This window comes from Fundulus heteroclitus, unplaced genomic scaffold (genome assembly GCF_011125445.2).
Source record: "Fundulus heteroclitus isolate FHET01 unplaced genomic scaffold, MU-UCD_Fhet_4.1 scaffold_63, whole genome shotgun sequence".
Taxonomy (NCBI): domain Eukaryota; kingdom Metazoa; phylum Chordata; class Actinopteri; order Cyprinodontiformes; family Fundulidae; genus Fundulus; species Fundulus heteroclitus.
In genome coordinates, this window is record NW_023397066.1 from 342401 (window position 1) to 413527 (window position 71127).

Here is a 71127-nt window from a genome sequence, read left to right on the forward strand (position 1 = left end):
GTACCAACACTGTTTACAGTGGGGGTGGAAAATGTAATATATTTATCCTGCCACACCAGGATTTGATCCTGTGACCTGAGTGCCAGTCCCACAACTTAACCAGTGGACCAAACCCCAGCCACATATAGGTTTGCATTTGGCGGAGGATAACTGTATACATGGCCATTGAAGAGCATTGGGTGAGAGATCGTGGTGAGAAGCACTTCGTTTCTCCGGAACCATAAATGCTAGAGACGTACTTTTTTCTGTGTTTATTTTGTAACAGATAGGGGAACAGGACAAGCTATGGGTTTTTGCTGGAAATATTGTATGGGAGTTTTTGGCATGGTTTTTCGCTATTTATGTCGCCATGGTAACTCGAAATGCCGTGAAGTACAAATAGCACACTTCACGGCATTGAGACGCACGTAGGGTCTACCCCAACAAAGTGGGGGTAGACCCTACGGTTCAGGCTGTACTAACGGTGAAAACCCTTATTAGGTGCATAGTAATAGCCGCTGCCCATGCATTTGCATGGCAGTCGTCTAATAATAATAATAAAGTTAACAAATGTTTAGGCTACCATCATAATGTTAACTTAAGTGAATACCAATGTGTATCAGTGGTATTTCAATGCAGGTTGATGGGAAAAAAAAACACTCAGGTAAGGCAACATAAGCAGTGACAAAACTAACTAATTTCTGATCGGTTTCACTAAGGACTGAAAAGAGAACAGAGAAGGAACCATGATTAACTAAACCTGTTAGCCTGGTCTGGAGCAGGATAAATCACCATGGTAACTGGTGTGAGTTCAGGCTTAATTCAGACAGAATATCTGGAAAATCCTGGTTTAATTCTATATCTTGGTTTTGTGAAATGGACCTAAGGACTTCACCTACAGAGTCACTTAGACTGGAGGTTCTTCACCCAAAGGTTGTTTATGGAGATTCATCTGATTCTGGTTCTGATTCAGTCTGATGGAGTCAGGCAATGATACTGTTGGTAGTGTCAATAATTTTATTAATTCTATTTCTGATTCTTGTTCTGATTCTGGTTCTGATTCTGATTCTGATTCTGGTTCTGCTTCTGATTCATCAGAGTTAAAATCATCCTGATTAACAGGACAGATGATCAGAGGAGCAGAGTTTTTACCTCCATCATTTAGACCAGGACTGAAGTATGGATAGAGCTTCTCAGTGAAGCAGCAGCCGGTAAAGGAGTAGATCAGAGCTGCAGCATCTACATCATAAAAGGAGACCAGACCCTCCTCATAATCCACAAACACCCCCACCTTCTCAGGACCAGGCTGGAGATGGAGACGGACTGAAGGTCCAGCAAGAGCTTTGTACTCATTTCTATTTCTCAACCAAACAGTCCAGAAACCTTCCTCAGGACTTGCTGTGATTTTTCCCTTCCTGTTGATGGACTCTCTGGCCACTCCTAAAGTCCAGTCAGTTTTTCCTTTAACCTGAACCTCAAAGTAAAATCTGCCTGAAGAGAAACTCTGATGTCCTAAAACATTAACACAGTGAGAAAATCTCTCTGGGTTGTCTGGAAGCTTCTTCCTCACATCTCCAAGTTTCACCTGTTTTCCATCATCAGACAGGATGAGGCTAGGATGAGCTGTATCAGGATCCAGAGTCACATCCACTGCATACTGCTGGACCCTCTTCAGCTCCAACATCTTCCTCATCTCCTCCAGCAGCTGAGCAGCAGCTCTCACCACAGTCCCCTCATATGATGGAGGATGAACTCTGACCTCTGTCCAGTTCTTGGTGGGTGGAGCAGCTTTCAGGGAGGAGAAGCTTTGGAGGAGGTGGAGGTGGTCTTCAGACTGTGAGAGCTGCTTCACCTCAGAGCTCCTCTTCATCAGCTCAGAGATTTCCTGCTCCAGATCTTTGATGAAGTCTTCAGCCTGTTTCTCTGCAGTTTTCTGTTTGTCTTGGATCTCCTTGATGAGCTCCTCCAGGCCTCTCTCAGCAGCCTCCTTCAGAGCAGTGAAGACCTGAACACCTTCTGCTTTCTCTCTGTCTGCAGCATCTTTACTGATCTTCACCGACTCTTTGATCTCCTGGATCTTCACTCGTCTGCTCTGGATCTTCTTCTGAACTTCAGCCTCGGTCTTCTTCAGCTCTGCCTTCTTTCCTTCAGATTCTTCTCTCAGAGGAACAAACTCATGGTTCTTGTGGTCTAGAACAGGACAGAGAGAGCAGACACATGTCTGGTCGGTCCTACAGAACAGCTCCAGAGGTTTATCGTGCTGCAGACACATCCTGTCCTCCAGGTTCTCCACAGGCTCCATCAGCTGATGTTTCTTCAGACCTGGAGTGGTCAGATGAGGCTCCAGGTGAGTCTGACAGTAGGAGAGCAGACACACCAGGCAGGACTTCAGGGCCTTCAGCTTGGTTCCAGTGCAGACGTCACAGGGAACTTCTCCTGGTTTAGCAGCTGAGCTGCTGCTGCTGGCTTCCTGCTGAGCTTCATGTCTGAACTGAGCAACCATCTCTCTGATGAAGGTGTTGATTTCCATCTCAGGTCTCATCTTGAACACCTTCTTACATACAGGACACTGACATCTTTCATTTTCCTCCCAGTAGTGAGTGATGCAGGCTTTGCAGAAGTTGTGTCCACATGGTGTGCTGACTGGATCAGTGAACACATCCAGACAGATGGAGCACAGAAACTGATCCTCAGACCTCAGGTTGCTGCCAGAAGACATTTCTGAACTCTGAGGACAGATCAGGGAGAACAAGTTAAAACAGTTTGTTCAGGACCTCCAGTGACGTCACGCTAAGAGAAACAGCAGAAACATGGAGCTCCTGTCTGGCATTATTAATTCAGCCTGATCGTCTATTTCCACCTGGTTTATGAAGCTCAGCAGTATCAGAGGATGAGATCAAACAGGCAGATTAAAACCAGCAACAAGCAACACGTCAGAAAAGTGGACGGAGATCTCTGAGCCCAGCTAACCAGGCTAAAGCTAACTGCAGATGTATGGAGGGAGATGGACGTCGCTGAGATTCACCATGAGGTAAAGAAAGTAAGAAGAGAAAAACAGGACAGACACAGAGAGACTAAAGCGTCTCTGCAGAGAGGAGAACGTTCTGTTGAGGACCTAAAAGCTCAAATAGTCCAACGTGAGCAGAGACTGAGTGAGGAGGAAGAGAGGAGCGGCTCAGTGGAAGAGAAATCCAGCATTCATGAAGGGACCCTTCTGTACCTGCTGTGATGAGACAAAGATCTCAGTGAGCGATGTGAGAACCTGCAGAACAGATTCAGACGTAACTCTCTGAATATACCAAGACCCAGAAGGTATGAAGGGTCAGGATATCACAGCTGAAGATAAATTTAGCAGCACAGATGTTTTATAAGACGGGAATCCTGATGAAAATAGATGAAAGGAATCAGCTGCAGGAGGAACAGAAAGATGGCCGATGGATTCAGAACAGATCAGAAAGTAGTGATGCTCCCTTTCCCTCTCTGACAACAACACGCTGTTTAACGTTCTTCAGCTCATTAGGAGTATGAGATTTAGTCCAGAAGAAATTAGGGGGTCCTCTTACTATCTCAAGAACCCTGCCAGATGTTGGTAATGTAGACTTTGTTCCCTCAATGTGAGACAGTGGATTTAAAAGATGGCAATCTGAAGGATTACGCATAATGAACCAGTCATTGCACAACCAGGAGAATAACTGGTTAATTATTAAGAAAAAAATCCTTTGCTCAATTTCAGACTTAGGAGACCACTCCAATGTTTTCTGGGACTGTCCAGCTCTGTCTGAGTATTGGAAAGACATAAAAAGACAGAGAACATGATTGGTATAATGACTCCATGGTGTTTATACTGCCAGCTCTGCCCCAACATGTTTCAAACAGCAATCAGAGGAATATACCACGTTTACTCCTACTGACTGGAAAGGAAAGTCTAACATTGAACTGCTGAACTCACCAGAGTTAGAGTCTGTTGCTGAGAAGAAACAGATGAACTTAGTTGGTCTTCAGGAGGAAACAGGTTTCTCTCGACGGCAGCTCAGGCTTCACTCTGACAAACCCTTACTTTCATTTCTGGAAAGTGACGTTTAAAGTCATGACTGATTCACTGAATCATAAGGAAGTGAGTCTTTGTGCAGTTTGGATCCTTCCCTGAGAGCTGTTCATATGCTGCCCTCTGCTGGACAAAAGCAGAACACCAGGTTGTAAATCACATCATGACTGATAAACAATCCTAAATTTCACATCAATTTACATTTCCAGTTGTAGGAAAATGTGTATTCTTACCCAACGTTGAATTATTGACCTGAAATGTTTAGTTTGTTTGAAAAAAAAAACAAAAAAACACCAACAGAGCAATCTATCTTAGTATATTTGGAGAAACTTTGATGTTAATCATCCCGGTCACCAAGTAACACACCATCACAGTGTTAAATGACTACAGACCTGTATCCCTGACAGCTGTGGTCATGAATTCCTTTGAGCAACTGGTGTTGATGCATTTAAGAACATCAAAATCTCCCTGCTGGATCCCTTGCAGTCTGCCCCAGACAGAAGAGGTGGTTGACTTCTGGAGAACTCCTCCTACACTGCCTCTCCTCACCATCCAACACTGTCTGCTGTGGCTTACTTCCTGTTCCTAGGAACCACCCTTTCTCTGGGCCTGAGATGGTCCCCACAAATCATTTTCCATTAGCACCAACTTTGGAGACTTCAGTATGTGTTGCTTTTTAGGCTTTTCTCCCCCTAACGGTTACATTGACCCATTCCTGTTTTTAGTAACCTGCTTATGTGGTTCCAAGCACACCAGATGTGCTTGAAGACTTCAAGAAGCCTGTCTGTCCCTGGCTGGCGGGGGTAGGGGTCACTATTGCCACTTTTCCAGCAGTACCTACTTAGGGCGGTACGCTATGGATCAGGACTATTCAGTTCGCTTTGGGTAGTTTTCTTTTACAATTGAATGTGAGCAGTCTGTTGGGAATAATGTTTATACTTCATTAACCGATTTATCTTGTTATGATGTAGTAATGTAAGCTTCTGATATAATCATATTACTCACATGATAGCTTAATAATGTCTGTGCAAAGAAACAGAAGACACTCTGTTTCTTCGCTTCCTTAAACAAGAAGACTCAGCTACAAGATTATGTGCTGACTGGATGTGATTGCTCGGCTCTGTATCTTTGTTGACAACTGAGGCTGTAACTGTTTCCCCATCCTTCAGGACAGCCTCAGTCATGTAACTAGGGAAACACCCCAAACTTAATAAAATCGAGGAGAACGCTGTGACTGGCAGAGTGGGTTGGAGATTGTAACTGTACGGTCTTTTCCTACTCTCCTCGAGAATGAAACCAAACTAATTGTCTTCTTTCCCTGTGTAGTATGATGTTCTAGGTGCTTAGACCTGACACAGTCTCACGGCTGTAAGGCACAGAACAGCTACGTAACGGAACGTTGACAACATAACTGTCATGATATTTTTTGAGGACGAACCCGGACATAGCGTGCACACACAGGGTTGGATGTTAAGAGAGTTTATTTTACACTTGGGTGTGGAAAGACATGAAAAAAAAAAGTATTTTTCCAGGCAGAGTTGTTGGGTGCAGAAGCTGGCTGACAGGAGAAGAGCGGAGAGAAACTGACCAGGACCTGATGACTTCACAGAAGACCAAGACGAGACGCAGAAAACGAGAAGCATAACGTCGGAGCGGGAGGCTGGAGATCTGGGCGGAGTGCCAGAGCCGAAGACTGGAAGCCGAGGCAGCGCCGATGACTCTCCACTAGGAGTTGAACACTACGGACCGGCAACAAGAAACAAACTGAGGTGAGTACATATAGTGGTGACAACAGGTGGAAACAAATCAGAGATAATTGCAGCCTGACAGGTGGAACCAATCAGGCTGTGCAGGGAAGGGAGAGAGGCAGGGAGGCTCAGCATGCAGCCTACAAGCTGCATCCTGACAATAACAAACCATAGCATGGCGTAGCTAGTAAGCTAGCTGCTCAGTGTATATTTTTTATCAGACAGAGAAGGTCGACAAGCGGGAATAAAGAGTTGACAGAGGGGAGAAACATTGGAGAGAATTGAGAGTGTTGGAGCAGAAAAAGAAAACCAAGATAAGGCTGCTTGAAGCCAGTGATTAATGACGAAAGTATTAGCTCCCTCCGACGTGTACCAGATAAGTTAATGCTAGTCCTAGCTTGCTATGTTGTCCTAAATATACATGATAAGCCATGCATGCAAAGCGTTAAAGCGCTGGGATATCATATAATATACAGTATATGTATATACAATATATGTATATGTTAGGGTGACCATATTTTCATTTGGGAAAACCAGGACACCTTGGAGTGGGGGGGGGGGTAATCTCTGTTCCCATGCATAGTGATGTCTGTGGCATGCACTCACTTAACATAGGCCTACGTAATCCTACAATAACATGATATTTACAGTTGTTTTATTAAAAATGCTTTTGAGTAAAAGTCAACAGCAATAACTCCAATAACAAATGATAATTTAATTCAAAATGTATTTATTAAAAAATGCTTAACATTTCCTGTAATGAATGAATAGCACAATAAAGGCCTCCCATTTGTCTCGACCCGGTCTGAAAGCGGGGAAACTCTTTTATAAATCGTCGGTAAACATACATTTGCGCTTCGGCATGTTGTTGGCGTAGTGACAGCCACGCTATCTATCTTCTGATTAAGAACAGGGCTGCCCGCACTGACGCGGCTCAGGGATTACGTCACACGCAGCGCCGTGCGCAGTGCCCTAGTGCCTGTCAATTTAATGGTCCAATGAAGGTAATTTAAAAAAACAGGACATTTCCTCACTTTCTAAAAAAAACCCGGGACGCCCGGGACAGGACGTGAAATACGGACATGTCCCGGGAAATATAGGCCGTGGGCCAGAATCTGTAGGACGCTTCCTTAAGAAGTTTCGTATGAACTGTCAGGGGGCAACTTTCTTCCACCAGGATAAGTTGCTACACATAGCAGTGATCTCAAAACACCAATGTTCCCACGTTTTCGCTTGCACATTAATAAGTTATAGCCGATAAAAAATCTAAACTGTGGCGCTCCGGTCCAAGAGGTCACGTGATTCGATTTTTGCTGCTCAGCCAATCAGATCGCTGTATTGTCAGCTGTGCGCGTTCATCAGTTCATCATGGCTGCGCTCGTAAGATGTTTGTATGCATTTGTTTCCAGATGAAGAAAGCCCAATAATAGCATTTTCTGGCGCCAGCTGGCAGAGATCTTGATGGCAAGAAAAAAATAAATAGCCCAGACCATCTGTCCATCCATCCATCCATCCATCCATTTTCTAACAGGCTTATCCCCGCTGGGTTTGCGAGGTGCTGGTGCCGAGCTCCAGCTGTCAATGGGTGAGACGCGTTGTATAAACTCGTTGTGCCAAACGAGTTATCCCCTTCGGAATTTGTAGAATTTTGTATTGTATTTTTGAAATCAATAAAAGTTTTAACCTCCAGCTTTGTGAAGTCTAAATATTTTAAACATCACATTCTAGTAAAATGAAATTTATTTTTTTTAAACTCCTAATACGTTGTTCTATTTTTAAAAGAGACATATCTCGTTTTCTTAATACGGTTAATATCTCGATAAGGTTCTTGGTTGAATTAAAATCTTATTAAATCTGATAATTTTGGCTGTGCCTTTATTCAGTGTTCATTTGATCACACGTGAAATCCGCTTTATATAATCTATTCATGCGGGTTTAGCTACCAAAAAAGAAAAAAAGAGAACCAGCAGACAGCTGTGATGGACTTAGGAAGGTGGATTTTGGTTTCAGCAGACAGACATTCGACAATCTAATAACATAAAGCTAATATTTTCGTGACACATCTGGAAATGACCGTTTTCTTTCTCATAACGTATTATACTGGATGGATGGATGAACGATAATGTAACGACACCATTGCTATATTTCGTTAAGAAAAGTAAAACATCCTCATTTCCACGCCTAATAGGTTGGAAATGAGGCGGAGTTGACTAGATTCATTCTTCCAGCTGAATGCGCTCTTGGCGCAGGGAATACAAATTCTGGCGGGGATAAGTCGTTTGGCACAACGACACCTGTGCTATCCTAGCGCAGCAGGTCTTGGTGATATCACAGTAAATTGGGCAAAAGTCTGGACTATTTCTGCCCTGCGATGGACTGGTGACCTGTCCAGTTTATACAACGCCTCTCGCCCATTGACAGCTGGAGATAGGGACCGGCACCTCGCGAACGCAGGGATAAGCGTGTTAGAAAATGAATGGATGGATGGATGGATGAATGGATGGATGGATGGATGAATGGATGGATGGTCTGGGCTATTTATTTTTTTCTTGCCATCAAGATCTCTGCCAGGTGGCGCCACAAAATGCTATTATTGGGCTTTCTTCGTCTGGAAACAGACACAACAGAAACAACCATCTTACGGGCGCAGCCATGATGACGTGGTAAACTCGCTCAGCTGACAATACAGCGATCGGATTGGCTGAGCAGCAAAAATCGAATCACGTGACTTATTGGACTGGAGCGCCACAGTTTAGATTTTTTATCGGCTATAACTTCTTAATGTGCAAGTGAAAACGTGGGAACATTGGTGTTTTGAGATCACTGCTATGTGTAGCAACTTTTCCCGGTGCAAGAAAGTTGCCCCCTGACAGTTCATACGAAAAGTCACCGTACAGATTCTGGCCCACGGCCTAATACGGACGTTTGGTCACCCTAGTATATGTTGTCTGCCCTCAGGCTGCTGAGGAACAGGACAGAGACATGCTGGATGCTCTGAGGCTGAATGATATGAAGAGATTCAGCTCTAACTGCCACATTAGTTGTGCCGTTACTCGTTTTGAAATTATTTAATGTTTATTAAATTGCCCTCGGTCTGTTAGGTATCTCAACCCATCTGCTCGTAGTAGGACAATAGTTTAATGGGCGTTAATGGGCGTGTTTTTGGACTTATAACCACTTCTACGCTCGATTGTTTACGCGGTTTCGGAGTACTGCGGGTACCAGTCCCGGGGGCCTGTGAGGCGGCGGAGGAGCATCTCACGCCGGTGGAGAGCAAAGCGGAAGCGGTGTAGCCGGCCGAAGAAGCGTGGCTGCTGCGGAGGCTTAGCAGCTAAGCTAAAGGCTAACCCATTCAGATCGCTGCTCCCATCCATCTTGCTTTCCAACGTCCGCTCACTGGATAACAAAATAGACCATTTATAACTCGAGCTCTCTGCAAAGAGGGAGTTTAGGGACCGCTGCGCTCTCATCCTGACGGAGACATGGCTCACATCATCAATCCCAGACAACGCCGTTAGCCTGGAGGGGCTAGCTACTTTCCGCGCCGACAGAAACAAAGAACTCAGCGGTAAGACCCGAGGAGGCGGACTCTGCGTTTACATCAATAACAACTGAGGCGGGGCGCCCCGGGGCCTCTGGCCCTCAGGGCCCATGGCCGGGACCAATTCAGCGTAGCTGGCTGCCGGCGGAGCCCACGGGCTCGTCCCCGCGGCTGTTGGGGGCTTCGGCATTGCGGTGGCTGGGGGATTTCCTCGGGGTTGTCTCTCCTCTTTCCCTGGGGGGGGGGGTTGCAGATTTCCTGTGTCGGCCCCTCTTGGGCGCCCTGCTTTGGGAGTCCGGGGTTATGAGTCCCCTGGGGCCTGCCTCTGTGCTCGGGGAAGGCAGGCCTTTGGTTCTTCACAATCACTATTGAGCTATTTCCTTCTGGATAAATTTCACATACACTAGTGCACTCTCACAAACTCCCACAGGTGCTGGGTGTATATAAGTGTTCACTTATATACAGATAGCCCGTAATTCATTTATATAATTTTTTTTCACTTTCTTTTCTCTGGTATCACTTTACACATGTCAGCTTAAATAATAGTACATATGATTTAGCAATGACATCTAGGTGTTACTCGATTGTATCTGTTGCTTTATGTCTGTTGGTTGTGCTGTTCTTTTTGCATCTCTCTTTCCAGGGGTCCGTTCTTCGTACGTCACTAACTCAGTTAGCAGGATTTCATTGTTGACGATTTGGCATGATCTTGGATCGTTTGGTTCTTCGAAAGACTTCCTGCACTTGTTGTCATAGCAACATGTGCGCCAGTTTAAACCTGCTCGAGAACAGGCTTATTTCATGTAAACAATATTAGATCACGGCTTTAGAAGCGGAGGAGATAGGGAAGTCTGCCGTAGCCATGTCAATTTTTACGACAGCAACCTGTTGCAGAAGGTGCAAGAATAATTTTAGAACTTTTCGAATTAATCGTGTATTGCGCAATAGACAGAATCCTTTAGCGCAGCGCGACAATGTAACTGTAGAGAGATTTTTCTTGGTGGCTGTTATAAACAGACATACACATCATTTAACAGTGGCTTTTAAAGAGGAAAAAGTGGTGTTGGAGCCATAAATCTAAAATATTTAAGTTATTTGTATGATAGTTTGCTTTTTATTTTTATCATATTCGGTAAGATTTGTTCAGGCCATTTTATTGTGAAGTTTAGTTTTACTTTGAAAGGCTTGCTTCCTGTCGAGCCGTATATTGTATAAGAATAAAACTATGGATGGATTATCTAGAGACGGAGCGATACAGTTTTTCCGTGTAAACTGTGGATGACTTGGAAAAGGATGAACTTCAATGTTTTATAGATAAATAATATTTATCAGTGTGCACGCGTCCTTTACTTCCAGTGTTTAAGGAATGACACCGAAATTTGAATCTCTTGACATAACAAGTGGCTTTTTAAAATAAAGTATAATAATTAAAGGCTACCATTTTGTAGAATATTCTTGTATTTCACTTTTACTTGTCCCCATGTTCTAGTGGGTCCCGTGGAGGCTCTGATATAAAAGAACAAAGTAAATATGAGATTATTAAAATGCAAAAATACATACTGTAGAAAGTGATAGAAACATCTACCATGGACAGTATTTACGCATTAATTTGTCTGCTGCTTTTTCCCAGCCCTCTCTCCTGGCTTAAGCAGACATTGAGGTGTTCACTGTCGTTTTAATTAATGACTCAAATTCATCATAACCTTCCATTAAAAGCTCGTGTTCTGCTGGGAGAAAAACTGTGGGCGTTCTTTGGCCATGCTGAACAGCCAATAGCAGCGCTGCTGATCATTGTTTCTACTATCGATACATTTCCCCTTTTAAACAAACGCATGAACGCACAGTTGTCTCAGATAACTCAATCCAGCAATACTAATCATAAACAACAGGTGTGTTCGAAGAACCCAATTAGCCGGATCATGATTAGCCGGATGAAATCATCTTGGATGTGTCATTTGATCTCGGATGTTTTAAGCAACGTATGAAGAACGGACCCCAGGTGATGAAGCAGACAGAAGACGTTTTATCATTCTTTCCCTTTTATCTCTTCTTTCACCTCTTGTCTTTCTTTTTTTCTCTTCTTGTTCTTCCTTTACTCTCCTACTTTCCCATTGTAGTGTCCACATAATTTGAAATTATCTCCGCAGGAATCACAAAAAAACTATTTACATGCACAAATCAAGTGGAGCACTATGGCGAATGCTGATTGCTCCACTTGTGAAAGCAAAATCTGTCGAGCTCTATTTGGCATTAAGACATCAATTCTTATTGCCACATCGCTAGACAGGGACAAAATAATAATGAAAAAAATAAATAAAAAATAACAACTGTTTCATGGCTAAATTGGACCAGCCTGGTGGCCAATCTATATTAATTGCACATTGAACCAATAAGAGCAGAGTGTGAAGGTCCAATTAGCAGGGTAAGAGCACAGTTTTGCTCAAAATATTGCAATGCACACAACATTATGGGTGACATACCAGAGTTCAAAAGAGGACAAATTGTTGGTGCACGTCTTGCTGGCGCATCTGTGACCAAGACAGCAAGTCTCTGTGATGTATCAAGAGCCACGGTATCCAGGGTAATGTCAGCATACTACCAAGAAGGATGAACCACATCCAACAGGATTAACTGTGGATGCAAGAGGAAGCTGTCTGAAAGGGATGTTCGGGTGCTAACCCGGATTGTATCCAAAAAACATAAAACCACGGCTCCCCAAATCACAGCAGAATTAAATGTGCACCTCAACTCTCCTGTTTCCACCAAAACTGTCCGTCGGGAGCTCCACAGGGTCAATATCCACGGCCGGGCTGCTACAGCCAAACCTTTGGTCACTCATGCCAATGCCAAACGTCGGTTTCAATGGTGCAAGGAGCGCAAATCTTGGGCTGTGGACAATTTGAAACATGTATTGTTCTCTGATGAGTCCACCTTTACTGTTTTCCCCACATCCGAGAGAGTTACGGTGTGGAGAAGCCCCAAAGAAGCGTAGCACCCAGACTGTTGCATGCCCAGAGTGAAGCATGGGGGTGGATCAGTGATGGTTTGGGCTGCCATATCATGGCATTCCCTTGGCCCCATACTTGTGCTAGATGGGCGCGTCACTGCCAAGGACTACCGAACCATTCTGGAGGACCATGTGCATCCAATGGTTCAAACATTGTATCCTGAAGGAGATGCCGTGTATCAGGATGACAATGCACCAATACACACAGCAAGACTGGTGAAAGATTGGTTTGATGAACATGAAAGTGAAGTTGAACATCTCCCATGGCCTGCACAGTCACCAGATCTAAATATTATTGAGCCACTTTGGGGTGTTTTGGAGGAGCGAGTCAGGAAACATTTTCCTCCACCAGCATCACGTCGTGACCTGGTCACTATCCTGCAAGAAGAATGGCTTAAAATCCCTCTGACCACTGCGCAGGACTTGTAGATTCCCAAGACGAATTGATGCTGTATTGGCCGCAAAAGGAGGCCCTACACCATACTAATAAATGATTGTTGTCTAAAACCAGGTGTTTCAGTTTCATTGTCCAACCCCTGTATATCGCACTATCTCTGAGTTGTAATCTGCACACAGAGGGGGCTTTCATCATTGCTGGGGACTTTAACCAGGAAAATATGAAAACTGTTCTCCCTCATTTCTACCAACATGTGGATTTTGCAACTCGGGGAGAGAACACTCTAGACCTGGTTTAGACAAACATAAAAGGTGCATTCAGAGCAGCACCCCGCCCCCACCTGGGCTCTTCAGACCACCTTTCTGTGATGCTATTTCCTGGCATCACATAGTTTAATGACCAGGATTAATTGGACTAAATGTCTTACAAGCTGAACTGAAAAGAGGAAACCAGCTGCAACTCTGACTTCAACCACCAGATGGCAGCACCACACTGAGGAGAAATGGAGCTCAGAGCCATGAGGAGGACGCTTGTCTGCAGAAAGTTGCGGAAGTTGAGGCTGGATCTGCTGCAGGTCTGATGTTCTGGTGGAGAACAGACTCTGTTCTCACTGAAGGACAGAAATGCTGAAGAAAACTGTTTCATTGCAGCAGTTTTTCATGGTGTGGGTCCAGGCAGCCCAGGCTGCTCCAGAGACACAGAGGACAGGAGATAACTGCAGAGGGATCATTATCTGACCTTCTGCTCAGAATACCTAAAAATGTTCTGATCTGCAGGATTTCTTTCTGCCCAGAAGCTAATTGTTGGTCCAGTTATTGGTTCTGGAAGCGGTCCAGCTGCAGCAATAGTTGCAGTGTTTCTCTCTCTAGGTGAATAGATAATTACACTAACTGTTGCATCGGTTATTAAAAACTTGCTCTACCTGTTCATCTTGTTCAGGTGTGCAGGAGCACAGACCGCCCCTTTAGGACAGCTGCAGTACTGCACCTTGTGTCTGATCCAAATGTACCTGTAGTTGGTTCTGATCCGGGTCTGCAGAGTCTTCCTCTGTTTGCTTTTACTCAGTTTCAGTGCAACCAGAACATTTTCAGAGAATGCATGAATCCTCCAGGCAGGAAAAGGTTCCTGAACTCAGCACAGGACAGAGAAGTCAGTGAAAGCCACTTTTAAATGTGGACCTGCTGCTCTGTGATTGGCTGGCTGCTGCAGCGAGCAGAAACAGTCGCTGTTGGGTTTAAGTTCATGACTCCTGGTTGGTGTGTTCCTGTCCAGGAGAGCCAATCAGCAGGCAGCTGAGGTGTGCTCTACCTGTCTACCTGCAGAAGGACCGCCTTGATGTTTTCAGCCTGCAGCTGTGAGATTGTATCAAGTCAGAACTCATCAGAGTTTGTGTTCAGTCAGAAAACCAGAACTTCAGCTGAAAGAAACCTGAGAGACGAAAGGCAGGAGGGACTCTGCTGGGGAGGAAAATACAGCAGGAGCTGCAATTATGACCAGAGAAAAGAAAAATAAAAATAAACAGAGGGCTAATTATGGGATGTACAGAAACAGAGCAAATCTATTCAATTTCATCTTTTTTATAGAGCTCCATTTCCCGATACACATCATCTCAAGTCTCTTTCCAGAGTCAGACTCCATCAGATCCTCCAGGTTGGTGAGAAAGTTTCCTCTCTAAGGAAACCCAGCAGGTTGCATCAAGTCTCTCCAAGCAGCATTCACTCCTCCTGAAAGAGCGTAGAGCCACAGTGGACAGTCGTCTGCATTGTTGATGGCTTTGCAGCAATCCCTCATACTGAGCATGCATGAAGCGACAGTGGAGAGGAAAACTCCCCTTTAACAGGGAGGAGAACCTCCAGCAGAACCAGAACCAGGCTCAGTGTGAACGCTCATCTGCCTCCACCCACTGGGGCTTAGAGAAGACAGAGCAGAGACACAGAAAGCTCAGAAGCTCACATTGACCCAGGAGTACTTTCTATGGTAGATGGTAATAGTGGATGATCTGCCTCCCCTGATGATGTCACAGCTAACAGAACACCAGACCAGGTGTACCTTCTATGAAGAAGAATCCATTGTTTAGTATTTGCTTTTACCACAGCGCAAATATTTATGTTTTATCCTTGACTTATTTACATTCTAATATATTAGTTTTGGGTTTAATTTACTAGAAAAGTGATGCTTTTTTCATTGTGGAAGGTTTAATCTGCCGTTAGTGTCTCCTAGTGTGACTATGAATTGATAACTTTATGGTTTATCCATAAAGCACAAGCTGCACGTAGGAGGCCTTCAGGTGGGCAGTGAGAGAAGGTGAATCTGACCTTAATTACTATGCAGGCTTTGTCAGGGATTGTGGATTTGAACCTGAATTCAGCCACACACAGAGTCATGTTTAACTGAGTTTATGGAATAAGATAAGTTGTGGAGGGAGGACCGGAGACTGTACCAGACTGGAGCAGGGTGGAGATGATGGCAGGAGCTGGAGCTGATGGAGGTAAGGAGCGAAGGCTGGCAGGAGGACGCAGGTTAAGGCGGGAAGGACCCAGGTACGCATGAAGGAGTGTGTGAAGACGTTCCAGCGAGGATGACCAGTCTGAGGAGGGTTTAAGGAGGGAGGACAGCAGGTGGAAAGAGTCTGGCTTGATTAGTGGTGGCAGGTGGCAGAGATCAGGTGTAGAGTGGAAACTGGGTGTATGGGAGGAGGAAGGTGCCAGCAGGAAAAACTGCACCCTGACAGGCTTAGATTACCTAGTCTAATGTACATTAAAATAATGTGGGCATAGCAATCTAAAACAGCCTTTATTTAATTAGTTGAACCCAAAATTGTGGATAAATGCTGAGACTGTGATGTTGTGTGACGAGTCTGATTTATGAAGCTTTTGTGATTTTAATTTCATGTTGCTATGTTACTATTTGGTTTAGACATTTTCATTATTCTTTAATCAAAGGACGGACTGTGATGGGAAATGATCTACTCTACTTCTAAATTTAAACATTATGAAAAACATGTTGTCATTTAACAGAATGGCACGTATAGTCTACAGCCTGTGTTAGCAGAGATGTAATGTTAACCAGAGTTCAGTTTTCAGTGTGTGCTTACATGATCATAAGGCATTATTGGAAATGACCCCACTATTACCTCTGTATGTGTGTCAGAGTGGGGGGGGGGGGAGGGTAATGTAGAGTAGGAGAGGAGAGCTGGGTCCTCCCCAGGTTAGAGGAGAGGTTAAAGGTCATGAGCCAAAATGGAGCCGTTATCCATCACATGAGGTTCTTTGTTCATCACAGAGTCTCTTCCTGTTTGTGTTCCCTATAAAGACACAGTGTTGTCTTATTAAGTGTGCTAACCCTAACCCTTGAATAAAGACCAGTCTCTGTATCAAAAGACTATCTTACTTCTTGAAAATCATTTTTCCATGACAGGAAGAAATGTTATTTAAGTGACTTAGAATGTGGCATGGTTGTTGGTGCCAGTCAGGCTGGTCTGAGTATTTCAGAAACTGCTGATCTACTGGGATTTTCATGCACAGCCATTACTAGGGTTTACAGATAATGGTCCGCAAAAGAGAGAATATCCAGTGAGCAGCAGTTCTGTGGGTGCAAATGCCTTGTTGATTCCAGAGGTCAGAGGGAATGGCCAGACTGGTTCTACCTGATAGAAAGGCAACATTAACTCAAATAACCACACATTACAGCCAAGGTGTGCAGAAGAGCATCTCTGAAGGGACAACACGTCAAACATTGAGGCTGATGGTCTACAGCTGCAGACAACATGTTACTCCTGTTAGCTGAGAACAGGAAACTGAGGCAACAATTTCCACAGGCTCAACAAAATGGAAGATTGGAAAAACGTCGCCTGGTCTGATGAGTCATTATTTCTGTTGATTGTTTTTTTTTTTTTTGGTTCAAGTTGAGTTGTATTGATTTTCATGAGATTTTAATGATTTGCTCCTTTTAGATCAGTTTTTAATTGAGACACCGTCTCAATAGGGTAATGGGTGGGTAACAGTACAGAAACTGCAGAGAGGTGTGTTAAACTACGGCTCTGCTTCCTGGTCTGGACCCTGGGTTGTCAGCATTTAGGAGAACTAATGAATCCGGCCAGATTCCTAGAAAGAAGAGCTGCACCATCCAAAGTAGGATGGATGCCGTCTCTCCGGATCAGACCAGGTTTTCCCCAGAAAGTTCTCCAGTGTTGTGCAACTTGCCATGTGGGATAAATGAGACTGAGTTGAAAGCCACATGAAACATGAGATTTTACAGGCACCCAGGAACTGCCTCTAAAAGCAGAGGCCACTATATAAACCACCTTGCCACGCTACAATCACCCTCCTTCACACGCTGTTCCTCAACGGCAGCCTTGTAGAGACGGCCACCTGGGTCTGCATGGGGTTCGTAGACTCACCGCATATGCAGGTGGAGTCCAGGCTAAGTACATCCCTGCCTTGTTCTAACATCAGAGCTTGAAAAGCCAACTGTCATGAAACACACTCTTTATGATCTTTCTAAGCTGTGCAGGAGAAAAGCTGACCCTGAATCATTCTGATGATGGTTTTCAACTATCCTGTTATGTCCACCAGGCTCGTTTGGTGAGGGAACATTAAAGGAAAGAGTGGTTTGCTCAGGCATCACTGCTGTTTCCCTCTTCCAGGCCTTTCTAGGTCGGTCGAATCACAAAACGGGTGAAGATAAATCAAGCGGAGAGAAACAGAGTCAGGGGGGAGAAAACGAGGAGAGCTGATGGAACTTTAGTTTTCCCTAAAACTGTTTTCCTGTAGAGCTGAGAGAACTCCACCTGACTAAGGGTTTTACTGCAGATCTTTATGACATGTTTAGCCCTGAAAAGGGACTCAAACCAACGGATAAAGGAAGGAGGACTGCACAGAGAGCACATGCATTAGTCTTAAAGGTTATTTATTGTGTTGGACAACTTCAACAGTCTGTTAAGCTCTGGAGGGAATGATGGAGGCTTCCTTCTAGAATCAGTTAACATTTATTTGATTTTAGAGACACTGATCTGCAGAAATGAGCGCTCATACCATCCAATAAAATCATTCACCACAAAGCCATGATCATGGTCATCAACCTCAGACACAATCACAGTCATCAGCAGACTTTATGAAATGTCTGCCCTCACATTGACTCTGGCAGTCATCAGTAAATAAAACAGGTAAAAAATATGAATCAGATAAAACACAGTTAACCCTCCACACTCCTACCTGGTCTGAAGCAGTGTCCCTCAGAGCGGGGTACCCGGACCCCCGGGGGTCTGCAAACCACGGGTTGGGGGTCCGTTAAAGACATTTTGTCTTGGCTTTGATTAGTGAACCTTTCATTATCCTGGACCCTAAAGTTATACAGACATTGTGAAAATACAGGAAAATATACCAGCCAGATGTTCAGCAGAGTTCTCTAGGAGTCTCTCCCATTAACTCAGAACTGATTCATTGAATCACAGGAAGGGAGTCTTTATGCAGTTTTGGTCTTTTGCTGTGAATTGCTGATATTCTGCCCCCTGCTGGAAGAAACAGAACCATAGATGGAGGTTGTAAATCTTTCACATCATGACTTTGATCAAAAGGCTTGAATTGCACATCAGTTTATAGATCCAGAAAAGTTAAAGTTAAGTAAATTTATCCTAGATTTAAATATTGTTCTTAAATATTTAGCTTGTTTAAAAAAATCAGGAACAAAGAAACTAATCTGAGTATAATTGGAGAAATTCTGATGATTTAACTATTAATTAGATTTTGAAGGACATGATAGTTCAGATTTGGAGCTGGAAGTTAGAAACACACATTATTGATTAATTATTTTCCTTACAAAACCCTAAAATGTCATAATTTGTGTTTTATGTTCTCGTTGAAGAATGACCTGATGTGAGGGATGTGCTATATGTACTAATACAGCTTCTACTGCCAGTTTCTTTCCTTTTTTAAAGATTTAGGTGGCACTACTGATCTTTATTAAATAGTAACGATGGAGCTTCAGGTTGTTACAGCGGCGTCAGACAGCAGCTGATGTAGAGATGCTGCATCAGGGCCCCATGATGGAGGACCCTCATCTGTGTGGTACTGATCCAGTTTGTCAGCAGGACAATGACTGCATGACAAAGGAGAACAATCTCCCTCCTTCAGACCATCCTGTGTGTTCCTCTGATTTAGATCCTGCTGAGAAGATCTGGGGATGGATGACAGGAGAAGTCCACCAAGATTAACGTCAGTTCCAGACAGTGGAAGTCCTTCATGAAGCCGTCTTCAGCACCTGGAGCACTAGCCTCCTGCTAGCCTCCTGTTAGCCTCCTGCTAGCCTCCTGTTAGCCTCTTGTTAGCCTCCTGCTAGCCTCTTGTTAGCCTCTGATTAGCCTCCTGTTAGCCTCCTGCTAGCCTCCTGCTAGCCTCCTGTTAGCCTCCTGCTAGCCTACTGCTAGCCTCCTGTTAGCCTCCTGCTAGCCTCCTGCTAACCTCCTGTTAGCCTCCTGTTAGCCTCCTGCTAGCCTCCTGTTAGCCTCTTGTTAGCCTCCTGCTAGCCTCCTGCTAGCCTCCTGCTAGCCTCCTGCTAGCCTGGTGCTAGCCTCCTGTTAGCCTCCTGCTAGCCTCCTGCTAGCCTCCTGTTGGCCTCCTATTAGCCTCCTGTTAGCCTCCTGTTAGCCTCCTATTAGCCTCCTGTTAGCCTCCTGCTAGCCTCCTGGAAACACTGGCATCGAGCCTCAAAGCCTGTAGAGATCAGCAGGAATGGTGGAGCTGCTCATCACTGAGTCCTTTTAGGACTCTTTGCTTTCTGCTTTCAGGGTTTTTGGATAGTTTTGATCAGATGAACTACTTATTTTTTAATAAACTGCTCTAAAGCTTTTGTTTCTTGGTCCCATTTCTTCTTCTAGCACCATAAAGCTCTACTTAGAACCTTCTGGACATCCAGTAGACCAAAATGTTAATTCTTACCAGTCTTCAGGTTTTATTGGTGTTTCTTCAGCTTCTCGTCTTCCTCCTTCTAGACGTTGTTCTTAGGGATTATTATCTCCATCCCTCCTTTCTTCTCTGTCCACCACCATGTCCTCCTTATTAGCCATCCCCTGTTTGTCAGTCTGGACCTGGACGTCCCACTGGACCACAGCCTGGGTCAGGGTTGGTGTCTCCCAGTCTGACTGAGGGACCTTCAGCCCAGACTCAGCTCTTATGGTCCTGAACACGGTTCTGGCTGCTTGCTCAGGGTCTTCCCTGCTTTCTCAGGCTGACATGGCTTCAGGGACATCAGAGAGCATCTTGGGTTCTGTCTGCAGGTAGACGCTGGCCTCTGGTGACCCTAAACTGAGCTGCTGTTCTGGTGCTGAACATGTCTGACTTTAGGAGAACCAGGTCTCTGTAGTTGTGTTCATGGTCTAAATGTAGCCAGCTTGTAATCTCAGCCTTTCAGTCAGAGTCAGCTGTCCTCCCTTGGAGCTTCTGACTGTTTTATCTTTATGAGGCTGTAAAAAGCTGCAGCACTGTTCATGGTCCAGATTTCTCTGTGTTTAGATGTTCTGATGATCCTGGTTAACAGACAGAAGATCTGGAAGTTACATGAATAAAGGAAAGTCTCTGTGTCCCATCACTGAGTCCTAGTCCTGACTTCCTCTGAATCCTGTTTTATTTTTAAACATGGTGAGAATATCAGCTCTTCTCAGCAGTTTGAGTTGTTTGTTGAGGAGGAAAAGATTCATCTGGGATCATTTTCACTCAAACTTCACTTTGATCTTGATGTGAATCTAAACTCATGATTCTGTGGTTTTTCTGCTCTTACTGCAGACATTTCCTAATATTTCCTAATCACTGTTAGTACATCTGACACACAGCAGCTTTCATAGGTTACAGGTTATTTTACTGGTTTATTCCTGGGCTGCATAGTGGTGCTAATAGCAGCACTGCTGCCTTGCAGCAAGCAGGTCCATGGTTAGAACCCTTAGGATGGGGGGTTCCTGCATAGTGGTCTAGTTGGTAGCGTTGCTGCCTAACAGTCAGACGGGTTCTTCCTGCATGTGTGGGTTTTCTCCAGGTCCGCTGGCTTCCTCCCACAGCCTGAAACATGAGTGTTGGTCTCTCTAAATGTCCTTTGGTGTGTCTGTGTTGCCCTGTGATGGACTGCTGATCTGTCCAGAGTAAACCCACCTCCTGCCCAATGACCACTGAAGAACGGTACTAGTCCTTGTGACTCTACAGGGCAGGCAGTAGATGATTGATTCTTTCTCTGTCACCAAGGAGCTTAAAACCTGAAATTCTCCAGTTTACTACAATATGAACATCAGTTAATCTCAGGCTGTTGAATCACATTCAGCTCTCAGTTTCATTCATTCTGTCTTTATCTAAACTCCAGATTTTCTAAAAGTCATTTTTTAGAAGAAGAATGCTGAGATGGTCAGAAATATCCAGACTTGGTGTAGTAAGTCAAGCCAGGTGTGGTAATCCAGATAAATGTGCGTCCTCTGCTGTCTACAAAGACCATGAGGTCGATCACAGATTCACTGATGCTACAATGGATCAGCTCCAATCTATAAACCAGACAGGCAACATCTATTGATGGAGGCTGATGAGGAACTGAAGCACATCAGACTCAATAAATGAAACACTGCTGCTGTTATGAAGGAAACACCTTTGTTTGGAGCTACTTTTATATTGCATAAATAACTTTAAACCATTGTATTGCTGATTTATTTCCATAACTCTGAAGCAGTGGAGCAGTAGAGAGGGATGAAACCTTTTCAGAAGACAGTATTTCCATAATACTGTTCACCCCATATAATATTTTAATTTGGAATTAATTATTAATATAAATACGCTTTGGATTTAAAACACTAAGCATAAACTCATAGTTTGTTTTCTTTATTTTTCTTTTAAGGCTGTGAAATGCATATTTTGTGCACTTGAGGAGAAACGTCTTTTTTGGGAGGAGGCAGTAGAACAGCGCCCCCTAGAGTTGCAGGATTTCGTTGAAAATGGTTTAACACCAGATTTTATTGACAACACCTTTGATTCTTCACCAGCTATTCTAATTCCCTAAACAGCAGCAACAGTCTATTAAACCTTTCTGTCAAAGTCAGAACAACAACAGTCTCAAAAACACAGTTAAACAGTAACAACGCCCACATGGATAATTATAAAGTTAACAAATCTTTAGGCTACCATCATTATTTAAAATAATTGTAGTACTTGACTGAATACCAAGTGTATCAGTGGGATTTTAAAGCAGAATGATAAAAAAAACACTCAGATCAGGAAACAGAATCAGTGACTGACAAACTCACCGATTTCTGATCAGTTTGACCAATGACTGAACAGAGAAGGTACCAGGGTTAACTAAACCTGTTAGCCTGGTCTGGAGCAGGATAAATCACCATGGTAACTGATGTGAGTTCAGGCTTAATTCAGACAGAATATCTGGAAAATCCTGGTTTAATCCTATATCTTGGTTTTGTGAAATAGACCTAAAGACTTCTCCTACAGAGTTACTCAGACTGGAGGTTCTTCACCCTGAGGTTCTTTGTTCATGGAGCTGTATCTGGTTCTGGTTCTGATTCTGGTTCCTGTTAAGATTCTGGTTCTGATTCAGGTTCTGATTCTGATTCATCAGAGTTAAAATCATCCTGATTAACAGGACAGATGATCAGAGGAGCAGAGTTTTTACCTCCATAATTTAAACTGGGACTGAAGTATGGGTAGAGCTTCTCAGTGAAGCAGCAGCCGGTAAAGGAGTAGATCAGAGCTGCAGCATCTACATCATAAAAGGAGACCAGACCCTCCTCATAATCCACAAACACCCCCACCTTCTCAGGACCAGGCTGGAGATGGAGACGGACTGGAGGTCCAGCATGAGCTTTGTACTCATTTCTATTTCTCAACCAAACAGTCCAGAAACCATCCTGAGGACTCAGAGTGATTTGTCCCTTCCTGTTGATGGACTCTCTGGCCACTCCTAAAGTCCACTCAGTTTTTCCTTTAACCTGAACCTCAAAGTAAAATCTGCCTGAAGAGAAACTCTGATGTCCTAAAACACAAATAGATGGAGAAAACTTCTGTGGGTTATCTGAAAGTTTCTTCCTTTTATTCCCACAATGAACCTGTTTTCCATCATCAGACAGGATGAGGTCAGGATGAGCTGTATCAGGATCCAGAGTCACATCCACTGCATACTGCTGGACCCTCTTCAGCTCCAACATCTTCTTGATCTTCTTCATCTCCTCCAGCAGCTGAGCAGCAGCTCTCACCACAGTCCCCTCATATGATGGAGGATGAACTCTGACCTCTGTCCAGTTCTTGGTGGGTGGAGCAGCTTTCAGGGAGGAGAAGCTTTGGAGGAGGTGGAGGTGGTCTTCAGACTGTGAGAGCTGCTTCACCTTAGAGCTCCTCTTCATCAGCTCAGAGATTTCCTGCTCCAGATCTTTGATGAAGTCTTCAGCCTGTTTCTCTGCAGTTTTCTGTTTGTCTTGGATCTCCTTGATGAGCTCCTCCAGGCCTCTCTCAGCCTCCTTCAGAGCAGTGAAGACCTGAACACCTTCTGCTTTCTCTCTGTCTGCAGCACCTTTACTGATCTTCACTGACTCTTTGATCTGCTGGATCTTCACTCGTCTGCTCTGGATCATCTTCTGAACTTCAGCCTCGGTCTTCTTCAGCTCTGCCTTCTTTCCTTCAGATTCTTCTCTCAGAGGAACAAACTGGTGGTTCTTGTGGTCTAGAACAGAACAGAGAGAGCAGACACATGTCTGGTCGGTCCTACAGAACAGCTCCAGATGTTTATCGTGCTGCAGACACATCCTGTCCTCCAGGTTCTCCACAGGCTCCATCAGCTGATGTTTCTTCAGACGTGGAGTGGTCAGATGAGGCTCCAGGTGAGTCTGACAGTAGGAGAGCAGACACACCAGGCAGGACTTCAGGGCCTTCAGCTTGGTTCCAGTGCAGACGTCACAGGGAACTTCTCCTGGTTTAGCAGCTGAGCTGCTGCTGCTGGCTTCCTGCTGAGCTTTATGTCTGAACTGAGCAACCATCTCTTTGATGAAGGTGTTGACTCCCAGCTGAGGTCTAGAGGTGAAAAGCTCTGTGCACAGGGGACACTTGTAGGGAACATTAGCCTCCCAGTGCTGAGTGATGCAGGCTTTGCAGAAGTTGTGTCCACATGGTGTGCTGACTGGATCAGTGAACACATCCAGACAGATGGAGCACAGAAACTGATCCTCAGACCTCAGGTTGCTGCCAGAAGACATTTCTGAACTCTGAGGACAGATCATGGAGAACAAGTTAAAACAGTTTGTTCAGGACCTCCAGTGACGTCACGCTAAGAGAAACAGCAGAAACATGGAGCTCCTGTCTGGCATTATTAATTCAGCCTAATAGTCTATTTCCACCTGGTTTATGAAGCTCAGCAGTATCAGAGGATGAGATCAAACAGGCAGATTAAAACCAGCAACAAGCAACACGTCAGAAAAGTGGACGGAGATCTCTGAGCCCAGCTAACCAGGCTAAAGCTAACTGCAGATGTATGGAGGGAGATGGACGTAGCTGAGATTCACCATGAGGTAAAGAAAGTAAGAAGAGAAAAACAGGACGGACACAGAGAGACTAAAGCGTCTCTGCAGAGAGGAGAACGCTCTGTTGAGGACCTAAAAGCTCAAATGGTCCAACATGAGCAGAGACTGAGTGAGGAGGAAGAGAGGAGCGGCTCAGTGGAAGAGAAATCCAGCATTCATGAAGGGACCCTTCTGTACCTGCTGTGATGAGACAAAGATCTCAGTGAGCGATGTGAGAACCTGCAGAACAGATTCAGACGTAACTCTCTGAATATACCTAGACCCAGAAGGTATGAAGGGTCAGGATATCACAGCTGAGGATAAGTTTAGCAGCACAGATGTTTTATAAGTTGGGAATCCTGATGAAAATAGATGAAAGGAATCAGCTGGAGGAGGAACAGAAAGATGGCCGATGGATTCAGAACAGATCAGAAAGTAGTGATGCTCCCTTTCCCTCTCTGACAACAACACGCTGTTTAACGTTCTTCAGCTCATTAGGAGTATGAGATTTAGTCCAGAAGAAATTAGGGGGTCCTCTTACTATCTCAAGAACCCTGCCAGATGTTGGTAATGTAGACTTTGTTCCCTCAATGTGAGACAGTGGTTTTAAAAGATGGCGATCTGAAGGATTACGCATAATGAACCAGTCATTCCACAACCAGGAGAATAACTGGTTAATTATTAAGAAAAAAATCCTTTGCTCAATTTCAGACTTAGGAGACCACTCCAATGTTTTCTGGGACTGTCCAGCTCTGTCTGAATATTGGAAAGACATAAAAAGACAGAGAACATGATTGGTATAATGTCTCCATGGTGTTTATACTGCCAGCTCTGCCCCAACATGTTTCAAACAGCAATCAGAGGAATATACCACGTTTACTCCTACTGACTGGAAAGGAAAGTCTAACATTGAACTGCTGAACTCACCAGAGTTAGAGTCTGTTGCTGAGAAGAAACAGATGAACTTAGTTGGTCTTCAGGAGGAAACACGTTTCTCTCGACGGCAGCTCAGGCTTCACTCTGACAAACACTTACTTTCATTTCTGCAAAGTGACGTTTAAAGTCATGACTGATTCACTGAATCACAAGGAAGTGAGTCTTTGTGCAGTTTGGATCCTTCCCTGAGAGCTGTTCATATGCTGCCCTCTGCTGGACAAAAGCAGAACACCAGGTTGTAAATCACATCATGACTGATAAACAATCCTAAATTTCACATCAATTTACATTTCCAGTTGTAGGAAAATGTGTATTCTTACCCTACGTTGAATTATTGACCTGAAATGTTTAGTTTGTTTGAAGAAAGAAAAAAAACACCAACAGAGCAATCTATCTTAGTATATTTGGAGAAATTATGATGTTAATCATCCCGGTCACCAAGTAACACACCATCACAGTGTTAAATGACTACAGACCTGTATCCCTGACAACTGGTGTTGGAACATTTTAAGGACATCAAAATCTCCCTGCTGGATCCCTTGCAGTCTGCTTACTGTGGAATAGGTCATGAAGTCAACCTGGACACCATTTCATCCTCCATCACAATGGTGCTCAGAGCTTTCATTGGATCCCCAGGTTCCTGACCGACTGGCAGCACCAGGTGAGACTATTGTTCTCTCCCCTCTCCTGATACACAAATGCACCTCAGCAGACCAGTCTGTGAAACTTCTGAGGTCAGCAGATTACATGACTTTCATAGGACTGATCTAGGATGGTGAAGAGTCTGCAAACAGAGAGTTGGATGGACAGGTTCACCAGTTCGCTCATAACCACCAGTAGGGTAATCTGCCCCAGACAGAAGAGGTGGTAGACTTCTCCAGAACTCCTCCTACACTGCCTCTCCTCACCATCCTCAACACTGTCTGCTGTGGCTTACTTCCTGTTCCTAGGAACCACCCTTTCTCTGGGCCTGAGATGGTCCCCACAAATCATTTTCCATTAGTATCAACTTTGGAGACTTCAGTACGTGTTGTTTTTGAGGCTTTTCTCCCCCTAACGGTTACATTGACCCATTCCTGTTTTTAGTAACCTGCTTACATGTGGTTCCAAGGACACCAGATGTGCTTGAAGACTTCAAGAAGCCTGTCTGTCCCTGGCTGGCGGGGGTAGGGGTCACTATTGCCACTTTTCCAGCAGTACCTACTTAGGGCGGTACGCTATGGATCAGGACTATTCAGTTCGCTTTGGGTAGTTTTCTTTTACAATTGAATGTGCTGCGAATGTGAGCAGTCTGTTGGGAATAATGTTTATACTTCATTAACCGACGTATCTTGTTATGATGTAGTAATGTAAGCTTCTGATATAATCATATTACTCACATGATAGCTTAATAATGTCTGTGCAAAGAAACAGAAGACACTCTGTTTCTTCGCTTCCTTAAACAAGAAGACTCAGCTACAAGATTATGTGCTGACTGGACGTGATTGCTCATCTGTGTATATTTGTTGACAACAGAGGCTGTAACTATCTGTTCCCCCAACCCTCAGTACAGCCTCAGTCATGTAACTAGGAAAACGCCCCAAACGTAATAAAATCGAGGAGAACGCTGTGACTGGCAGAGTGGGTTGGAGATTGTAACTGTACGGTCTTTTCCTACTCTCCTCGAGAATGAAACCAAACTAATTGTCTTTGTGCCTTTCTTTCCCTGTGTAGTATGATGGTCTAGGTGCTTAGACCTGACACAGTCTCAAGGCTGTAAGGCACAGAACAGCTACGTAATGGAACGTTGTCAACATAACTGTCATGATATTTTTTGAGGACGAACCCGGACATAGCGCGCACACACAGGGTTGGATGTTAAGAGAGTTTATTTTACAGTTGGGTGTGGAAAGACATGAAAAAAAACAAAGTATTTTTCCAGGCAGAGTTGTTGGGTGCAGAAGCTGGCTGACAGGAGAAGAGCGGAGAGAAACTGACCAGGACCTGATGACTTCACAGAAGACCAAGACGCAGAAAACGAGAAGCAGAACGTCGGAGCGGGAGGCTGGAAGCCGAGGCAGCGCCGATGACTCTCCACTAGGAGTTGAACACGACGGACCGGCAACGAGAAACAAACTGAGGTGAGTACATATAGTGGTGACAACAGGTGGAAACAAGTCAGAGATAATTGCAGCCTGACAGGTGGAACCAATCAGGCTGCGCAGGGAAGGGAGAGAGGCAGGGAGGCTCAGCATGCAGCCTACAAGCTGCATGCTGACAATAACAAACCATAGCATGGCGTAGCAAGTAAGCTAGCTGCTCAGTGTATATTTTTTATCAGACAGAGAAGGTCGACAAGCGGGAATAAAGAGTTGACAGAGGGGAGAAACATTGGAGAGAACTGAGAAAGTGTTGGAGCAGAAGAAGAAAACCAAGATAAAGCTGCTTGAAGCCATTGATTAAAGACCAAAGTATTAGCTCCCTCCGACGTGTACCAGATAAGTTAATGCTAGTCCTAGCTTGCTATGTTGTCCTAAATATACATGATAAGCCATGCATGCAAAGTGTTAAAGTGCTGGGATATCATATAATATACAGTATATGTATATACAATATATGTATATGCTGTCTGCCCACAGGCTGCTGAGGAACAGGACAGAGACGTGCTGGATGCTCTGAGGCTGAATGATATGAAGAGATTCAGCTCCAACTGCCGCATTAGTTGTGCCGTTACTCGTTTTGAAATTATTTAATGTTTATTAAATAGCCCTCGGTCTGTTAGGAATCTCAACCCATCTGCTCGTAGTAGGACAATAGTTTAATGGGCGTTAATGGGCGTGTTTTTGCACTTATAACCACTTCTACGCTCGATTGTTAACGCGGTTTCAGAGTACTACGGGTACCAGTCCCGGGGGCCTGTGAGGCGGCGGAGGAGCAGCTCATGCCGGTGGAGAGCGAAGCGAAAGCGGTGTAGCCAGCCGAAGAAGCGTGGCTGCTGCGGAGGCTTAGCAGCTAAGCTAAAGGCTAACCCATTCAGATCGCTGCTCCCATCCATCTTGCTTTCCAACGTCCGCTCACTGGATAACAAAATAGACCATTTACAACTCGAGCTCTCTGCAAAGAGGGAGTTTAGGGACCGCTGCGCTCTGATCCTGACCAAGACATGGCTCACATCATCAAACCCAGACAACGCCGTTAGCCTGGAGGGGCTAGCTACTTTCCGCGCCGACAGAAACAAAGAACTCAGCGGTAAGACCCGAGGAGGCAGACTCTGCGTTTACATCAATAACACCTGAGGCAGGGCGCCCCGGGGCCTCTGGCCCTCAGGGCCTATGGCCGGGACCACTTCAGCGCGGCCGGCTGCCGGCGGAGCCCACGGGCTCGTCCCCGCGGCTCCTGGGGGCTTCGGCATTGCGGTGGCTGGGGGATTTCCTCGGGGTCGTCTCTCCTCTTTCCCTGGGGGGGGGGGGGGGGGGGGGGGGGGGTGTTGCAGATTTCCTGTGTTGGCCCCTCTTGGGCGCCCTGCTTTGGGAGTCCGGGGTTATGAGTCCCCTGGGGCCTGCCTCTGTGCTCGGGGAAGGCAGGCCTTTGGTTCTCCACAGCCACTATCAAGCTATTTCCTTCTGGATAATTTTCACCTAAACTAGTGCACTCTCACAACAAAATCACAACAAAACTATTTACATGCATAAATCAAGCGGAGCACTATGGCGAATGCTGATTGCTCCACTTGTGAAAGCAAAATCTGTCGAGCTCTATTTGGCATTAAGACATCAATTCTTATTGCCACATCGGGGCAATAAGAATTGGGACAAAATAATAATAAATAATAATGAATGAAAATAATAATGAAAAGAATAAATAAAAAATAACAACTGTTTCATGGCTAAATTGGACCAGCCTGGTGGCCAATCTTCATTAATTGCACATTGAACCAATAAGAGCAGAGTGTGAAGGTCCAATTAGCAGGGTAAGAGCACAGTTTTGCTCAAAATATTGCAATGCACACAACATTATGGGTGACATACCAGAGTTTAAAAGAGGACAAATTGTTGGTGCACGTCTTGCTGGCGCTTCTGTGACCTAGACAGCAAGTCTCTGTGATGTATCAAGAGCCACGGTGTCCAGGGTAATGTCAGCATACCACCAAGAAGGACCAACCACATCCAACAGGATTAACTGTGGATGCAAGAGGAAGCTGTCTGAAAGGGATGTTCGGGTGCTAACCCGGATTGTATCCAAAAAACATAAAACCAGGCTCTCCAAATCACGGCAGAATTAAATGTGCACCTCAACTCTCCTGTTTCCACCAAAACTGTCCGTCGGGAGCTCCACAGGGTCAATATCCACGGCCGGGCTGCTATAGCCAAACCTTTGGTCACTCGTGCCAATGCCAAACGTCGGTTTCAATGGTGCAAGGAGCACAAATCTTGGGCTGTGGACAATGTGAAACATGTATTGTTCCCTGATGAGTCCACCTTTACTGTTTTTCTCACATCCGAGAGAGTTACGGTGTGGAGAAGCCCCAAAGAAGCGTACCACCCAGACTGTTGCATGCCCAGAGTGAAGCATGGGGGTGGATCAGTGATGGTTTGGGCTGCCATACCATGGCATTCCCTTGGCCCCATACTTGTGCTAGATGGGTGCGTCACTGCCAAGGACTACCGAACCATTCTGGAGGACCATGTGCATCCAATGGTTCAAACATTGTATCCTGAAGGAGGTGCCGTGCATCAGGATGACAATGCACCAATACACACAGCAAGACTGGTGAAAGATTGGTTTGATGAACATGAAAGTGAAGTTGAACATCTCCCATGGCCTGCACAGTCACCAGATCTAAATATTATTGAGCCACTTTGGGATGTTTTGGAGGAGCGAGTCAGGAAACATTTTCCTCCACCAGCATCACGTCGTGACCTGGCCACTATCCTGCAAGAAGAATGGCTTAAAATCCCTCTGACCACTCTGCAGGACTTGTATATGTCATTCCCAAGACGAATTGACGCTGTATTGGCCGCAAAAGAAGGCCCTACACCATACTAATAAATTATTGTTGTCTAAAACCAGGTGTTTCAGTTTCATTGTCCAACCCCTGTATATCGCACTATCTCTGAGTTGTAATCTGCACACAGAGGGGGCTTTCATCATTGCTGGGGACTTTAACCAGGCAAATATGAAAACTGTTCTCCCTCATTTCTACCAACATGTGGATTTTGCAACTCGGGGAGAGAACACTCTAGACCTGGTTTAGACAAACATAAAAGGTGCATTCAGAGCAGCCCCCCGCCCCCACCTGGGCTCTTCAGACCACCTTTCTGTGATGCTATTTCCTGGCATCACATAGTTTAATGACCAGGATTAATTGGACTAAATGTCTGACAAGCTGAACTGAAAAGAGGAAACCAGCTGCAACTCTGAGTTCAACCACCAGATGGCAGCACCGCACTGAGGAGAAAAGGAGCTCAGAGCCATGAGGAGGACGCGTGTCTGCAGAAAGTTGCGGAAGTTGAGGATGGATCTGCTGCAGGCCTGATGTTCTGGTGTAGAACAGACTCCGTTCTCATTGAAGGACAGAAATGCTGAAGAAAACTGTTTCATTGCAGCAGTTTTTCATGGTGTGGGTCCAGGCAGCCCAGGCTGCTCCAGAGACACAGAGGACAGGAGATAACTGCAGAGGGATCATTATCTGACCTTTTACTCAGAATACCTAAAAATGTTCTGATCTGCAGGATTTCTTTCTGCCCAGAAGCTAATTGTTGGTCCAGTTATTGGTTCTGGAAGTGGTCCAGCTGCAGCAATAGTTACAGTGTTTCTCTCTCTAGGTGAATAGATAATTACACTAACTGTTGCATCGGTTATTAAAAACTTGCTTTACCTGTTCATCTTGTTCAGGTGTGCAGGAGCACAGACCGCCCCTTCAGGACAGCTGCAGTACTGCACCTTGTGTCTGATCCAAATGTACCTGTAGTTGGTTCTGATCCGGGTCTGCAGAGTCTTCCTCCGCTTGATTTTACTCAGTTTCAGTGCAACCAGAACATTTTCAGAGAATGCATGAATCCTCCAGGCAGGAAAAGGTTCCTGAACTCAGCACAGGACAGAGAAGTCAGTGAAAGCCACTTTTAAATGTGGACCTGCTGCTCTGTGATTGGCTGGCTGCTGCAGCGAGCAGAAACAGTCGCTGTTGGGTTTAAATTCATGAGCCCTGGTTGGTGTGTTCCTGTCCAGGAGAGCCAATCAGCAGGCAGCTGAGGTGTGCTCTACCTGTCTACCTGCAGAAGGACCGCCTTGATGTTTTCAGCCTGCAGCTGTGAGATTATATCAAGTCAGAACTCATCAGAGTTTGTGTTCAGTCAGAAAACCAGAACTTCAGCTGAAAGAAACCTGAGAGACAAAAGGCAGGAGGGACTCTGCTGCAGAGGAAAATACAGCAGGAGCTGCAATTATGACCAGAGAAAAGAGAAAATAAACAGAGGGCTAATTATGGGATGTCCAGAAACAGAGCAAATCTATTCATTTTAATCTTATTTCTATAGCTCCAATCCACATCATATCATCTCAAGGCTCTTTCCAAAGTCAGACTCCATCAGATCCTCCAGGTTGGTGAGAAAGTTTCCTCTCTAAGGAAACCCAGCAGGTTGCATCAAGTCTCTCCAAGCAGCATTCACTCCTCCTGAAAGAGCGTAGAGCCACAGTGGACAGTCGTCTGCATTGTTGATGGCTTTGCAGCAATCCCTCATACTGAGCATGCATGAAGCGACAGTGGAGAGGAAAACTCCAATCTGAGTTAAAAAATAAAACAACTGGACTTCGATTCAGAAGATGTTTCACTTCCCATCAAGGAATTTAACTTTTTGTTTTTGATTTTTCACATCTCTAGTGGATTGCTTTCTAACACAGTAGGCTGACAGGAAGGGGGGTGAAACATGCAGCAAAGGACTGCAGGTCAGTGTCGAACCCAGTTCGACCACATCGAGGACTAAGGCCTCTGTACATGGGCCGCGCTACCTGGTGTGCCACCAGCACGCCCCAAGGAATCTTTCTTAATTCAAAAAATCTCTGGAGTTCCAAGCTTTATAGACCTGCAGGTCTCTTTACAGCTTAGATTCAACTGGACTGATCGCCCCTACAATGGTAAGTCGTTAGGCTCACTGTTAGCCTTGAGGAATGTTGTGGTCACATGTAAAGCAGCTCTGAATTAAACCAGGAGCCAGCTTCCTGTAAATAATCACCTTCTTTTTCAAGGGAGCTACATTGTCTAATGCAGAACGTAATGAGGAAGTCATACCATTAACAAAGACATCTATTTGTGAATGGGAAGAAACAACATTGCGTCCATCTGCAGGGTATTTCTGCAATACTGAAAATATTAAAAGGGGGACAGATTCTTTAAAGTTTGATGCAGCATTATCCGATAAAGATCTACTATAATGGAACCCTCTTTTGGGGGTGGAGAACTCAGTTAGATTAAATTCAAATGATCAGATAGGACAGGGTTGTGAGGAAATACTGTTAATTCTTCACAATCAATGCCATATGTCAGAACAAGGTCTAAAGTATGGAGCCAAGAGTGCGTCGGTTTATGCACATTTTGAGCAAAACCAATTGAATCTAGGATAGTTTTAAAGGCTACACTAAGGTTATCACATTCTGTGTCAACATGAATGTTAAAATCACCCACTATAATAACCCTGTCAGTAGGGTTGGGAATTGAAAAGATTTTCACGATTCCGATTCCCTTATCGATTCTGTGAAACGATTCGATTCCTTTTCGATTCTCTTTTCGATTCCAATTTGGGGAAAAAAGGAGAACAAACAGTTTGATGATGAGCATCAACTTTGTTTACTTAATTATCACACGACCTTACAAACTAACAAGGTCAAGATGTCCATAGCAAATGTACAACTGGAGTAACATTTATATTTGTTTAAATAAAAAAAGGAATATAAGAACAAACTTAAATACAGTAGATGAGTTGTTTAGAATACAAGAAAATGTAAGTTTGTTGTGACAGTTGTGTTAGGATATCAACGAGGTCAAGTGGAACGAGCTGTTTATCCCAGAACTGCATGGCACACTTAGATGGCACTGACCCAAAAGATTGGCACATATCTATCAGATACCACCCTGGAGGTGACGCAGCTTCCCTGCTGATGTCACAGTTTGGATGTGTACCGCCCTTGTATGGGTGTGTCCCGAGATCCCTTTATAATGTTTGTGTGATGAGCACTCGAGGCCTCCTGCCGATCAGGGGCCCATCAGCGCTGGTGTGACTGTAACTATTTCTCTGTCTTTACCTAGATAAAATATAACTAAAAGCATACTTGTCTGTTTTATGCGTCCTACATTCAAGGTAATAAGTAAGTGGGGGTCGCCTGACTGGGTAAAAGGAGCTGGGTCCACCGAGGGTGCTTCACCGTAGACACGGCACGGTGAAACAGTAACAAATTGGTGTTTCCACCCGGACCCAAAAGGCGGCGTACCACCTTCCGTTTTCCGGCCAGGACGTCATTCCGGAAGAAAAACACACAGCGTGCGGCCGCACAAAAGGTAAGGAGATTTCATTCATCTCCTAGTGTCTTTTTCTTCCTGGAGGGCCGACTTTTTGTATTCCTAAAGGCAGAGAAAGGTTTGAGGATAATTGTTTGCAAACGTGTCGATAAGAATTTGGGATTTGCGTGCGGTCACAGAGGTGAGAGTCCGGGAATCCTTGGCCAGGGTTCCGAAAATACTGTGCACCTTGAGAATTTAGGGTTTAAAAGGTCCCCTTGTTAGGCACAGAGGAAAATACGTGTTCCTCTGTGCGTAGCATAAAAGCGGCCATTCTGACAGACACGCCTGTACGCGTGGCTTCTTAAACATTGTGTAGCCTAGAAAATGTGGGTTTAGAGCTCCCTTATTTTCCGCGAGGACGAATATAAAAATCTTCGTTTTTGCGGTAATATAAAAGCAGCCTTTTTCGAAAAACGAGCGCGTATGAGACTGAGAACACGCGTGGCTTCTAAAACATCGTGTAGCCTAGAAATTGTGGGTTTAGAGCTCCCTTATTTTCCGCGAGGACGAATATAAAAATCTTCGTTTTTGCGGTAATATAAAAGCAGCCTTTTTCGAAAAACGAGCGCGTATGAGATTGAGACCGGAGGTACCTACAGAGTTAACTAAAGATTGGCCAGAGAGAGTGTGAGTGTGTATGTGTGTGTGTGTGTGTGTGTGAGACACGTTACTACATTGAGCCGTGGAAGTGAAGGGTATGGGTGCACCTGTTCAGGTGACATATGACTAGCTCTTCCTGAGTACACTGGCTCATTGAAACTGCCGTGTAAAAACACAATTATAAGGCATATAGGAACATAATAAGTTTTGGTGTCTGAGAGATAAAAAATAAGCTCTCATTGGACCGGGGTCAGGACGCTGTCCCAGCAGGTTGGCCAAGACGTGTGAGTGCTGGAATGGCTGAGAATCAGGCAGAAAATGAGCTCCAGGGGGGTTCTTTAGGAACACTGCTGGAGACAGGAAAAAGGAGCATAATGGCAAACTTCCCACACAAAGATGCTGAAAACCATTTAAAACAATTTGAGGAGTGGTGTGAAAAAAATGAGGAGAGACTGCTTGGATCCGCGGATATTGAGTGTGTCTGTGTGTGTGTGTGCAAATGGGTCTTTGTGTGTAAGTGAGGTTACAGATAAATGTATTTGTGTTTTGTTTTGTTTTGGGGGTTTTTGGCGCAGGGGGGTGCTCAAAGTGCAACCAGTTGGTCGGGGCAGTTGGATTAATAAGAAAAAGAAAAGCGAAAGTTTTTAATAAAATAAAAAATAAAAAGGAAACGGAAACGGAACTAAAAGGGCGTTGCACCGGGGAAGCGTTTACGTGGGGACCGACTGGGACTTCCGTTGTGGATAAAATTGTTTGTAACTATTAAATGCAACGTATAACTTTCAAAAAGGGGTAAGCGTCCAGGTGTCTGCGAGACACAGAGTTGTATCCTTGCGGGGCTGAAGAGTAAAACCGTGTTTGGACGAAACATTCGGGGGTCGTAGCCAGCGCAAGCTCTCCACTTTTAAACTAAGCGGGAACTTAACACGTTGAAAATACATCTTTCGGAAGTACCATTTCAGATGTATCAGAGTCCTCCATGGGGACAAATTCCCAGCAGAGATACACAGCAGTACAGAAATCATAGAAAGGGACCAACCAAAGGTTATGATGTGCCCTTGTGCTGGACGTGTGGTTACCCAGGGCATTTTGAAAGAAGCTGCCCTAACCGTCGTTAGGATCTGACCAGCCCTTCCTCCCTGTCAGAAGTAAAGGCCTGCGTGTGTTTGTTTGTCTGAATGTCGTCAGTTTCTATGTATCTGCATGTATGTGACTGTATGTAACTGTACGTATGTATGTGTCGTTTGTAACTAAACGTTCTTCTGTGTGAATTAATTAATTCGGTTAAAATTATTGTTCATGGTTTCAAGATGATCATTTGTTTTGGGAGAACTGCAGCTCCGTAATTCAAATGACATTTTAAGCATGGACTAGGTTAACAAAAAGGTAAAAGTAAAAGAGAGATTTAAATAACAAAGTTTTTTTTTAACATTAAATATCTGGCCAAATTAAATTGTTACACTGAGATATGCTAACGTGTCTTAAACAGAAAATATCCCAGGGCTGTAAGAAATACTTGGGACTGGGGATAAAATGCTTATTGCCTGAAAAAGGACAGGACACTCATTACCATCCAACTAAATCGTTTTTGTCCATGCTGAGGAATAAGAAGAGGACTTAAGAAGTTTGGGAGTACATGCCAGAGACCTATGGATTTGCCATGAAGGAGCAGTTGCCTGAGAACACTGAGCTGACCACTTATGCGCGAATAGATTCATGTCTGCCACGTGCTCAGACTGGCCTGACGTTTTTTACTTGCGTTATTGACGTACAGACACTTTTTATATCACAAAACTGATTTTTTCCTTTCTCTTCTCCACTGACTTCCATCACCATGTTTGATCTTATGTGTTATGATGTTTATACTGTGATGTTGCATTATGATGATCGCTATGGCTTTATGACTAAGAATGGAAACTCTCTGTTACAGACACACACACCAAGACCTGCAGTTCTTGCTAACTTTTTGCTTTGTTATATAGAGAACCAGGATCTGATGGCTATCACAGATCCATAAGTTACTCGGTAAGGCTAATTTCTAGATTCAATACAGGGTGTCTTCTCGCTCAGATTGGCCCAGAGTGGGATTCCCCTAGACTGGGCTCTATCGGGTTTTTTACCATTTCTTAGAGAGATGGGGTTTTCCTGCTTAAGGCTCAGCCTGCCCTCTGATGCCCCCTACTGGTACTCTTGGATTTGTGAGGTGTGAAGGTGATGGATGGTTGTCCATAGGAATGGAGAGTGGAGGACCGAGTAGGAGGTTTCTTGGGGTGGGGGTAGAGTAGACGAATTTGGCCTTGATTAAGGTACATCTTTAGCTTATCTGGTCTAAAGTAAACTTAAAATAATGTGCGCATAGGAACCTAAAACAGGCCTAGCTCAAATAGTTGAACCCTAAATTGTAGTTAAAATGCTTGGACTGTGGTGTTGAGTAAAAAATGATTCATGCTGATTGATGCTAAGATGTTTCCATTGTGGTTTGTCCGGCCCATTCCTTGGAACTGTTTTCGTTGTGATGTGTCTTTGGGGCACACCAACAGGGGGGGCTAACGGACAACTGGACTGTCTTTACAAAGTGCTTTTCAGTCACACCAGCAGAGATTGTGTGACCCCAGAGACTGAACCGCACTATCGACTGCCATGGAGATCACAGATGGATGGACTCTGGAAGCCGGAAGCTGACGTGCGTGGATTGCTTGGACTGGACGGAATGACCGACTGTTCTTGGAGAGGGACAAGACTGAGAGCTGTCGTTCCACTGGTTGATCATCTTTGGTGATGTGCCATAATGACACATCATCAGGGGGACTGTTAGGATATCAACGAGGTCAAGTGGAACGAGCTGTTTATCCCAGAACTGCATGGCACACTTAGATGGCACTGACCCAAAAGATTGGCACATATCTATCAGATACCACCCTGGAGGTGACACAGCTTCCCTGCTGATGTCACAGTTTGGATTTGTACCGCCCTTGTATGGGTGTGTCCCGAGATCCCTTTATAATGTTTGTGTGATGAGCACTCGAGGCCTCCTGCCGATCAGGGGCCCATCAGCGCTGGTGTGACTGTAACTATTTCTCTGTCTTTACCTAGATAAAATATAACTAAAAGCATACTTGTCTGTTTTATGCGTCCTACATTCAAGGTAATAAGTAAGTGGGGGTCGCCTGACTGGGTAAAAGGAGCTGGGTCCACCGAGGGTGCTTCACCGTAGACACAGCACGGTGAAACAGTAACAGTTGCTTATTATTCTCTCTTTAGATAACCTCTAACAGAGAAGGCATCCGTTTAATGAAAAAGCATTACTGTACAATTTTGGGAAATAAACTCGTCTCCCCCTGATTTAAATAAACGAGCGTCACCTTTCTCTCGCTCCCTGAACTGCGGAGCAACATCATATCATGTTTCGTTACATCCATTGCAATAGCTAGAATCATGGAAGAATTCCAGCTACCAGTAGTTCTAATTAAACATGCTACCAATGAAGGGCTGGATTAACGAGAAAGGTACACTCCCTTAATAACCCCAAAGAGAGGTAGGAAATTGGTTTATTTCCAGAAATGGCATATGATTTACTAGGAACCAGCCAGTGATGTAAAACTAGCTACTTACCACCAGAGTTGCTTTCCATGCTGGTCGTAACTTTAGCTTCTGTCCGGTAAGAATCAAAAACACGGCATTCGTTAAATTGTATGCCATATTGTGTGCGCAGGTGTTTCTGCCTGTTGGATCTATTTCCTCCCGCGGATGTATATGCCATTTTGCAATGATTGCAAAGCGCCTCGTTGCCATCTTTCTCTTCCTTAAAATGAAACTAAACTTTCGACCGCTTCCCCCAATGGGGCGGCATTTTTTTTGTTTTGCTTTAAGCCTGGTCACGTCATGCGCAAGTTACGCACACGTGCTTACTGAACGCCGTGTGCGTAACTTGCGTATAAAACGTGACGTAACTTGCGTAAAAAAAACCCGTTGTGCTAACATTGTGCTGCTAAGAGCCGCGGCACGACGGAATCGAAAAGAGAATCGTTTAGCCAGCTGCCAAACGGTGCCACGGAATTGGAAAACACGGAACCGGTTCTGAACAGGAACCGGTGTTCGATTCCCATCCCTACTTGTCAGTGTTTAACACCAAATCAGATAAGAAGTGTGACAGCTGATCCAAAAACTGAGAGTAAGGGCCTGGTGGACGATACAAAACAACAAACAGAAGAGGTTTTATTGCTTTGCAGTTTGGATGAGGGAAACTGAGGGTTAAATGTTCAAAAGAACTGTAATTATTAATTGGCCTGGGACTAATTAATAAATCAGACTGAAAGATGGTTGCCACTCCTCCTCCTCTTCCCACAGATCTGGGAATGTGGAAATTTGAATAATTGGAGGGAGTTGACTCATTTATACTAACGTAGTCCTCTTGTAGCCAGGTTTCTGTGAGACAAAACAAATCAATCTGATTATCAGAAATCAATTCGTTAACTAACAAAGTCTTTGGAGGGAGAGACCTTATATTTAATAGACCACATTTAATTCTTTTATTTTTTTGGTTCAAGGTGAGCCATATTGATTTTTATTATTATTTTATGATTTGTTCCTTTTAGATCAGTTTTTGATCTGTTAAGTTTTGGCCATGGGAAAGACACCGTCTCAATAGGGTAATGGGTGGGTAACAGTACAGAAGCTGCAGAGAGGTGTGTTAAACTACGGCTCTGCTTCCTGGTCTGGACCCTGGGTTGTCAGCATTTAGGAGGACTAATAAATCCGGCCAGATTCCTAGAAAGAAGAGCAGCACCATCCAAAGTGGACAGGAAATTAATTAAAAGGGGTTCAATGAAAAAGTTCCAACAAATGTAAACCTATACATCACATGAATTTTATTTAAATAATGAAGATAAAGAAAGAAAGTCTTCCATTTATTATGCACAGGTCCACCGATGGAAAACAGGAGGGAAACCCAGACATCCCTCCAACCAGAACCATCTCTCAGCTCCACCACCCAGTCCCGGGTCAGACTGGCGCTTAAACCAGAACTTTACATTCTTTTTTCTCTCTCTCACCTTAAATGGGACCAAACTTCTCCCCCTTCTGCTCAGTTTTACTAAGATTACTTTGCTTCTCTAAATAACAGAACAATGACAGCAAGATGTTTATTTAAACTGTCCTTAAAGTGAGAATTTTACATATTTTCCTTAATATTTGGCTTAATAACCTGCATACTGCATGACTTCAGCTCTAAGGCCTCCCACTATGTTTGGCTGGGGTTTCTGTCCAGTCCTCCCCACAGAACCGGTGCTACTGGGTCACACACCTTCTCAGCTCCGCCTCAAATTTTCTCCGGGACTGAGATTGGTTGGAAGGGTGAACCGAAACGCTGACTCAGCTGCATTAAGCCACTGTCTGACCACTCTGGGGACACGCTGAGGGACGTTGTCCCCTGTGGAGACCCGTTTGTCCCCAGGTTCTAACTTTGTGGCGGATGTGTGGACATGTTTCCTGATTTCCTGGGATTTCTCCATGATGTCACAGAGAAGCAGAGAGTCTGACGTCTTAAAGTAGCTCCACCTCCAGAAGCTCACAGAGCCAGGAGGTCACCAGCTGGACTCTCCCAGCCTTTTTAAAGGCAAAGTAATCTGAGTGTATGTAAACTTCTGATTTAGAAAATCTCATTATTCTGGAATCTTGCCATTGTTAATGATTTTGGTGATCCTAAGTTGCCAGAAGCAGGACGGTTGGTCAGGGTTAATGTCAGGCGGTTAGATGTCTGGTTTCAGAGTTCTGGATCTGCTCCAGAGTCTCCGCCCAGCGGGCCGAGCCCAGAAACCTGCTTCAGGGAGGAGCCTTGGTGGCGTCCTGATCAAAGGAACCGCCTGAGCGGACTCGTTTTGTCAGCTTTACTCTGAGCCTGGATGATGGAGAGGCCTCTGCAGGGAAGCTGGAACCCACCTGAGTCTCCTGGATCTGGTTCTGTAGGTCCGGACCGCAGTTGAGGGGAGAACACTCCTGAATCAGTCCCCCCCATGGACTGGGACCATGATGGACGGCCAGAACTTCAGGTTCCTCTTCTGTCTCCTCAGGCCTCTGCTGCTGGGTTCCAGGTTTCCAGGAAACAAACCTGGAGACATGAAAACATCTGAGATACGAAACCCAATCAGCTCCAGCTGCTCTTTAAAAATAATGAGCAGAATTTATCAACTGAACCCAAACTTTACAAGAGACCAGCACCAAGACGTAAATGTGGAACCTGTTAGCTTCCTGGCAGCGACGCCATGAGAGGAAGCAGAGCTGCAGCCTAACGAGGCGATGCAGACGACCCTCAGAACCAGGTCCAAACACAGCCAGGCCCAGGAGGAACAGAACCATGATGGATGTTCTACTCGATGCAGAAGAAGAGTCTGTTCTGAAGGTTCTACTGGAGGCTAAAGGAAGTTCTAGCAGGTGTCGGACCATGGACTTATATTCCTATTGTTTGATCTCACGTCCTCACCCTGATCCTGAGTTCTCTGTGGTTAAGCTCCTCTATATGTTGGATTTATTTGGTTGGTCTCTATGTTCTCATCACCAGAACCTCACCAGAACCATCCCAACATTGTCAGAACATCCTTAGACACAAAGACCTCACAGCAGATTTATAATGAGGAGTTTGTTACACGTTTACTCGGCTAAAGGTTTAAATCTGAGCTGGAGAATAAATTCACATTTTTCTATTTACGTCTTATTTACTTTATCTTTTCTCACTGAACCAATCAGGACAGAGTCTGGACACATTTCCAGTGGTCCTGGCTGGATGTAGAAGACATTTTCCTGAAGTCTAAAGGTAACAGAGAATTTATCTGGACATTATCGTCCCGTCACGCCGCCTCCGTCTCCTCCTGTGTCCTCCTGTGTCCTCGTCTCCTCCTGTCTCCTCCTGTCTCCTCCTGTCTCCTCGTGTCCTCGAGTCCTCGTGTGTCCTCGTGTCCTCGTGTCCTCCTGCTCAGGCTCAGTCCGGCCTGCTGCAGCGTCTCCTGGTTTTAACGCAGTTTGTTCTCCTGGATCTGGAGAAGAGCAGCAGGAACTCAACCTCAGAAGAACTAAAACGAAGCGATGGGACAAAGTGGCAGAGAAAGAGAACACCAGCCTGCAGCAGCAGAGATCTGAGACTCCAGGAGCGGATCTTCCTGCTCCTGAGCCGCTTTGCTGCAGAGTTTTAGCTTCCAGGGGGGATTGGTGTCTAAATGAGAGCCGGGTCGCTTATTTTCTAGTTGCTGGTGAAGCAGCAACAGCAGCGGAGATAATTAGAACCTGAATTTGCTCTGTAACCAGGATCACTAGCAGGAAGCAGCTGGAGGGATCCTGTTAGAGATGAGGGAGGGGCCGGGATGCTCCTAACCTGCTGACCTGCAGCAGCTCCGGCACCAGAACCCCCCTGCAGACCAGAACCCCCCTGCAGACCAGAACCCCCCGGCACCAGAACCCCCCTGCAGACCAGAACCCCCTGCAGACCAGAACCCCCCTCCTCCATTAATGGAGCGCTCCTCCGGCTCTGCTGCTGCTGAGGGTAGGAGCTGCAGCAGAAACGCCTTTAACACGCCCAGCAGTCCAGGCGGAACCAGTCGGACCTCTGCTGCTGGTGGAACTGGTTCTGTAACGCGATCAGAGTCCGTTCTGCGATGCCTGAACATATCTGACCCTGACCAGAGGAACGGCTGTCCAGATGGGGGCGCCACAACAACCAGAGTTCAGATAATGTTAAACTGATGAAACTCCAACACAGAAATAAATGAGCTGATGGATAAATAAATGTCAAAAATAAGAAAGTCATTAAAAAAAATAAATTAATTAAAACCAACTTTTTATCTACCAATGAAATATTTTTAAAATGTTTAAAACAGATATTTAAACAAGAATAAACTGAACTCAACTACAAAAGGTTAAAAACTGATATAAAAATTCAATTCATAAAATAAGTTTGAAATGCTTATCATTTAAAAAATAAAACTTGTTTTGATGGAGAACTTTCATTAAAATAAATCCAGAAAAAATCCAGTTCAGAAACAAATAAGCTAATGGATAAATACGTGTCAATAAATTAAACATTATCAGGTTTAGTCATTAAAAAAGACCTAAAATAATTTAAAACCGTTTTGTATATACCGATGAAAATTTCTTTTACACTGTTTAATTTCACTTGGTTCAGTTTATTTAGAGCTTCATTTCATGCAGTAATATATAGAAAACTAATGTTTAACAACAAGCTGAACTAAACTACAATAAAAGATAAAAAGGTTAAAAACTGATTCAAAATAAAAATTGTATTCATGAAATAAAAGCTTGAAACGCTCCCTGTTTAAAAAGATTCAACTTATTTAGATGCAGAACTTAAAGAATTTATTTTAAACAAATCCAGAAAAAAATAAAAATACTTTTATAAACCAAATAATAAATGCAACATCATCACAAAAAAGTACAAAAGAGTTGCGATCATGTTGAATAATAACTTTATGTAATTTAAGTGAATAAATTAGATAAAGGAGCTGCATGGTGTTTTTGCCTTACAGCCTGAAGGTCCTGGGTTCAATTCCAAGCCTGGAGTCCTTCTGTATGTTCTCCCTGAGCCTGTGTGGGTTCTCTCTGGGTTCTCCGGCTTCCTCCCACTGTCCAGAACCAACCAGAAGCCTGTTTTGGGTCTGAAAGGAAAGTAAGTTAAGGAAGAGGCGTTCCTTTCTTCATTCAAAGATCTGAAAGTTAAAGGTTCCCCTCGGTGAGACCCGTCTAGTGGAAAGGACCCGGGGCGGTTTATTAAACACATGAAATAGGAAATAAAGGAAGATGCCGCCTGTAAATGAGGCGGGGAGGGAGTTCACCGCTGTCTGTTCTCTGACATTCCTCTCTGAGGCCTGCAGGTAGCAGCCGACATGACCCGACACACATCAGAACCGCCCTCAGGCTCCGTCATGCTCCTGCTGAAGCTGTCAGGAACCAGCTGCCTGAATCATGCACACCTGGATCCTCCCTGCAGCCCCAGGTTCAGGCTGCCCGCCTGTTCCAGACCCAGACGGCCCGGTCTGCTGGTTCTAAGTCAGGCTGCAGGTGGTAGAGGCCCCCGTTATCAAACCGGGCCGTGTTCATGACGGACCGCTGGAAACACACCTGAGGTTCTGTTCCTGCAGGTCCATCACCTGCTGTGGGTTCTGCACAGACGGCAGGTTCCGGCTCAGCCAGCAGCCGCAAACGGGCCTCAGTATCAGCTCACATCTGATGTTTCCAAACGGACCTTTAAACGCGTCTGGTTCCGTGAAATGGAACATCAACACTGTTGGGTTCTGACGTTCTCCTGACAGAACCATCAACCTAATGAATAAATGCAGGGCTCCAGCTTCTGTTGGGCTTTTCTCGTTTCACTTCTGCACCAAACTCCAACATGAACTCTGCCTCCAGAACCAGAACCGAGTTTAGGCCTACCTGGGAGGGAAACTCTGTGAAGCAAATCATAAAAATCTAATAAAAATCAATACGGCTCACCTAGAATCAAAAAAACAATTAAATGTGGTCTATTAAATATAAGGTCTCTCCCTCCGAGGACTTTGTTAGTTAATGAATTGATTTCTGATAATCAGATTGATTTCTTTTGTCTCACAGAAACCTGGCTACAAGAGGACTACGTTAGTATAAATGAGTCAACTCCCTCCAGTTATTCAAATTTCCACATTCCCAGATCTGTGGGAAGAGGAGGAGGAGTGGCAACCATCTTTCAGTCTGATTTATTAATTAGTCCCAGGCCAACTAATAATTACAGTTCTTTTGAACATTTAACCCTCAGTTTCCCTCATCCAAACTGCAAAGCAATAAAACCTCTTCTGTTTGTTGTTTTGTATCGTCCACCAGGCCCTTACTCTCAGTTTTTGGATGAGTTGTCAGATTTCTTATCTGATTTGGTGTTAAACACTGATAAGGTTATTATAGTGGGTGATTTTAATATCCATGTTGACACTGAATGTAATAACCTTAGTGTAGCCTTTAAAACTATCCTAGATTCAATTGGTTTTGCTCAAAATGTGCATAAACCGACGCACTCTTGGCCTCATACTTTAGACCTTGAATTAACAGTATTTCCTCACAACCCAGTCCTAAATTTCTAATAACCTTCGAGTTGGACCAATTTTTTTTTAGCTTAAAGTTCAAAACCAGGAGCAAATTTACCAGTAAGAATGCCTATTTTAGATAAATTAAAATACCTATTGCCGTTTCCAGATTATCCAGGACTAAATAAAACCTCCTGCTCACCTTCAGAGATCTTCTGCCGCCGACAGGAAGAGGAAATGAAATCAGACAGAGACGTAAAGTACAACTCACAAAATAAAAGTCCGGTTTATTGTCAAACAACAAACTTCGCACATACATCAAAACAGGCCGTCGTAAAACAAAAAAAAAAAAAAAAAAAAAAAAAGAAAATGTCGCTGACAGAGAAAAAGAAACGAAAAGAAAAAGAAAAGAGGCTCTTTTCTTTGGCCTTGCCCTCCCATACAAACAAACTAGTTATGGTACAGCTAAAGTACATACATTAAATTTACTGGAATGCTCTGAGTTCAACGGCTTTAAGAGGTTGCATTTCACGTCTTTATTTAGGTTTTTACAGGTTTTCTAGTATCTGAGATATTGTAACATGGTCAACCAAGTAAAATCTTTTTGTTACAGAAGAAGCACCGATTTGGTCTGACGAGATCGCTGCCGAGAGAGACGCTGACCCCCCTTCTAACAATATGTACAAAAATATAAAATGTAAATAAAAATACAAACAAATTCTCCGTTTCGAGTTGTTGTTGCTGAAGAGAAGCCGGATTTCTGCGTCGGGCGAGGCGGCGGGGTCCTCTAGAAAATTTCTTTTGCAGCTTCGAGGGGAGGTGTGGCCGTGTGGATGCTTGTTGAACTCTACTTGCTAATGACCATGTTGGATTTTTTTATTATTATTTTTTTTCTTTAGATCAGTCCTCCCGCCCCTCCACCTGTGACGTGTGAAAGCGGTCAGAGGTGAAGAATCAGGAAGTGGTTCAGCAGGATGGCGCGCGGCGAAGACGCATCAATCGTCGTCGTCGGTTTTCTGCTTCTTGGTTTCCACGTCGTCCTGAAAGAGGAGACAGCGTTAGCCGCTCGGTGGCCGGAACCCGCGGGGGGCGACGGGGGGCCGGGGCCCGGCCTTCTCACCTCGTCGTCCTCGTCGTCGTCCTCAGCTGCCCGTTTTGTGCCGCCCTCGATCTCGTCTTCGTCCTCCTCCTCATCCTCCTCATCACCTGCAGGAGAGCGGCGAGACGGGTCAAGAGTGTGAACGTGTCGGAGACGCCGGCAGCAGCCCGCTCCTCCACCAACCAACCTTCTCCGTCGTCTTCTTCCTCCTCCTCTTCCTCCTCGTCCACCTCCTCCTCGTCTACCTCGGGCTCGCCGTTCTCCTCGTTCTCCTGGAGAACATCCAACAGTGAGTTTTCTCTCACAGAGAGACCAGCCCCCAGGTGTCGCCGGGCGTCCTACCTTTCCGTTGGTGGCAGCATCCTTGCCGTTCTCCTTCTCCTCGGCCAGCTTCTTCTCCTTCAGGTCCTGCGGAGGAGGAAGGAGCAGCTTTTAGAAAGGAGCCCAGCTGCTACCTGCCCTTCTACCCACTGGCCTACTTACAGCTGCACATTGTTCAGCCTCCCTATTTAAACAGCAGATCGCTCTCTGCAGATCCTCCCCCTGCCTCCTCCCCCTCCATCCTCTCTAATGTGTTGTAATCTGATACTTTGATGTGGGCCCCCAGGGGAACTCTGGGTATTGTAGTCCTCGGCGAGGCTGCCATAGCTGCCATGTCACCAGACACGCCCGGGAGAAGCACTGCAATACCCAGGATGCATTGCTGGGTTTAAAATAACACGGGAGGGCGCAGGAGCAGGAGGGAGCAGGAGGAGGAGGAAGGGGGGGGGGGGAGCTGATGATGATGCAGGGGGGCGGGAGGGAGGCACGCTGCTACCGCTGCCGCTTGTTGTAACGGAGGCAGCAAAGGACAATAGAAGACGACACATGGCAGGCGTAAAAAACGCAAAGGCTGCGGGTCCGAACGGAACCGAAACGCGCCGTTAAACCACGTCCACAGACCCACTTTCACCGGAAACACGCTCCCCACCGCGACACGCGCGTTCACGTACGCAGCACATATAGTTGTTGATTAATTGCTTTAATATAATCTCATTGGTCGGAAGCCATTAAGCTGTTTAGCGGCACCGGAGGCTGCGCGCCTCCGCGCGCTGCGCCCGTGCGTAAAAATGCCCCAAAACTAAAAATGGAGCGAGCGGCCACCGCGGACCTCCGCGCTGGATATCGGGCCCCAACTTTTCCCTCTCAGCCTCCCCGCATGTTCATTCATCACAAGCCCGGAGCCGCGCTGCTCCTACCCCCGCTCCCCGCTCCCCCTCCGCCGCCGCCGCAGCGGAAACGGGGCAACACGAACCGAACCGATTAAAGTTTCTCCACAAATTTCACCCAAAGTCCAACCGTGGCCGCAACGACCGTCTGAAAAGGCGCAGCGACGGAGCGGCGGCGCGAACAGCCCCGGTCCACCGCGGACCACAAAGAGGGGAAAACCAGCTCCGTCACATCACACCTCCGGCTCGGACGCGCACACGCACGGAACCGCACACAATGGAGGACATCAGAGACCCAGCCGGAAAAAAAAAAGTTTCCCCCCGGAGAAAGCGTCGAAAGATGCTGCGAAAGCCCCGAAGAAGAAGCGGAAGACGTCGGAGCGCGGCGCCCAGGCGGACGCGCCAGCGACCTCAACCCGAGTCCGTAAACAAACCGGGTCGGACGGCGCGGTCAGCAGGTGCCTGTCGGGTCAGAGACGCGCAGCCGCCGCTGGATCGACCAGAACCACCGAGCTGGAGGAGGTGAAAGTTGACAGCGTGAATTCCGCACCTCCTGCGCTCCGTCCTCCATTCAAACGCACCAACTTCCCACTACATCCCCAACCGGAGGACCCCCGAAGCCCCGCGACGCCACCGATCCACGCATCCGAGCACAAAGTGCGCCCCGAAAAGTCCAAAGTCGGTCCGGCGCGAATAATTTACACTTTCAGCACCTGGCGGGATGCGAAGGAGGAGGAAAATGTGCGAATTGGCGCCTGAATCAGCGACAAGAGGCGCCGTTCATTAAGGGGGGGGGGGGGGGGGGGGGGGGGGGGTAAGTGCGTGTTGGAGAGCGCGCCGTGCGCCAGAGCGCCGGTTCGGGCTGGATGGCAGAACCGAGCCGCTTGTATAAACAAAGAACCCGCGCAGACTCTTCCTCTCCGGACAATGAGCCGCGGCGCTGGAGGCGCAGGTCTCCGTGACGCGGGGCTCCGACTCCTGCTTTATTCTAGGGGGGGGGGGGGGCATTTATTTCCCGTCAGCGTGTGGAGGGAACCCCGGAACACCGACTGGACCCGGTCCGGACCCACGGTCACCCCCGAGTCATCGGGGTGCGAATGGGCGCGAAGCCACGACCGAACGGGTTTTGTTTGAAAAAAAAAAATCTAGGTTAGAGCCTGCAGACGCGTAAAGGCTGGGGGGGGGGGGGTGCTCAGCGGGGACGCAGGACGGTGCGCGGCGGCTTACCTTGGCGGAGATGTCCGAGCCAGAGTCCACCTGCGTGTCGGCCATTGTTTCAGGTGCGAAAATAAAGGACGGCTGAAATGAAAGCTGAAGAAAGTAAATCCCCTCTGCGCGGCTCGTGGATCTACTGGATTATATTGTGCCAGTGGCCGACGGTGCTCCCGGCCGAGGCTTTAATATAGCCTCATGGGCGGGGCCAAGCGGAGGTCGCTGCTCGCTGATTGGCCGCGGCGCGCACAGAGGTGTTCGCTCCGCGCGTCGGAGTGGAACAATGGACGCGCTCAGGCCACGCCCCCTCCTGTTCTGCCCGACGCAACCGTCGTTCATTCTGCTAAAAAAATAAAAATAAAACAATAATCCGAACCGATTAGAGGCGGCGCGGCGAACCGGACCGCGAGCCGCGGGGCTCGGAAACCGAGTCCGACCCGAGCTGCGCAGCGAATATGTGGAATAAAGGAGCGCGCGGCTCGACGTGGTGTCAGGGTGATTGATTGATGGGCGGCTGGCGGAATCAGGAGGCGAACCTGGGCCGGTTCTCCCGCCCCCCGCGCCGTGGAGGGGGGGGGGGGGTTGTTGCGGGCGAACAGACGGGAGAAAAGTGTCATAAAAGCGGGCGGCCTGCCGGATTAAAGCGGTGTGCGGTGCTGCTTGGTGCTTGGGGCGCAGAAACGGACTTTAATGGAGGCGAGCAGCGGCCCGGGTTCGGGCGGCTCGCCCCTCCCCCTCCACGGCGTCCATTTTTGAAACTCCCTCTCAGCTCAGAATGTGCGCACTTCACTCTCCGCACTTCTTTTTTTTTTTTCAGCCACACGACACAGAAAAGCCCGGGCGGGAAGGTGGACCCACGCACCAACACACTGAGCCCGTCGAATAAACCCACTTTGACCGTGTAGTTCAGTGTGAACGGGCCGCTGGCCTCATTTCCGCCATTGTTGGAGCCCACAGAGAAAAGCCCCGCCGTGGAGGAGGAGGGACCACAGACAAAAAAAAACAGTGCGACACAACAAAAACATGCGCTGACTAGAGTGCGGGAAACGTCGAATCCTACTAAAAGTGATGTGCTGGTGACGTGCGCTCCCGTGGACAGCTGCTCTCTTACCCACGGCTGAGCTCATGTCTTACAGGCCGAGTGGGAGCGGGACAAAGCGGCGCAGTGGGGGAAAAGCGGCCGCCATTGCTCCTTGTTGCTGTGGGGGATGGGAGCGGAGCGGCGCGTGCCCACATTCACATTCTGCTGCGATGACGCACCCCGACGCCCAGCGCCGCTCTGATTGGCTGCTGCGCTGAGACAAACAAGGCTCCGGCCGCTGATTGGCTGCGGCGGCCGTCCGTCAGTTTGAACCCGGCTGGAGGCAAGCGGCGGCGGCGGAGCGCGGATCCGGACTCGGCGTGCAGTTCCTCCTCGGTCTGTGGCCATGTTATCTCCAGATTACTGGCCAGTAAAGGCGCCTCTTTTTACTCCGGCTCGCCTCACAAGCTCCGGGAGGAGAACAGATTCTGTTTAGTAGTCGGGAAAAGCCGAACCCGCCCGCTCCGAGCTGCTGTTGGTGTCATAAAATATTAATGTGGCTTTCAGAGGGAACAGATGGAGAAAGTGATCCTTCAGCAGAACCAAAGCTGCTCCCCGTGTTTTACTGAGGAAACCAACCGTTTCAATTAAACAGCTTCGGTTCACCTTGAGTTCTGCTACTGTTCATCAAAACTGACTGGAACTACGGCAGAAAAAAGAGATTTATTTAAAAAAAAAAATCCCCCAGAAGTCTTTGCAGCCCCAAAGCCCAGTTATGAAGGGACCGAGCTGGCTGGTTTTTATGCCCCCTGATTGGTCGGTTTTGGTGCACAGGAAAGATAGACCTGTGTGGGAAGTGATGAAGAACTTTCCTCACACCAGACAAACAGAAATCTCATATTTCCGTCACGGTTTTTACTTTCACTGTTTCACTCTGTGAGCTTCAAATGGCGTCACCATCCACTGTGACACTTTACGGCCGCTTATTTCCATTTCTGTAGCTGAATCTCTTTAAATCATCCAACACTTGTGCTTTATTTATGTTTTGGATGAATAAAACCAACACAAGTCATATGACTTTAATTGGAGTTTTTCATATATATATAAATAATTAATCACTTTGTGCAACCAAACCAGTGAATGTGAAATGATTCTGCTCTTCTCACCCGTGCATCATGGCTTAGTGTTTATTTTTCAGGCTTTGGGTCCTCACACAAGAGGCCAGGCTTTACACCAGTCTTTAACAGCCCTGTAAACAGAGTTCCCACCTCATTACTAAATGCAAATATAATATTTTCCTACATCAGTCACACACCGGTCTGTGTGGTTATGGTTCCTAAAACAGGCCTGTTAGCAGAAAGTTAAAGCTGTGTGCTCTGAAACAAACAAAAAGAACAGAAATCATGTCAGCTGTTAAAAAACATGTTTTAAATAAGCTGCATCAGCCATGCACTGCTGTTTAAAACAGTATACATACTAATGTACTGCTGGAACCTTTCATGTTCTACTGAAAGGTGGAAGTGTTCAGTCTTGTTAACTGCATTTGCATTAGCTTCAGTCACTGATCGGCTGCAGCTCTAATCAGGGGCGACAGCACCACGGGGCCTTACGCTCAATCTAACGGGGTTCTCTACTCAGAGAGGGCACAGCAGAAGCACCTATTCACTGACCACAACGTTTCACCACGAACCGACACCAGCTCATTACTCACAGAAAGAGATGTAGAGCAGATTACTGGGTTAATGTGTGCTTCTGTGCTTTCTGTGTCTCTGCTCTGTCTTCTCTAACATAGAAAGTACTCCTGGGTCAATGTGAGCTTCTGTGCTTTCTGTGTCTCTGCTCTGTCTTCTCTAAGCCCCAGTGGGTGGAGGCAGATGAGCGTTCACACTGAGCCTGGTTCTGGTTCTGCTGGAGGTTCTCCTCCCTGTTAAAGGGGAGTTTTCCTCTCCACTGTCGCTTCATGCATGCTCAGTATGAGGGATTGCTGCAAAGCCATCAACAATGCAGACGACTGTCCACTGTGGCTCTACGCTCTTTCAGGAGGAGTGAATGCTGCTTGGAGAGACTTGATGCAACCTGCTGGGTTTCCTTAGAGAGGAAACCTTCTCACCAACCTGGAGGATCTGATGGAGTCTGACTTTAGAAAGAACCTTTAGATGATATGATTCATGAACTGCCACTATATAAATCAAATTGAAATGAATTGAATAGATGATGGCTAACATGTTAGCAGAAACTCACGGTCCCACCACACTCCACTGAGTGAGAAGACATCCCTGCATGTTGTTAAACGGTCTGGGAGGTAATGATCGCCACTAGAGATATCTCCTGTTCTATAGGTGCTGTCCAGCTCAGAGCAGTGCGTGACCAATAATGTTTTGAAATAGTTTTCTTTTTGCCGAAACATGGCATGCAGTGTTTCACTGGGTTTAATGTTTTCTGTTCTGCAGCATAAAGCTCAATAAATGGCCTAAAAATGGACATAGAACCAGAAGGTGGGGCTCATGTACTGGTACATGTGTGATGATCCAGAGCCAGAGGCAGGTTTGACACCAGGGAGCACTAAGGCTGACTACTGAAGGGCTTCCTGGACAATCCTAACATTTTGGAAGTATTATTGTCTGGTTTTACGGCATTAAACAGCACAGAATAAGTGTTCTTAATTACATTGTTTAGGAAATGACTGTGGAAACTACTGCTAGTACTCCTAGTTCTCACCGCTGCCTTGGTAGACCATGGTATCCTGATTTTACGGCTGGAGCAATGGGTGGAATCAGAGGGTCGGCTCTCCAGTTGATGGTCCTGCCTCTGTGATAGAAGGTTTTATGTGAGTTTTGGTGACTCTACCTCATCCTTTACTGACATACCACAAGGCAATATTCTTGACCCACTTCTTTTTTCATGTGCGTTTTGCCACTGGGAACTATTTTATGGAAATAGAGCATATTATTACATTTATATCAGGATTTAAGAATTGTTATTATCATTATATGTTACCATAATGACATTTTGGTGAGACACTGGCTCAAAATGTACATAGATTGCACATAAGACACAGACACAACAGGAAATAATGTTTTCACTTTTCTAATGCACCAACAACACGTTCTGAAAAGCTTAAAGCGTGAAAATAGTCCTTAGTACTCGATAAGATTCATGTTATGAGTCATAAAGACAGATAGCAGTCCCTTTGCAGACGACAGTTTACTGGGCAGGAGTCTATCAGACAATCCTCCCTGTGAAGTTAAAAAGTGTGTAGTTAACTGATGCTGGAGCCTCAGATACAAAAGCCTGGTAGCAGCAGCTTCCACCATGATGTCAAATACTGTGCGATTTAAACGCATGTCCAAACAAAAGCTAAAGTCAGCGGGTGAGAGACGGTGTAAATATTCTCATCGGATCAAGAAGCTGTGGAACCAGCAGCATGTTTGTAGGCATGTAACAGACCATGACTGGACTGCTGGTCATTTGATTCTCAGCAGGAGGCGATAGCCCTCACAGCTTTGGGAGAGAAGCTGTTTTAAAGTCTGTTAGCTTTTGATTTAATGTTCCTGAAGCGTTTACCTGATGGTGGCGGGAAAATGCTCAGCTGGGTGGGATCTGTAGCAGGACAGTCCTGGGTGAAAAGGTGAAGAGATCTGGGCTGAGGACACAGCCCTGTGGTGTTCCTGAGGATCAGTGGAGCAGATGTTCTCCATCCTCACCACCTGGGTCTGTTGGTGAGGATGTCACTGATCCAGGATCAGAGAGGTGAGGAGAATCCATGCTGTGGAGCTTCAATGCGGTGCTTTTAACAAAAGTAATACATGTCTAATTCAATGTCTGGTGGGATAAAAATGAGATGGAGTTGAGACTCCACCGGCTCTTCCAGGGTCCGGTTAGCCCCGCCCCGAAACAAGCCCCGCCCCCAAAATTAGCATAATCTCACTCTTAACTTTTAATAAAAGTTGAGAGGTCTGATTAAATAAACTGACCTACAGCATCTGTAAGAGCCTCATACCAGAACATCATGAAGAAGGAAAATTCCCGTTCATAAACGGAATCAGGGACACAGCATCAAGGTAAGAACCACTCAGTCTATTTATAGTGTTGTTGGTGCTTACGACTGTAGAGGCATTGCTATTAATATTATCACAGTATTAATAAGGACGTTTACCCACCTCAGTCAACTCTGCAGTCTGAGCCATCAGCAGCTTTAGCTTCCGCTTCAGTGAACACCAACATTCATACTGTCTTCCATTCCAGGCTTTTCCCTCTTGGAATCATTATTTTCCCGTTTTTTTATACTATTTATTTTTTTACACAGGATCTTGGACCTTTGTTCATTGTTTCCACACTTCACTGGGAGATGCTAATAGCCGTTAGCCGCTTCCTTGTTTATCCCTGCTGCACACGCACAGTGTCGTACTTCAGTTGTTATTATAAATTAACACAAAAGATTTTATTTACTAGGAAATTGAGCAAAAAGAAAGTGTAAAACACAAGAATAACAACTAATACACCAGCAGGAGGTGATAATCTTTCATAAAAAACGTAGCATGCAACCAGAGTGAGTTATTGACATATACGTTTAAAAACTGTCAAATAACGTGGCTATGCGCCTTTAAAGAGTCAAGAATTCAAGTTTAATTGTAATTTCACACATGATAAAACAAAATTTGTTACCCTGGTCTATTGTACTGTGTTAATGTCTTTAGGTTTTTAGTTGTTTTTATCTCTGTCTTTTGTGTATTTACTTATACACCACTTTGGCCATATGAATAAAAACGATATGGGTCACACTGAAATATCACAGTACGTCCAAAAGCATCAGCTCACAAATCACCGTGGTTGTTTTTCATGGTAAAACATGTTTAGAAATATACCTTTTTAAAATGAAATCTCATGGTTGACCATATGATTCCAAATAAAGTATCTCAAAACAATTCAAACTGGGCATTTAATGTGTTTTCTGCTGAGGCATTAATTAGCTGTCATACAGGAGATGGAGGTTTTACCAGTTTGTAGTTTTCCTTCCTAACCCTCGCCAACAAAGGGCGGTAAGCATTATTCAGATGCGGATGCCTCCTTGCCTCCTAGTAGGAGGTTTTCCAGGACCACCCAGCAGGGAGAAGAGCCTGAGGCTGACCATGGGAAAACCCAGAGATCCTCCAGAGGAAGCTGGAGGGCCGTTCTGGGTGGATGTCTGGGTTTTTATCATGGAGGTGTGACCAGGATGTCCCTCTGGACATCTGAATTTGAAACTTCACTATGCTAACTTTTCTACGGTCCACTTTCTGCCATAGAGCCTACTTGCTTTGGCCCAAATTCACCATCTCATCACCTCCAACCTCAGACTTCTGTCTTTAACAACATCCAGTGGTGATGCACCGTTGCTGCAGAAAGAATATAAACCATGAATTACACGGTACCGGTCTCCCCAGGCTGGTCTCCAGTCCACCACAGGGACACTGAACAAGCAGGCATGGACGAACAATCACACCTAAAGACGATTTAGAGAGACTAGTTCACCTAACAGGACTGTGGGAGGAAGCTGGAGTACCCAGAGAGAACCACTAATGCACAGGGAGAACATGCAGACCATAGGCAGGGACCCTTGGTCGGGATTCAAACCCAGATGTTTCCTGCTGCTGGTCCACCAACAGCACCGCTGCAGCTCTACTGGGACCTAATTAAGCTCTTTGATGAAAGGCCAGGTTGATCTGTGACCTTAAAACCTGATCCCTGATGATCCCAGTGATTCAAACCGGACCAGACCTGGGATAAACTGAACTAGACTGCAGTTATTTACCTGAAGCTTTTTTAATCATTTAATTCAACCTGAGGTTGTGGTTTATTCAGCCCAGGACTCCGTTTAGCTACGGGTCCCAGGCAGCAGGAGCCGACACTGCTCTCCTGCTGCCTGGGATGGCGCGCAGTTGGAGATAAGGAGCGGGAAAGTATCGGCTCTCCAAGCAGCAGCCGGCGTGTCTGGACCTGCTGGAGAGGAATGGCTGCTTCCAGGAGCAAAATAAAACCTTCAGCCCAGCAGCGCTTAAAGAAACAGCGGCTCAGGTGTTTCTTTATTGCCTCTCTCTGACCAACGGTTTGACGCCTCTGCCTTTCAGAACAGTTTCCTGCTGAACCTGCAGTCATGAACTGGATCTAAATGCTTGTTCCAAACACCCCACCATGAAGCCAGCATCCATTCGCCGGTCACCACGGAGGTCCTGTAGCTCCAACATCTCACCTCCTCTACACGGCCTGGTGGGTCAGCTACAACCCCCCCCCCCCCCATTTGCAGGTAAAACACCCAGAGAGGTGAGGAGCACCAGCACCTCTGCATACCAGCTTGATCTGAAGTTCCTCCTGGAAGGAACTTCTAGTTTTTACCCAAAATGATGCTGATCAGAAACCTCCTGGTGCATGAAAACAGGAGAAACTCTAATCTTGTAACAATTAGTTTTATAAAACATCTGAGCAGCTAAACTCTTTCATAACATGGTCAAATGTAGAGCAGGTGAAAAAAGCTGTAATCTGTACTGCCTTCTGAAAAACTAATCAGCAACCATCAGTTTGTCTCCTTCAGACCAGACAGTAATGTTCTCCATCAGGAGGGGGGGGCTGGCTGCTCACACAGTGATGGATCCAGAAAAGTTGAGTGTAAGAGGAAAATAGAGTCAAAGAATAAAAATAAAGTCTACTGTTGTATAAAAAGACGCTTTGCAGAGTTAGTGCAGCATATTTTTCATCATTAATTGAGGAGAATAAAAATAATCCTAGATTTCTCTTCAGTTGCCAAACTTACCCAGAGCCACAGCTCTGTTGATCCATCCATTCCCTTAGCTCTTAGTAGTAATGACTTTATGGGATTCTTCATAAATAAAACTGATTCCATTAAAATAAAATGATTGGCATCCTCCCAAACATGATTACCTCGTCCTCAGTAAGTGAGGCAGCGTTGGAGGAATCCTTAGAACCTGCGCAGTGTTTGAACTGTTTAGAAGCAGTAGAGCTTTCTGAGCTCTCTAAAATTTTAGCTTCATCTAAACCTTCTACCTGTATGTTAGACCCAATCCATGTTCTGCCATAAAATGACTTATTTTTCTTCCTTCACTATTTGTTCTGCTGAATTTGTCATCAGTCATTTGTTGTTTGTCTTTTGTCTTCTCCTAAATTAACAGACCTGCACAGCACCGCGGTCTCCTTTAGAAATAAATGATTGATTGACTGAAAATAGTTTTTATTGGTTTGATTTAATATTGTAAGTTACAAACTTTATGTAATATAAACAGAACCACGTTGTAACAGATATTATAACACATGAGAATCCATCTAAACAGACTTTAAATGGGTGCTGGAGCAACATTTGTTGATGAACATCTTCCATTTAGTTAAAGCTTTGTTAACCCTCGTCTGCATCAGGAGACGCCAACATCCAGACACCACGACTCAAATAAAGTCCAGCTTTTATCCATCCAGAACCGCTGGTCGATGAGGTGGATGTCTGGTGGGATGTGGATCTCCTGAACCTGTTGGATCTCTGCTCAGAGCTATGACAGTAGCAGTTTGGATCAACGTACAGTAAGAAGTGTTCAGCCTGCAGTTATCTCATGTTTCCTGGACCTTCTTTTAACGCGGTCCTAAGGAAACGTCCTCCTGACTGCTGGAAGCCGGCGTCAGTTTTTCCTTTTAAAACTGTAGTTTGATCTGTCTGCGTCTGCTGGACTTGAAGAACGGATGGTGTTTGATAGAAAGCGGCTTCATCAGGCCGTCTTTAGGCTGAGGCCTCATTTCTGATTTCTCTTTCAGCTTTTAAATGGAAACTGAGATGAAATCAGTCCTGCAGGTCTGTCAGTGTAACGTCCTGCTGAGCTGTGGCTGGTTCTGCAGAGAAACAGGACACAGCAGATAAAGGTGAACTCTTCCCCCTCCCACGGTCAACCAGACGCCCACTGGACCCAAACTACAGCTCAGACTTGGAGACACGCCCTCTGCCGTGTGAAGCAGGCTGAAACCCCCAGGTCTGACTGTTTGACCCGCCTTATCTGCAAGAAGAGGAAGTGCAGCCTGCTCCTCTGACGGTGACTTCCTGTCTATCTAATTTACTTCCTCTGGGCAACTCTGAACGTGGTGTTCAGACCCAGAGGGGCCAGCTGGCTGTCCAGGAGCCCTGCAGGGGCCGCTCTGGTTTATCTGCCCCACAGAACGAGTCCTACCAGGGACAACGGCAGCACAGACACGCCTGTGAGGATCCACCTTTAGAGAGGTCTCCAGGTTAAACCCTCCCTGTGGAGGAACCAGCTGCCAGATTCTGACGCATTAAAACCAGTTTTCCCCTGAGGGTCAGTGAAATATCAGTAAATCTGATAATCAATGAGATTTTTCACATTTAATTTCCTTTGTTCTGTTTAAATGATTCAGATTTTGGTCATTTTAGCCACTTTTCATAAGCTTTTTACGGCACTAGTGGCCCAATTTTCCTCTGCAGGGGGAGAGACGTGGAAAAGGACCAGAGGTTGGAGTCAAACCAGGGTCAACCGTGTCGAGGACTAACACCTCCGTACATGGGGGGTGCGCGCTAACCACTGCGCCACCGAGGCACGCCCTATTCAGCCACTTTTTAACTTTAATCAAACAATTATCAATAATCTTCAGGGTTTTTTTTATTTTTCCACACCATCTCACCAGCTGGTTCTGTCTAACTTGCTTCATCATCATCATCATCATCATCATCATCATCATCATCATCATCATCATCATCATCATCATCATCATCATCATCATCATCACCACCACCACCACCATAAAGACTAGAGGACCAAACTCTCGTCCCTGAGGAACCCCTATCTTCAGTTTGATGGAGCTTAATGTGACGCTGGTTATCTCTCAGACAGAAACTTTGTAGGAGCCATAAATGAAAAGATAATTTCATGTTTGTTTGTCTGGGTTTACAGCTGTTTTGGTTTGGTTGGTATGGGTCAACAGGATGTGGGCGTGGCTTGGTGATTGGCCATATTACTCACCTATTGGAGTGTCACTGGGACAGAGTGGGTGAGTGGGCCGCTGTACAGATCTCTGTGATTAACGTTTGTCACGTTATATTTTGGATACGTTATTCTACGTTGTTGATTTATTTATTTATTTTTCATTAATAAAGTTCACACATCAGCACCATTTGATCTCAGCGGATACTTTTTTATTGTCAACGAGCGCGTCAGACAAGGAACGGTCCGACTTCAGCCTCTCAGCAGCTTTGTTTGTTTCCTGTAAGTCTAATTCTGAAGTATTCCTCAGAATTAGACTTACAGCTTTAGATTAGCTGATGTAAAGTTTACAGAAGTGACAGAGACTCCTGGATAGGTGTCAAAACGTTTTCAGAAAAACTGAGAGAAGGTCCTGATGTCTCCAGTGTGCTGTGGCGAAGACCCGGATAACTGAGAATTTACACCTTTCTTTATAAATAATGACATCATTTCAGACATTTTAACAGAAAGCAAAAAGTTGCTTTTATAACCAGACTTAAGGCTAGGCTAAGGATTCCCTCAACAGAACCAACTTTTTAACATCATGTTGGGGTTGTAATGTTTGCCAGCGTTTGTAAACCAGCAGAACCGCTCAGCTCTCCTGAATTCTGAAACGTTTCTGATCACAATGACCAAACCACCAAAACCAGAGAGAGGACCTGAGCTGTAACCTGACCCACGGGCCTGAGGACGACGGACAACAGAAACACGACGCCATCACTGTTGGGCCTCACGTAGAACGGACTCCTGCTGCAGGTCCAACATCTGCTCCAAGAACTGAACCCAGATCAGCCGGAGAACATCGCAGGCACACGTTACCCTGTGAGATGCTTCCAAACCTCTCCCAGCCAATCACGGTCTCCTCTCAGCGTCACATGACTCATCCTGACTCCTTATCACCTCTCAGTGTCTGTCCGCCTATCGATCAGCAGCAAGGACACGATGCAGATGGATGACATTACAGGGAGGAGAGGATGGAGGGCAGAGGATGGAGGAGCAGAGATCTCCTCCTCCTGCCGTCTTCAGGGTCACGTAAAGATTCTGGGAGTTGGAGTTGAAAATGTCTGCTGGAGACATTTTTTCCAACATGTTTAGTGTTTTTACCCTGTATTTATTCTGTAATGTTTGTTTTAACTCGTTCACTTCATGAATATAAATCACACTGAGGCTGAAAGCTGCAGTTAGACGCCACTTTGCTCAGAAAACACATCCTGTTCATTAAACTGTGAGAGAATCCTGAAGGAAACTCTTTCTCTGGGCTGTTTTCCTGCCGTCTGCTCGTCTTTCACTCTTTTCCCTGTGGTGGAGGACGCCAATGAGCCAGCGGATGGATCAGAGGACAAAATCAAAGGACTTTCAGGGATAATCATCCTCCATGGAGCGTTTTTACATTAAGATCACAAACTTTGTGAGGGTTTTATGGGAAGCGGCAAGAAAATCCCACATTTAACAGATTTATCTGAAAGGTGCGGTGCAATTTGTCCTCAGCCCTAATTATTCTGACAGGTCTGAATAAAATCCAGTGAAATCTACCACCATCCAGTAATTCAGACCATGATGGCGACGCAGTCGGCGGCAGCTGCTCGGCCATACCGGCTTTCTCTGGTTTTCTTCATGTTTTCACCAAGTTCTGATCCAACATGGGAGAGAAGAGCTGAGACTCAACCCTGGAGTCTACGGATGGTACCGACCACTGAAACTGGACTTTATCCATCCCTGTCAGCGCCGACCAGCCTACCTGCTGAGGTCTAGACGTTTGTACGCAGAAGAAGAACGCGGCGAGGCAGACGAGGCAGACGAGGCCACAGGCTAACCCACACAGACCAGCGCTGCCCAGCCTCCTGCCGGCCAATTTAAGATCTGCCACCAACAAACTTGATGAGATCCGGCTAAGAATGGCTAAACGTAAGACGGACAGCTGTGCAGCGATCTCTACTGAGACGTGGTTGGGTGGCAGCAGCCAATGCCGTGGTGCAGCTAGTAGAGCGCTCTTTGTTTAGATTGGACCGAGCAGAACCGGAGAGAAGAAAAGGACGAGGCCTAGCTAAAAACATCCACAACACCCGGTACCCAGAACAGAAGACCAGAACCTTCTGCTCCCCTGACCGGGAACATCCAGCAGTTAAATGCAGACCGTTTAAACTTGTTAGAGATATGCTGGTGAAGATTCTCAGTCATCCAGGTCATGGTCATTCCAAAAAAAAGTAAAAAAACAAGGCAACTGGACTTGTTATCCGTACTAGAAGTACTAGAAGTTTCTAGTACGGATAACAAGTCCAGTTGCCTTGTTTTTTACTTTTTACGTTGCCTTGTTTTTTACTTTTTTTTGGAACTTGTTAGAGAGTTCAGCTCTGTTATCATCAATGCAGAATACATCCAGCTGAAAGCTAATGCTAAGCTAGCCCCGGAGGAGCTATACAACTTAATCACCAGTCAAATGAACAGCAATCCAGAGGCCGCTGTGATCGACTTTAATCACATTGAACTAGAGGCTGTGTTCCCCAAGTTCTACAAATCCATTAAGTTCCCGACCAGAGACAATAATAAATTAGATCAAGTCTACTATAACATCCCAGCAGCATACAAAGCTGCTGCAGCTTCTCACTTTGGTTCATCAGACCACCTCTCTGTGGAGCTGATTCCTGCCTACAAGCCTCTGATCTGCATAAGCAGATCTGGAGACAGAGTGACCTACAGCAGGGCTAGAAGTGAACTTAAAGAGGCATCCAGACGGTCCAGCAAAGGTACAAGTAGCGCATCTCCTCCCTGAAGAAGGTCACCACCAACCAGCCTGCAGGTCCAGACATGGTGTCAGCCCGGACGCTCAAATCGTGTGCTGACCATCTAGCAGGAGTCTTTCTGGACATCTTCAGCCCCTCCCTGCAGCTCTCCACGGTTCCTGCATGTCTGAAGTCATCCACCATCGTGCCTGTCCCCAAAACAAACATCTGCTCCACTGATCCTCAGGAACACCACAGGGCTGTGATCTCTTCACCCGTTTACCCCCAGGACTGTCCTGCTGTCCCCCCTACAGACACGGTGGAGAAGTTTGTGGATGACTCCGCTGTAGTGGATGAGTCTCATCTCCACAATGATGAGTCCCCGACAGGGAGGAGGTCAGCAGTCTGACACAGTGGAGCTCCAGGAACAACCTGATCCTGAACACCAGTCAGACCAAGGAGGTGATGATAAACTACAGGAGGTCCAGGAGGACTGAACACCTCCTCTCTACATACAGGGGTAGGTGGTGGAGGAGTGGACATCATCAGCTTCCTGGGCATCCACATCTTCTCTGACCTCCTAGACTGTGAACACCTCCACCTGATGAAGAAGGTCCAACAACAGCTCTTCTTCCTCAGGAACCTGAAAAGGTCTTGACTTCCTCTAAGCTGCTAAAGACCTTCTACAGAGCTACAGTAGAGAGCGTTTATGTCTCAGCATCACTGTGAGGCGTGGGAGCTGCTCAGTCCAGAGAAGGAAGGACCTAGCACAGAAGACAGAGCAGAGGATTGTGGGACGCTGTCTGCAGGATCTGGACTCCCCCCCCCCCCCCCCCCCCCCCACCCACCCAGGCTATGCTCTGTTTGCTCCTCTCCCTTCAGGTAAACATCAAATCCAAAATGAACTTACTCAAAAACAGCTTTTTCCCAAAAGCTGTGAGGATATCTCCCCTACTGAGAAGACTGAGTTTGTTACACATCACAATATTACTACCTGGAACGAATATTTTAGCACACTCTTAATTTTTAAGGAAAGTTTCATTGCACAGTTCTGGATATAAGTTTAAGAATATTGCTCATAATTTACTGAAGGCATGAATGTTTATAAGTCCATGTCTGTTGTGACTAGTTGTACATGTTGCTTGTTTGTGTGTCTGTCCTGGAAAAGAAATCACTGCAGTGACAATAAAAGATGTTTGATTATTGATAATAGAGGGTTGGTGATGTCCCATTATGCATGTTTAAAGTTATTTAATGTCTAATAAATAACTCTACAGTCTGTTAGGTATTGTATGGTGGATATCAGGACAAACAGCTGATATCAGGACAATAGTTGAAAGGGATGATTTGAGCTCTGGCGATCTTTTAACAGCCAACTCTGGGGCTCTGGGCTGGTTCCTGTAGATGCTGCCTGCTGCGGCGTCTGATCACACAGAAGACTGCAGACTGAGTCGCTGCAGACTGAGCCACGCTTCCAGCTTGAACACATGTTCATGGGTCTCTCTGGAGCAGGACTCCTCTCCTCCAGGGCCGACAGACAAAGAGAAAGATGAATCTGAGGGGGCTTGGTCCATAGGCGTGTTGTCACCCCCTGCTGTGATGGGCTGTCCCCTGGGGGGGGGGGGGGGGGGGGGTGTAGCTGCTTACAACAGAGACAGATGGCATCAGGTTAGTCTGATTTTATCCCACAAGGCACAACAGTGAACAAGCTGCTGGGTGAAAATCTAACAGGAACACATAGTTCCCCCCGGTGGTACGCGGTGGTGGCTGCTTCCTTTTCTGGTTACAGGAGACACCCAGCGTGAGAAAACTCAGAGGAGGTCCAGCTCCACCACCAGCCTGGGGCTCCAGCAGCAGGAACGGCGGTTACCTCCGGTAGAGAGAGGAGAGGGTGGAGCAGCTCAGCTGGGACGTGAGCGTAGATGTTTTCTTACAGGTTTGACCAGGAACCTGTTGGGGAACCTGGAGAGAAGTCACAGGTGGAGGAACATGGTGGCAGGTGAGCCTTCAGAGGAGCTGGAGAGGAGGACTGAGGGCAAACAGGTACGGCAGGTTAGTTTGCCGTTTAACACCTTAGCCTTGCTTAATTTGTGGCGCAGCAGCTTCTCCTGACTGGATGTGGGCGGGGCAACACAAGCAGGTAAATGCAGCAGGATGAAGTAGAAGCTCCACCGGAGAAGGAAGATCTTTAAGTGAGCGTTGCAGGAAAAATAAGGAACTCTTGGTTAGAGCTCAGGAACGTCTGAGGCGGGCAGAGATGCTAGCTGTTAGCGCCTGGAGAGTCAATGTGGACACAGTGAGAGACTGATCAGGACATAACTCTGTTCAAACTCCTCATCCAGGTCTCATTTCTCTCCAGATTTCACTCTTTCTAATTTCCAGTTCTCCCTTTAAGGAGTTCTAGGTCAGCAAGTTCTCCGTGTTCTCCCCCAGTTAGACTTTATGCTGCTTTTCATTTAGTTTTCGTCTAATTTCAGCAGATTTCCATCAGTCCTGTGAACCATTCTGCTAGGAAATGTCTCCAAAGTCGAGGCGTGAAGAATTTTTCAGATCAATGCAGTTTTTAGAGTTTATTCTGGTAAGAATCCCAGAGAGGAGAACGTTTCAGATGGTGATCCAAAGACAGATGAGCCGAAAACTGAAAATGTTCCCGACCGCTTACCGGAACCAATGAGAAAGCAGAGTCCAAAACAGGAACCTGGAACGCCTGTGTCAACACAGAACCGATTCTTCTCTGGTGCTGAGCAGTGGTTCTGGGTCTGTAGAGGTCAGAGGTCAGAGGTCCGGTCCTTCTGGGAAAGGGTCAGGAGCACTGACTGGACTGAACAAGCAAAGGTCCGAACAAAGTCATTCAGAAAGTCTGTAGAACCACCAGGACCAGAAAGGTGTGGATCAGGAGTCAGAATCGGGTCGGTTCTGCGGTCCGGCTGCAGAACGTTAATCATGTGAGGAACGTTATTATTAAATGAAGCTGAGAGGAACACGGGGAAACATCCCGACCCGGCTGCTCGTTAATGTTTAACAGACTGCTGGCCTCACAGATGAAAGAACCGCTCAGCCTGTCGGATCCGGCCGCCGTCGGTCCAGACGCTTCCTGAACCCGACCCACATGGAGGAACCGGACAGCGGCGCTGTCACCCGTCCAGAAAACATCAATAAAAACAACCTGGTTCTGGTTCCTCAGAGGTGAGGAACACCTGGAGGAGTTCTGGTTCTGTTGGATCTTCTACACCCTTACCTAGATTTCAGACCATTCCCGTCTCTCCTGCCAGAACCTACAGCCGACCCATGAAGAGTTCCAGGTGTTATCTCGTCCCGGTCCTCCTGCTGACCCGTCTCAAAGAGTCCAGTTGGACGCTGGACGCTCCAAACATCTGGAACTCTGGTCCGTCTGACCCGGTTCCCCTCCCAGAGCCCTCTGAGCCCAGAGAAGTGGACTCAGGTTACCAGGAGGGTTCCTCTCTGCCCAGTGACGTCAGCAGGGAGAAAGTTCTCCCTGGTTCTGTCAGCGGTCCAGAACCGTCTGAGGGATCCAGATCCCAGCAGCCAGGAATAGCTTTGAGGAATCTGCAGCAGGAGATCTTTGACTGAGCAGCAGATCTTCAGTCTACCAGGGAACGGAGGGAGGAACCTCCTGGACCTCCATCGTTGGTGGACATGTGGAGATGTTCTGAAGGAACCTGCAGCTCCATGAGCTTCATGTTCTCTGCAGGAGTTCTGCCTGAAACAAGAGGCTGAGACACTCAGGACCTCCTCTGTTCTCTGTCTCCTCCTCCAGCCTGCTGGGGGACGTCCAGCCCAGAACCTTTCATGTCAGGATGTTCTCTGTGGCTCACACTGAGCTGGTGGATGGCTGTAGGTTCTTCAGCAGAAGACAAGACGTTGGTGTTTGTGGCGTTTTCCACCAAAGGCGCTGGATTCGGTTCCTAAATTGGCTGAAGAACTGTTCTGATCAGAACCTTTCTGATCTGAATCACAGAACCCCTTCCCTCAGAAGACAGCAGACCGTGGCTGATGCTGGAAGGTCCAGGTTTAAAGAGTCAGTTTCAACAGAACCAACTGGGCCACAGGGTTCCCCCACGCTGGGAGAACCTTCTGGACCTTCACCACACCCTGAAGATGGAGAAATTTGACCCATTTTCATCTTTTAAACCATTTCTATTCAGGCAGAGTTCTGAAGTCTCACCTACTGGGTCTCATCTGGTGGCACCACCGTCCTCCTGGGGCTGGAGAGCAGAATACAGAACTTTTCTGGACCTTTGCTGTGGGCCTGATTATAAGATTAGGTGAAAATTCTGTTATTTTAAGACTAAAATTAAACATATAGAGAGAATACCATTACTAGGAAATAACAAATTCAGGCAGCAGCAACACTTTTCTTTTTTAGTTTAATGTTGTTTAACATTAAACTAAAAAGCGAGACATGCAGCAGATGATGTAAATACTGAAGTTAGAAAAGTTAGACCAGCACATCGTGTTTCCAGAGGCCATATCTACCGTTTCCTGTTCTGACCTCCAGATCAGCGCCGCAGGTAGAAAATAAGATTAAAACAACAAAGCTGCTGCACAAACAGGAAGTCTCACTTCAACATAAACTGCAGCATCTTTGGTTAAAACACGTCTGTTCTTTATTTATAAGAGTAAAAAGTAAAGTGCAGGAAAAGTACTCCTAAAAGTCCTTAAAAAAATATTACTCTAGTAAATGTAATCAGCGTTGGGAATCAACCGTACAACAGGAATAATTAGTAAATACCCATTTATGTAGAAATGATGGATTTCTGCTGGAAATAATGTGAAGATCAGAAGCTGCAGAGAAGTTCTGGAACGATGGACCGTCTGTGCAGAACCTCCCGTTCTGCTGATAATTAACAGCAAAAAGACAACTTCCTGCATTAAAAGTTGTTTTTTTCAGCAGATGTCTCACATCTAAACCAGCTTCAGGACCTCCTGGATGAGTCCAGAGAGACGGAGACATCTGAAGGCTCTGAACTTCTGAAGTCAGGGAAATCAGGAGAACATTCAACAGTCGTTGGTAGAACCTGACGCCTCTCAGCGTTCATGTGTGGTTCTGACCGGAACCACGACCAGGACAGAGCCTCAGAGCGACGACCCACCCGTTAAAGCCTCACCTGGCTTTGCTCACGTTCAGGTGAGAGCAGAAGGTCCAGGCGGCCCAGGAACCATCCGGGTCTGTTCTGACAGAACCTGTCCGTCTGTGGAGTTTAGCTCCTGTGAAAATGTTCTGGAGACACATCAGGACTGAAAATCCACTAAAGTCCAAAGAAACGGAGCTAAAGGTCCTCTGGAAGGGCGCAGAACATGTCCAGAGGCTGCAGAAGGTCTGGACGCTCCCTCAGGTGGGGAAGGCCCCTGGTGGCCGCTGCAGGAACTGCTGGAGGAGTCTCTGCAGCTGATTCCTCTTTAACTCCTGAGGATTTAAAGTCTGGATCACAGAAACATTTCTGACAGCAGCAGCAGCCAGGCGTCTAAATCAGCTTTAAACCTGGAATGATGAATGAATCTCCAACTAAACAGAAACTCAGCAGCAGCAGCAGCTCTAGTGGCTGTCTGTGGTACTGCAGGCGGTGTGAGAAGTTAAAACCTTGATTTCTGATGATTCCACGCAGAATTAAAACTAAACTGTGGGCAGTTTAACCTGTTGGTGATCTAACTGTGATTTGGAACAACTTCTGGACTCAGTTTGGCTCAAATAACCGTTTTCTACAGGAGTAGCTGCAGACTTCAGCTCCGTTCACAGACGTCTGCGTGGTTTAATCATCCAGTCTGACTCCTGAGAACCGGATCTGTGACGCTGACCTGGGTCTGGTGAACAGAACCAACCCTTTACCAGGAACCCAGTGAGGATCAGTGTGCCTGAAATCTGCTGAATAAAACGGACTTCATCATTTCTGCAGAAACCAGGGAAGCTGCATTCCATCTAAAGACGTTAAAAACTTCACTAAGTTCACCTCAGATGTAATCAGCTGTTAGTAAACGGATTATAATTTATAAGAAGAACCAACTAGAAAACTAAACGGTCCAAAAACTGCATTTCCCATCAGGCTTCAAAGGTTAGAAGGTCCGTTTTAAGGCGCTATAGAGGAACCAGCAGTTCTGACTGATGGGCATAAAATATCAGTCCGTTCTGCAGGAGACATGTTCACCAGAGACATGTCCTTCAGGAGGAACACTGTGGAACCAGCATGTTCAGAGACGAGGCCTTCAGGAGGAACACCGTGGAACCAGAACGTTCAGAGACGTGGCCTTCAGAAGGAACACCGTGGAACCAGAAGGTTCAGAGACGAGGCCTTCAGGAGGAACACCGTGGAACCAGAAGGTTCAGAGACAAGGCCTTCAGGAGGAACACCGTGGAACCAGAACGTTCAGAGACGAGGCCTTCAGGAGGAACACCGTGGAACCAGCACGTTCAGAGATGTGGCCTTCAGGAGGAACACCGTGGAACCAGAACGTTTTGAGATGAGGCCTTCAGGAGGAACACCGTGGAACCAGCATGTTCAGAGACAAGGCCTTCAGGAGGAACACCGTGGAACCAGCACGTTCAGAGACGGGGCCTTCAGGAGGAACACCGTGGAACCAGCACGTTAAGAGACGAGGCCTTCAGGAGGAACACTGTGGAACCAGCATGTTCAGAGATGGAGCCTTCAGGAGGAACACTGTGGAACCAGCACATTCAGAGATGTGGCCTTCAGGAGGAACACCGTGGAACCAGCACGTTCAGAGAAACGGCCTTCAGGAGGAACACCGTGGAACCAGAACGTTCAGAGACACGCCCTTCAGGAGGAACACCGTGGAACCAGAACATTTTGAGATGAGGCCTTCAGGAGGAACACCGTGGAACCAGAACGTTTTGAGATGAGGCCTTCAGGAGGAACACCGTGGAACCAGAACGTTTTGAGATGAGGCCTTCAGGAGGAACACCGTGGAACCAGAATGTTCAGAGACGGGCCTTCAGGAGGAACACCGTGGAACCAGAACGTTTTGAGATGAGGCCTTCAGGAGGAACACCGTGGAACCAGCACGTTAAGGTCAGAAAGGTTCCTGTTAATAACTTTATTTCATCAGCAGCAAATAAGATCTGGGTCCAGTCTGGCAGAAGTTCTGCTGTCAAAGGGAACCGGGCCTGTAGAGGTGAAGAAGAGCAGGACGTGTTCTGAGGAAGACCATGTCCAGGATCTGGGTCTCTGGTACCAGCAGAGAAACCAGCTGGACAAGTCAGCTCACACCAGAACCAGAACAGCAGAACCAGAACAGCAGAACCAGAACCACAGAGTTCTAACTTCAGTGACAGTTTAACTAATGGAACAAAGATGTCTGACTTCTCTGAGCTCGGTTCTGGCCCGGCTGGGCAGCGTGTGGCCGGTTCTGACCCGGGTCTCTCTGACAGCGTCTCTGAACTCATCTGCCTACAGAACCGGCCCAAGGGCCAGGTCAGCCAATCAGGAGAGGGCGTCGGACACCATGTGACGCTCTGTGGCGGTCAGCCAATCAGAAGCAGAGATGCTTGTTCAGCTGAGCTGATCACAGAGAACCACTGTAGAGTTTAACAAGTGAATAAAAGACTAAATCTGGACACGCTGAGATCGTATTCTCTGACAAACTGAGAGTCAAAGGCTGCAGGGTGACGGTTCCAGCCATGGAGGTCCAGATTATTCCAGATTATTCCAGATTATTCCAGATTATTCCAGATTATTCCCAAACATCATCAAAGCCTCCTGATCTGCTGAGGAGGTAAAGCTGCAGCCTGTGGGGCCAAACAGGAAGTGGCTGCAGCTGGACTTCCTGTTGAAGCAGCAGCGGCGCTGTGGTGACCTCTGTTGGACCTTCAGGCCGTCAGAACATCCAGATGTGGTTCCAGCTGAGGAGGTCCAGACCCAGACGCCTCAGGAAGGGAATCCAGTTTTTAAGCCATCATCAGAACCGGGTCAGGCTGGACCGGGTCTGGGCCTTTAGGCATCAGGAAGGGTTGAAGCGGTGGTGGTTCTGGTTCTGGAGGTCACAGGGAGGCTGTGACCTCAGCGGGCTGCACTGAGCATGCTCAGTGTGTTCCCCTCAGACCGCCAGACGACCTCGCTGCAGCTCGCCTCCATTAGGCGTGTTTAATTATTGATGAGCAGAGTCCTGGAGGACTCACTCACACGCCGTGATGTCATCTGAGAGGCAGTCAGAGCGGGAATCTAACCGACAACCTCCACCGGCCAGCAGCTGCAGATGAAGGGCCTCTGCTCCTCACCCTCAGAACATCCTGTGGAGCTGCTTCAGCGTCTGCAGACCGCCTGATGCAGCAGTCTCTGGCTCCCCCTGCTGGTGGCTGAGGGACACTGCAGCAGCACCGAGAGGCCAGAACTCTGCAGAACCTCCTCTGGCTGCACCAGCCTGGAGGGTTCCTCTCTGTAAAGCGTCTGCGGCTCAGTGGCTCAGCCGGAGTACGTCCCGTATGTTCAGCCGGAGAACGTCCCGTATGTTCAGCCGGAGAACGTCCCGTATGTTCAGCCGGAGAACGTCCTGTTTGTTCAGCCGGAGAACGTCCCGTTTGTTCAGCCGGAGAACGTCCCGTTTGTTCAGCCGGAGAACGTCCCGTATGTTCAGCCGGAGAACGTCCCGTATGTTCAGCCGGAGAACGTCCCGTATGTTCAGCCGGAGAACGTCCCGTTTGTTCAGCCGGAGAACGTCCCGTGTGTTCAGCCGGAGACTGTCCCGTATGTTCAGCCGGAGAACGTCCCGTTTGTTCAGCCGGAGAACGTCCCGTATGTTCAGCCAGAGAACGTCCCGTGTGTTCAGCCGGAGAACGTCCCGTAGGTTCAGCTGGAGAACGTCCCGTATGTTCAGCCGGAGAACGTCCCGTTTTCTTCAGCTGGAGAATGTCCCGTATGTTCAGCCGGAGAACGTCCCGTTTGTTCAGCCGGAGAACGTCCCATATGTTCAGCCGAAGAACTTCCCGTTTTGTTCAGCCGGAGAACGTCCCGTGTGTTCAGCCGGAGAACGTCCCGTCTGTTCAGCCGGAGAACGTCCCGTGTGTTCAGCCGGAGAACGTCCCGTGTGTTCAGCCGGAGACTGTCCCGTATGTTCAGCCGGAGAACGTCCCGTTTGTTCAGCCGGAGAACGTCCCGTATGTTCAGCCGGAGAACGTCCCGTATGTTCAGCCGGAGAACGTCCCGTATGTTCAGCCGGAGAACGTCCCGTTTGTTCAGCCGGAGAACGTCCCGTATGTTCAGCCGGAGAACGTCCCGTATGTTCAGCCGGAGAACGTCCCGTATGTTCAGCCGGAGAACGTCCCGTTTGTTCAGCCGGAGAACGTCCCGTGTGTTCAGCCGGAGACTGTCCCGTATGTTCAGCCGGAGAACGTCCCGTTTGTTCAGCCGGAGAACGTCCCGTATGTTCAGCCGGAGAACGTCCCGTATGTTCAGCCGGAGAACGTCCCGTATGTTCAGCCGGAGAACGTCCCGTTTGTTCAGCCGGAGAACGTCCCGTATGTTCAGCCGGAGAACGTCCCGTATGTTCAGCCGGAGAACGTCCCGTTTGTTCAGCCGGAGAACGTCCCGTGTGTTCAGCCGGAGAACGTCCCGTGTGTTCAGCCGGAGAACGTCCCGTATGTTCAGCCGGAGAACGTCCCGTGTGTTCAGCCAGGGAACGTCCCGTGTGTTCAGCTGGAGAACGTCCCGTATGTTCAGCCGGAGAACGTCCCGTATGTTCAGCAGGAGAACGTCTCGTATGTTCAGCTGGAGAACGTCCCGTATGTTCAGCCGGAGAACGTCCCGTATGTTCAGCCGGAGAATGTCCCGTTTGTTCAGCTGGAGAACGTCCCGTGCTTTCACCTCCTCTGTAGAAGATTATTCAGGTTCTATGATCAGGTTCTACAGTCAGGTTCTACGGTCAGGTTCTACGATCAGGTTCTATGATCAGGTTCTACGGTCAGGTTCTACGGTCAGGTTCTATTGTCAGGTTCTAGGTCAGGTTCTAGGTCAGGTTCTACGGTCAGGTTCTAGGTCAGGTTCTGCCACCAGAGCTATGGTCGTCTGCAGCTCCTCCAGAGCTCCCATGGACCTCCTGGCTGTTCCTTGGATCAACGTTCTCCTTGGCCCGTCTGCTGGGTTCCTGGGTCTTCGTGATGCAGGTGGTTCCCTGATGATCTCTGCAGAACCAGAACAGCTGCAGTTAGACTCAGGTTCTGGACTCGGGTTCTGGACTCGGGTTCCTGAAGGACTCGGGCTGCAGCTGCATCAGAGTAGAAGAGTCTTTGTCATCATCCTCCACAGGAACCCAGCTTGGTTCTGGTCGGTTCCAGAGGCTGACAGAGTTATGATGTTCTGCTCCAGGTCTAAGCTCCATGGGCGTAGGTTTGTATAGGGACCATAGGGACATGTCCCTACCAATAATTCGATGTGAATAACATGTTTATAATTTAAAATACATCGTTGTTACAGCAGTCGCTTATTTTCCTCTCGCAGCTCCGCTGCTTGGCGGCTGCTGCTGCTG

General features: G+C 46.5%; 3 protein-coding genes across 3 annotated transcripts; all 3 read right to left on the minus strand.

Annotated features, from left to right (window-relative positions):
- Positions 1-886: 886 nt before the first annotated feature.
- LOC118561416 (E3 ubiquitin-protein ligase TRIM21-like) lies at positions 887-25515 on the minus strand. Its single transcript, XM_036133458.1, has 3 exons — positions 25172-25515; positions 22802-23950; positions 887-1564 (listed from the first exon to the last, which is right to left on the minus strand). The coding sequence occupies exons 2-3, from the start codon at positions 23939-23941 to the stop codon at positions 887-889; spliced, it is 1818 nt and encodes a 605-aa protein (XP_035989351.1). The 5' UTR covers positions 23942-23950; positions 25172-25515.
- A 19114-nt stretch (positions 25516-44629) lies between these two features.
- On the minus strand, positions 44630-48062 carry ptmab (prothymosin alpha b). The gene is made up of 5 exons (XM_012857519.3): positions 47903-48062; positions 45810-45875; positions 45655-45739; positions 45489-45574; positions 44630-45408 (listed from the first exon to the last, which is right to left on the minus strand). The coding sequence occupies exons 1-5, from the start codon at positions 47945-47947 to the stop codon at positions 45364-45366; spliced, it is 327 nt and encodes a 108-aa protein (XP_012712973.2). The 5' UTR covers positions 47948-48062; the 3' UTR covers positions 44630-45363.
- A 21511-nt stretch (positions 48063-69573) lies between these two features.
- LOC118561417 (uncharacterized protein C2orf16-like) lies at positions 69574-70691 on the minus strand. Its single transcript, XM_036133459.1, has 2 exons — positions 70625-70691; positions 69574-70442 (listed from the first exon to the last, which is right to left on the minus strand). Exons 1-2 carry the CDS (start codon positions 70689-70691, stop codon positions 69574-69576), a joined length of 936 nt encoding a protein of 311 aa, XP_035989352.1.
- Between the last annotated feature and the right edge of the window lie 436 nt (positions 70692-71127).

What these genes read in the sequence shown, in the direction of transcription:
- ptmab (XM_012857519.3), bottom strand. Translation starts at nt 47,947, where the DNA reads ATGGCCGACACGCAGGTGGACTCTGGCTCGGACATCTCCGCCAAG. An exon ending in GCTCGGACATCTCCGCCAAG is followed by an intron (nt 45,876 to 47,902) that starts GTAAGCCGCCGC and finishes CCTCCTCCGCAG; the next exon opens with GACCTGAAGGAGAAGAAGCT. An exon ending in GGAAGAAGACGACGGAGAAG is followed by an intron (nt 45,575 to 45,654) that starts GTTGGTTGGTGG and finishes GCTCTCCTGCAG; the next exon opens with GTGATGAGGAGGATGAGGAG.
- LOC118561416 (XM_036133458.1), bottom strand. Translation starts at nt 23,941, where the DNA reads ATGTCTTCTGGCAGCAACCTGAGGTCTGAGGATCAGTTTCTGTGCTCC. An exon ending in TGTCTGATGATGGAAAACAG is followed by an intron (nt 1,565 to 22,801) that starts GTTCATTGTGGG and finishes GATGGAAAACAG; the next exon opens with GTGAAACTTGGAGATGTGAG.
- LOC118561417 (XM_036133459.1), bottom strand. Translation starts at nt 70,691, where the DNA reads ATGGGAGCTCTGGAGGAGCTGCAGACGACCATAGCTCTGGTGGCAGAA. An exon ending in ACCTGACCTAGAACCTGACC is followed by an intron (nt 70,443 to 70,624) that starts GTAGAACCTGAC and finishes GACGTTCTCCAG; the next exon opens with CTGAACAAACGGGACATTCT.